Raw genomic sequence first — 71,452 nt, forward strand, 5'->3', positions numbered from 1 at the left:
AGGTCAAAGTCCGGAAGATGTTAGTACCATCATCACTTCCCATAGAGAGGCCCATTATGAACTGGCAATGCAATTATATACTCCCTCCATCTCCCAATATAAGAGATTTTGACATTTTACTTGAATTGTTTGACCACTTGTCTTATTTAAAAAATTTGTACAAATAGAAAAAACAAAAAGTTATGCTTAAAGTACTTTGGATAATAAAGTAAGTTACAAAAATAATAATAATTCCAATTTTTTTTTGAAGAAAACGAATGGTCAAACAGTGCAAGCAAAGTATCAAAAGTCCTTATATTAGGGGACGGAGGGAGTATATATATATATATATTCTTTGAGACATTCTTCACCTAACTGACCTGTTGCTCTGGATGCATGCAGTGGTGCTCGATGCTGGTTATTCCTCCCCATGCGCCGGAAGACCGGATCATACCAATAGCCTTAGCGGAAGCACTACAATGATGGAACTAGTCTAGATACGCACTACAATGTTGCCCGTGGCACACCCCGAGTGAGCTTGCTGCTCATAGAGTCTAGATATGGCATCATCTACGCACTCCCTCCTAGTGCTGCTACTCCTACTAGCCGTCCAAATCAGCCAAGGCCTGATCCTGTGGCGAGACCGGGATTCTGGTGGTTCGATTGCTGCTTTGTTGTTCCCAAGGAGAGCTTCTTGCAAGGCAGCACGGCCTAGCCGGTCACCAGCTACAGAGCAGGCCAAGCAAATCCTGCACTGACTCTTCGAGAGTTCAAGGCAAGGGGCAGTCTTCAACTGATGAAGCTCTAGTTAGCACCTGGGTTGATGATGAATGTATACAGGCCATCATAATCTGTTGTCCTGTGAGGAGTAGGAACGTAAACATTGATCATTCCTGAATTTGTGCTCTTAAGTAACTCGATCGATCTTTGACATGGCTTTGTTGCCCCCCACAGGATTTTGATATGTAGATAAATGTGATCAGATGAATCCAAGGTATTGCGCTTTTCGTTTCTGGTCGATTTCCATGTGCGGAGTTGATTTCTGTGCATCCTTTCCTTCATCAAGTGTGATATTCACCTGCAGGCTTAATTGTGCCTTGTGAGTTGTTTACTTAATTGCACTCTACTAGCTGGTAAGCTTTTGCTGTTTTTGTAATAAGAACGCTGCTTACCATTAGTGTTTGTGTTGTCAGTTGGACATCAGCTGGCTTAATTGTTTACTTAATTTCGCATTGCAGATTAGTATTAAATAGGAGATGAAACTTGCAGGGCTTTTGTTCCTATTAAAAGCATTGCTTCACTGTAGTGTATCATGTTGTCACCTGATTCAGACAGCAAATGCAGTCAGTCCTCACTGATAACAAATTTACAATGGGAAGCTCTTGTTGACCATATTTCAACAACATATTGGATGGGCTGCAAAAGGACAAAGAGTTGGGTTGCACTTTAAGCCTCCAAACATCAAAGTATATAGTGTTCTTCAAGATTAGGTACCGGCAGCTGGATCTGGAGTCGATCTGACAAATATTTTCCAAGACGAGATTATATAGGAATGTCTGTAAATTTGCAGGCTTGAAGCAGCCAAAACGAGATAATAGGATTAAGACCCAAGCATGTTTGGCTGGTTGGAATATAATATACTCCGTAAATCCGTATATCCATCTCGATCATGTTGTGATTTCGTCTGTCAATTTGGAGCATGAGCATGAGAGGCGGCTCGAATCCGACTCAGAATCGGGGAGAAGAGCGTGGCGGTGGCGCTCGAATCCGAGTCGGGATCAGATTCCTAGCTCGTTATAAAATGGGCTTACACCACCTGCGCGCCACTCCCAACGATTCGTCTCTCGTCTTTCGCGCGCGGTAGCTGTGAATCGCCAAGCCAACCAACTGATGGCGGGAAGCGACGACATCGACATGGACGACCTCATCGCGCAGTTCATGGACATCACCATGTGCGACAGTCGACACGCCGCCGTGTAAAACAGCGAAAGTGAGATGGGTTGAACGTCGCCCTTTGTTTCGGTGCGACGGCTGCGTGTTATATTGGCGCACCAATCGGCGCTGAGATTACAGGATTATATAGCCTCTAATCTAGCCGAGATTTGATCTAAAGGATATACATCTTATCTAAACTAACAATCTAAATCTCAGCTAGATCAGTTAGGCAAGATATACATTAATACATGCATGTTGTTTAACACTCCCCCTCAATCTAAACTTCTAAGGTTGAGATTGTGCCGAAACAGCTTTAATTGTCTCTCTGTTAAGGATTTTGTAAATCCATCCGCAACTTGATCTTCTGAAGAGATAAATTCAATTTCTAGGAGTTTCCTTGAAACCCGCTCACGCACAAAATGATAATCCACCTCAATATGTTTGGTTCTGGCATGAAACACTGGATTAGCAGAAAGATATTTTGCTCCTAAATTATCACACCATACCTTTGCAGCTTGAGGCGCTTGAACTCTTAGTTCTTGCAGCAAGGTCTGAATCCACATTAATTCGGCAGTGACATTAGCTAAGGCCTTATATTCTGCTTCTGTACTTGATCTTGACACTGTTGCTTGTTTACGGGCACTCCATGAAACTAGGTTAGAACCAAGATAAACAGCAAACCCTCCGGTGGATCTTCTGTCATCTAGACAACCTGCCCAATCTGCATCAGTGAAACCATTAACAAGAAATGAAGGAGATTTAGTAATCTTAAGACCTAGCTTTGTTGTTTGCTGGAGATATCTCAGGATTCTCTTTACAGCTGCCCAATGAACTGTGGTAGGAGCATGTAGATACTGGCACACCTTATTTACTGAGAATGAGATGTCAGGTCTGGTCAATGTCAGATACTGTAGTGCTCCTACTATACTTATGTACCTTGTAGCATCTCTAGATGCAAGAACTTCTCCTTGATGCAAGGATAATTTTTCTAATACTGACATAGGTGTGCTTACAGGCTTACACTTATCCATATTAACTCGTTTCAGTAAATCTGTCACATACTTCTCTTGAGACAGTATTAAACCATTACATACCTTGGTGGCTTCTATTTCAAGGAAATAATGAAGGTCTCCAAGATCCTTCAGAGCAAACTCTTTGTTCAGGTATTGTAATAGAGCTGCAGTAGCACTTTGCATAGAACTAGCAACAATTATGTCATCAACATAAACCAAGACAAACATAGTCACTGCACCCTTATTATAGAAAAATAGAGATGTATCAGCCTTGGATGCTTGAAATCCTAGTTCTTGCAATTTTGTGCTCAACCTAGAGTACCATGCTCTAGGGGCTTGTTTAAGACCATACAAAGCCTTATCTAATTTGCAAACATGATTAGGAAGAGAAGACACCTCATATCCTGGAGGTTGTCTCATATAAACCTCCTCCTCTAGGATGCCATGCAGAAAAGCATTGCTTACATCAAGCTGACGAAGGCTCCATCCTCTAGATACAGCAATAGACAAAATAACTCTAATTGTAGCAGCTTTAACAACAGGACTGAATGTATCTTCATAGTCTATGCCATATCTTTGTTTAAAGCCCTTAGCAACTAGTCTAGCTTTATACCTGTCTAGACTTCCATCAGCTTTTCTTTTAATCTTGTATACCCATTTACAATCTATAACATTTCTACCTGATTTTGCTGGAACAAGGTGCCAAGTTTTATTCTTCATTAAGGCTGTGTATTCAGAGTCCATAGCATGTTTCCAGTTCTTATCATTTAAAGCCTCATGAAGGTTTTGTGGTTCACCAGATGAAGTAAAACATGAGTATTTAACTGTTCCATCAGTATATACCTTTTCCTTGCGGATACCACTTTGTAACCTTGTTCTGGGCTTTGCTGCGACCATTGATTGATCTTCTGTGGCATGAGTGGCTGCTTCTCCTCCAAAGTGCATGTCCTGCATCACAGAGGATCTCAATTCATGCAATTGATTACCTGCCAATGTCAGATCTCTGTCTCCGTGTGTGGATTGACTACCAGTGCTATGCACCGGAGACCCACTGTTGTGTAGCCGCGTTTCGCCTCCTGGTTGGCGCGGCGATGATGAGCGGCGAGTGCTGGCGCCGGTGGCAGACGTGTCATGCGCAGGTTGGTCTGTTGGGTCAGTCTGCTGCCCAATTTCCGAAGCCGAACCCGAGTCTGCTGCTACGTCCACATTCCCTGACGTGCCCAGATCATCATCAGCTGTATCTGTCGTATTTCCTCCATCTATATCTGCATTCTCATCAGTCTGATCAGATGAAACATTATAAAAATCAAGCATATGGTTGCTATGTTCTCCCCCTTGATGAGAAGTGTGAGATAAAACATGTGAGGGTAGAAGGGCAATTTCACTGCATAGTCTTGAACCCGCATTGGAGTGAAGTTTAGAGAAAGGAAAAACATTTTCATCAAAGACCGACATCTCTAGAAATATAGATTCTTCCCGTGGCTGTCAAGGCACTTATATCCTTTGTGGGTGTGGCTTGGGCCAAGAAAAACACATTGCATGGAGCGAAATTGCAATTTATGAGCATTATAAGGGCGAAGATTTGGCCAACAAGCACAACCAAAAATACGGAAAGAAGAATAGTTAGGTTTATGGTTAAATAGGCGTTCTAGAGGTGTGTCATATTGAAGAATTCTGGAGGGAATGCGATTAATAATATGAGTGGCAGCAAGAAAGGCTTCATCCCAATATTTAAGTGGCATAGATGCATATGCAAGAAGAGCTAGACCAACTTCAACTATGTGTCGATGCTTCCTTTCAGCTGAACCATTTTGTTGGTGAGTGTGAGGACATGACACATGATGAGAGATTCCGATTTTTTTCAAAGGAGTTTAATTTTTGATATTCTCCTCCCCAATCGGTTTGCATAGCTATAATTTTGCGATCAAAAAGCCGCTCAACAAGCTGCTGAAAGTCATGAAACTTTTCAAAGACATCAGATTTATGCTTAAGGAGATATATCCAAGAAAACTTGCTATAGCTATCAATGAAGCTAACATAAAATTTCTTTCCTCCAAAAGAGGTGGAGGCCGGCCCCCATACATCTGAATAAATAAGTTCTAGAGGTTTATTGGACACACTCAAAGAATTGGAATACGGTAATTGATGGCTCTTGGCCTTTTGACAAGCATCACACACTGACTCTTTATTAGATTCTCTAAGACACGGTAACTTATTTGAACTAATGACCTTCATAACAATGGGAATGGAAGGATGCCCGAGCCGACTGTGCCACCGCTCAAGCGATGGAGCAACTGCAAAGGCCTGCTTGGTGGATGATGTGGACGGAAGCGGATAGAGACCATGGCGGCGTGGCCCCTTAAGAACCGTGCTCCTTGTGGTTCGATCCTTAATCAAAAAATACTTAGAGTGAATTTCCACAAAAAAAGAGTTATCAGAGGTAAGTTTAGTTGCTGATATAATATTTTTAGTGGCTTGTGGCACATCAAGAACATTATTAAGATGTAAAGGACGAGTTGGGGTATGAACTATAGCATGACTAATGTGCTTGATTTTCATACCTGCACCGTTAGCGGTGTGAATCTGATCATGTCCCTTGTACACCTCCCGTGTGTTGAGTTTCTCCAGTTGACTAGTGATGTGATCGGTAGCATCCGTATCAACATACCAGTTCGAGTCAGCGCCATGGCTGTATGTAGCTGCGGCGACGAGTTTGTCATCTGGGACGTAGTCTTCGTCAAAGCGATGCCAGCAATCTGCAGCAACGTGGCCACCTTTGTAGCACACCTGGCATAGGGGCGGCCGTTGTTGCCGCGCTGTTGACTTGAGCCACGCCCACGGCCGGAGCCGCGGCCGCGGTTGCTGTTGGTGTTCCAGCCTCTTCCTGCGCCACCACGCGAGGAGAAGCCCCCACGGTTTCTGCTGGCTGCATTCGCGGAGCCTTGTGTGACGAAGCGCCAATCTGCTCTCGAAGCTCAGGAGCTGCGAGACAGCCTCTGCTACTGTGACCGATTCAGTTTTGGCCACCAGCGCAGAGACGACTGGATCAAAGTCTTCATCCAGTCCATTGAGGATATATGCGATCAGTTCATCGCTATCCATGGACTTGCCTGCTGTTGCTATCTCATCTGCAAACGATTTCATTTTACCAACATAATCAGAAACTGAAAGATTACCCTTCTTCATGGTGATGAGGGCCAGCCGCACGTTCATGGTTTGAGCATGCGTTTTTGCTGTGAACATCTGCTGGATCGTCTTCCAGGCTTCGCCCGTCGTTGCGGCAGTAGCGACTTGCACCAGCGTTTCCCTCGTCATGGAGGAAAACAGGAACCCGAGGATCTGCTGATCCGCGGCAATCCATTCGTCATGCGCTGGATTGGAGAATTTGACCTCCTTTCCTTCCACCGTCTTGCTGAGTTGTTCGGCAGGTACTGCCGTTTCGCCGGTGATGTGACCCTCTAGGCGTGCGCCACGAATCACTGTGAGAACCTGCGCTCTCCAGAGCGCATGATTCTGCTTGCTCAATTTCTCGGAGACTTGAACCCCGAACAGCGGATTGGAAACTGCGGTAGAGGAGGAGCTGGCCATCTAGATTGAATTGGTTTTCTCTCGCTCTGATACCATGTAAAACAGCGAAAGTGAGATGGGTTGAACGTCGCCCTTTGTTTCGGTGCGACGGCTGCGTGTTATATTGGTGCACCAATCGGCGTTGAGATTACAGGATTATATAGCCTCTAATCTAGCCGAGATTTGATCTAAAGGATATACATCTTATCTAAACTAACAATCTAAATCTCAGCTAGATTAGTTAGGCAAGATATACATTAATACATGCATGTTGTTTAACACGCCGCTAACCACCTCACCTCATGCCGCGGCAGCCTCGACGACGCCCTCGCCCTCTACTTCGCCGCTGCCGACGAGCCCGCCATCCGCCCGCCCATCCCGACCCGCACCGAGAGGCTCTACGGCGACGACGACGACGACCACGGGTATCTCACGGCCACGCCACCGCCACCGGCGCCGGTGCCCGTTGTCCTCCCGCCAATGCCGGTCCCTGCACGCACGGAGAGCTTCTTTCAAGACGCTGGGTATCTCAGGGCCGTTCTCGGCAACAGCAACGTGGTGGAGGAGGAAGACGGCGACGCGGCGTCGGACTATGGCGAGGCGGCGGAGGGGGAGGAGGCGTGCAGCGTGCGCGTCAGGTTCCCGGACGAGCAGGTGGTGCAGAAGGACTTCGGCGCGGCACGGCCGGTGGAGGGGCTCTTCCGATACTGCCACCGCCACTCGGTCTCGGCGGCCGGCGGCGGGAGGCGGGCGTTCCGGCTGGTGCGGTTCGCCGGCGCGGCGTCGGAGGAGATTCGCCGGGGCGACGCCACGTTCCAGCAGCTAGGCCTCCACTGCTGGACCCTGCACCTCCTCTTCGGGCTCGGCCCACGGGCCCACGGTGTCGGACACTGACTGAGCAACTCCCGAGTCCGACCGAGACGACGATTTCACCCTATTGTGGATTACCGAAGTAGTTGTTAGGAGTAGTATTATTATTGTCTTTCATCCACGGCGTTCCTGCTGTATTCGCCAATTCTTTTGTTTCTCTCTCGTTGTGAGAGCAAATTTCGAATTCAATTTGTGTCAGATTCTTACTTCGATTTGAATTTGTGTTAACCGCTTAGAAGGTTCTTAAGAGACAAGGCATCAAGGGAAGCCTTGATGAACATGCACCAAGTGGACTTGACACCATGTGCCAAATTGATAGTACTAGGGGTTGTTTGTTTGGTTGTCACACTTTACCACACTACACTTTAGTCATGCCATAGTTTTTTAGGCATCTGTTTGGTTCGCTGTCGCAATTGCGTTATGCCACACTTTCTTAACTTTGGGACCCATATGTCATGCTCTCAAATTTAGAGCTAAGCATGTCACACTTGTGGCAAACTATTTATAAGCCACACTTATACCACCATATCACAACTAACCTAAACTTAGTTATGGTAAGGTTAGGCATCAATCAAACATCCCCTAATATTTATAATTATTTAGCATATACTTTATAAGTTCAATTTTGTTTGAATCTGCTACATGTTGCAATGCAGCCATTGGCCTATATTTGCATAACATCAAATGCTTAGATTCAGATGTAATACGACCAAACGAGGACAGCAATTAATCCAACAAAAGTTGGATTAAATTTTGGATACTCGTGGCATGCTTTTTAAACTGCTCAACGGTGCGTTTCGTGCGAAAACTTTCTATATAAAAGTTGTTCTAAAATATCATATTAATATATTTTTCAAGTTTATAATAATTAAAACTCAATTAATCGCACGTTATTACAACCTCATTTTACGTGAAACACTTAATTTTTATCTTCATCTTCATATTCAGGACATTCAAACACCACCTTAGTTTGGTGCGAGGGGCAAGGGGCATGGTCTATGAGGATAGGCATCAATACTATATACTCCTTCCATAAAATTTAAAACTAGATTATAAAGATGAATCTAAACACATATGTGTCTAAATTTATTCTTATAATAAATTTTTTTTAGGACAGAGGGAATAGAGATGTAGATTTTCATATGCAGGAGGAGGACGGGGCGGGCATTCCGGTTGGTGCAGTTCACCGCCGCGGCATCGGAGGAGATTTGCCGAGGGGACACGATGTTCGAGGAGCTGGACCTTGCATCTCCTCTTTGAACTCGGCCCACAGGCCAACAATGTTGGACAGTGAAATCATATTTTCTTAAAATAAGTTCATATGAGGTCCCTGTTCAACAAAAAGTGATTTTCATCCTACAACCGAAAAACCAGATACAACGGATTCCTTAACTGTCAAAACCAGTGCAAAATAAGACCAAAGGCGGTTTGGACGGCGGTTTCAGCTAACGTAACGCCTGCATGGCTAATTTGACTTGATCTTCATCTGACGTGACATTGACGTGGCGCTTACGTCGTAGTTTGATTTGGGAAATAAGAAAAACCGTGGATCTACGTGTCAGTTACGAAAAAATAATTAAGAAATGATGGGGCATACGTGGCCCCCAAATGTCATTCTCATCCCATCCTTTCTTCCTCCTCTCTCCCCATCTCCCTTCTCTTCATCTCTCTCCTCTCTCCTCTCTCTTCTCCTTTCTCCAGGCAAGCCCCGCCGGTGGCAACGACCCAACGGTGGCCCAGGACGTGGTCACCCTGCACGCACTCGACAAACAGTTCTACAAGAACGTGCTCCACGCCGAGTGCTGTTCACGTCGGACGCCGCGCTACTGTCGTTCTTGGCGACGGCGAGGCTGGTGCACGCCAACGTGCGGCACCCGGTGTCGTGGGCAAAGAAGTTCGCAAGGACGATGGTGAAGAATGGCGAGGATTGGGCTCATGGCCGCATATATCACAATGTTACTACTCCCTCCGTTTCAAGTTATAAGACGTTTTGACTTTAATCAAAGTTAAATTACTTTAAGTTTGACTAACTTTATAGAAAACAATAGTAATATTTACAACACCGGCATAGTTTCATTAAATCTATAATTGAATAATTTTTCATAATATATTAATCTTGGGTTAAAAATATTTCTAACTTTTTCTACAAAATTAGTCAAATTTAGAGTAGTTTGACTTTAACAGTATATGTCAAACTCTTGTAACATTTTTGCGAGTAACAACAAATGAATAGCAATACAAATCTGATATAAATCAATTCATGTGCTGATGTATAAATTCAGTTCATAATCAGTTCATTTTTGCGTGCACCGCCACCTTCGTCTCCAGCTTAGCCACGTGGGCAGCGTGTCTGCTGAAACCGCCGTCCAAACTGTTTTCAAACTTATTTTATACCGATTTTAACAGTTGAGGGACCCATTATTACTGGTTTTTGGGTTGAAGAATGAAAATCGGATTCGCTGACCGTTGTTAAGGGACCTCAGATGAACTTATTCCTATTTTCTTCGATAACATGATAGACACATAAATAGCCGCTACACATGTAACACCACCCTCGCATCTATACGGTGAAGTTAGCTAAGCTGTTTGTATATTCGATTTCTTTCGTCTGCGATTTGCAACGGCTTTGCCATGTGCGTTATGGTCACGAGATCGACGTTGTCCACTTGTGGAGGCAATCAGGCAAAGGTAGCTTAAGCTTGGTGGGTTAACTGTGAAATGGAAGAGTACTATAGCTAGTACTAGCAATAATGTTTAGATGATTTTTCTTTTTTGCTGATTAGGATTTGGTACTGTTTTTGTCTACGCAATTTAGGGTTGATCTCCACGAATTTTCGCTCCGATCTCGTGCGCCGCGTGCATCACATTATTCTCCCGTGTATACCTTTTTTATACCTTTATGACCAAGTAACCATACCCTATATCTTTATGGACGAAATAGCATTCCAAAATGCAGAAATTTCAGTGATCAATTCAATACTTTTACAAACTACAAAGGCTATGTTTGGATCCAATGTTTGGATCTAAACTTCAGTACTTTTCCATCATATCAACTTATTATACACACGTAACTTTTCAGTCACATCATCTCTAATTTCAACTAAAATCTAAACTTTGGATCCAACTAAACATAGCCGAATTTGTTTTCTGCGTTCCAAATAGGTAAAATGAAGGCAAGCAAATGCAAGCGTCCACATGTCTTCAAGCCTAATTAATGCCACTTCCGCATAGTAAAAAGGTCTGCCAAACGACCAACGCCTCCTAGCTTTCTTTCCTCCTCAATCCTGGTTTCCTAGCTCAGAGCTTTAGGCCTGGTTTAGTTCCCAACATTTTCTTCAAATTTTAACTTGTTCATCACATAAAAAATTTTCTCATAAACTTCTAACTTTTCCATCGCATCGTTCTAATTTCAACCAAACTTTCAATTTTGACGTGAACTAAACACACCCTCAGTAATGTTCAGACTTAAAAGAGACAAAACGCTTATGTCGGTTTGGACTTCGGAGACATTTTAATTGGAGAATGAACCACTTGTTGACTTTAAAAGTGAAAAAAAAATATTTAGAGAATAAACAAAACACAATACACTCATGGATGATTGGATGCTTAACGTGTAGTGTTAATAAGAAATTAATCTACCACTTGCGGATCTACGTACAACGTCGTTGCCTGGAGGAACGAAGAGCGGCTGCAATTTACCGTGCTGACAGCACTGTCAAACAAAACGAAATTACGCTACCCAAGTCATGTGAATGTGTTCTAGCTTGCGTGTTAATTTAAACGGGTATAATTAAAAAGCAGCGCACTGATATATACATGTTGCCCATACACAAGCAGATCAGTCGAGTGTGCAGGAAATTCCCAGTAAATTTCCATAGCACTTATTTTAATAATATATAGTCAACCAATCAATGAACACTGTGAATGCACTGCAGTTATTGTGTGCTACTACAAAAACTGTTGCCGACATTGTTCAGCTTGATGGTGACGTTCCTTTTTTTTATTTTGTTTGAAGGTGAAAAGGATCTGTATACGTGGTGGTAGAGACATTTACTGATAGGAAAATGCATATATTAGCAGTTTAGCGCTAAGTCATCTTAATTAATTTGTGTTACACATCACTGACTTGATGAAGTGTGTGTGTCTGGCTGGAGGTCTCCCGTACTTCACTAGGAGTTTAAACAGTGCAGAAAATTAAAGAGATAATAAAACAAGAATTCTCTGCAGTTGAATTCACTTGAGACGTATATGTGTCATTCTTTTCCAAGGGAAAGGCGCTGATTATTGAATATCGATGACAGTTTAAGCAAACAGTTATCCCAAACAGAAAAGTTACAGATATCTGAACAAAAGAAAAATTGGTTGCTGCTAAACATTCGTAAATTCACCTGGATTTTCTGGACTGTACGTGTTCCGGCCAGATAATGTGAAACAGGATCAAACAGCTTGAATTTCTCACTCACAAATAGAATATTTAGACGAAATTCAATGAAGACGTACGTCAGTACATTAGGCTTCTCTCCAAGTAGTTTCCCCCCTCCTTCCCGGGAATTATTAACAGTACAATTAACACTTAATCATTATCAGTACGATGTCATGTCCATGTTCCTGAACATTTCCAACGACACTCTCGTCCTTCCACTCTAAGCTTTCGTCCTTCTCCAAAACCCTACAAATACCACCAGATCGAGCTGCCATGCCATGCATCTCCACATGTTCATTCATTCATCCGCCACATTAATTTCTATCGTCACTTCTTGTTTTGAGTTATTTCTTTCTTCCGATTTCAGTTGTAAGTCGCTTTAACCTTCTCAACTTTTTTTCTTCCAATTTTTTGCACTATTCAGATAAATGAATGTTAATTCTCATTAAGTTACACTATTTCATACTCCCTCTATCCCTAAATATAAGGGTTTTAGTTGGATGTGTTCAGATTTTTTGTATTAAGATACGTCACATCCAACCAAAACCCCTTATATCTAGGGACGGAGTGAGTATTATAAGTCGTTTTGATTTTTTTTAAGTCAAATTTATTCAAGTTTGATCAAATTTATGAAAAAAATAGTAATATCCGCAACACGAAATTAAACGTTTAATATATTTTGATTATATGTTTGTTTTATATCGAAAATATTTGACTAGGAAAAAGAGTCGAAACGACTTAGAGTATGAGTATTTTTCTTAATCCTCCTGCACAAATCTAAAATAATACATGGTTCATATTTTGAAAAAGAATAAAAAAAACAGAGAGACAATAGTCCGTCCATGAAGCGACGAGATCAGGAGCAAGCGATCGCGAAGCTGACGAGCGGCGGCGGCGGGAGAGACGACCTCCTGATCATCTTCATGTGGACCAAGAAGGCCATGCTCGCCGCCGTCGTGGTGGTCGTGGCCAAGTGCAGGGAGCTCTGGGAAGGGGTGCTCACGGCGGGCTCCGGCTGCGGCTGCGTGTCGCGTTCCGCCGCCGCCGCCGACGACGACGACGGCTACTACTTCGGCCGGAGCTACGAGTTCTCGTGCTCCGCCACCCCGGTCGCCTTCGCTCCGGCGAAAGGGCGGCGGCGCCGGCGGCGCTGCCTGCTGCTGCCACCCTGCGTGGGAGCCAAGCAGGCGAGGGAGATGCTGCGGGAGGCGGCGATGATATCCCCGGCGCCGCCTGTCGGTGCCGGCGGCTGTCGACGCTCGCCGCCGGAGCGGTCGCCGCAGTGGTGGAGGGAGCAGGAGATCGACGGCCTCGCGGAGGAGTTCATCAGCCGGTTCTACGAGCAGCTGAGGTCGCAGGTGGCGGATGAGGAGCGGCGGCGGGCGCCGGAGTGCAAGAGCAGGGCGTCGTCGTCGCCGCCGTCCCCGTCTCCGCCATAGGCGATGGCTTAATTACGTGCGTGCAGGTTGTGTGCATTAAATACGTACGCTGGTGTTTGCGATTAATGTCATGTGGATGTGTGTGTGTTTTCGATGATGAGAGGGAGTTCGTTCGTTAGTGCAGTTTTGAACTTTTTGATATCTTTCCTTACGGCTTTCACGCGGTTTGGAATTGCTTGTCTAATTAGCTTTGTCCCGTGCAGTTTTGCGCGAAGCTAAATAATTTACGTAAAGTTAGATTAAATATGTAATAACTCTGAAATTTTAATTTTTTTTTTATGAACTATTATATGGCTCTTACCTTTTATATATATATATATATATATATATATATATATATATATATATATATATATATATATATAGCTAAACCGCATCCAGGGTGTGCTATAACTAAAACGCTCCCCTCACGTACACCCCCACCCCCACCCCCACCCACCCCATGCAGCCCGCACAAACACTCACCCATTAGCCCACACAAAAAATTCTTTCGTTAAGTAAATCAGTTACTATCTGCAGTTTTAGTTCGATAAGTAAACGAGTTACTATCAAGTTCTCCACACCATCAATCCCGCAGAACTAGACCGCACCTTTTTTTCTTTCCTCTTTTTTTTTATTTCCTCCCGCACTTTTTTCGTGATTATCCCATCAGTAACAAGATTACTAAGTTTATCAGTCACTCAGAAAATGAGTTACTAACACTCCAACGCTCCCAAATTGATTCCTTCCCTCAGTAAATGGATTACTCCGAGGTTATTTTTGGCCCTTCTCAATTTGGTTTCTCCTCTCAGTAAATGAATCACTCTCAGAGTCTAATTTGGTTCCTCCTCTCAGTAAATGAATCACTCTTAGAGTCTCAGGTCATTCTCAACTCTTCACTTAGTAAATAAATTACTTACGATAGTAGTATTCCTAATTGGTTCATATACCTTCTCTTAGTAAATAAATTACTTAGAATTAACTTATTGGTATCGCCACGAGATTTCTCTTAGTAAATAAATTACTCTTACACCGATGGTTCTCAACATAACATATTGATCTTGCCACAAAGTTTCTCATAGTAACCAAGTTACTATTACACTGATAGTTCAACAACATATTGTCTCTTAGTAACTAAATTACTATTAAATCGATGCTTCTCAACATTACGTTTGAAACATGCGCAAACTTTGGCTTGCTGTGCCAAGTCTCCCCAGAATCTGTGCTTTGCCTCATTATCGTCGTCACCACCGTGAAGCCATCCTTGCCGTTACTCCTCCCTGGACTTGACATGCACCAACGTAGTTGACAGGAGGACACCACTTTCTGCATCTCCGGATGAGGAAAAAATTCAGAGAGCCTCCTAATCATGTTATGCTTTTGCTCAAGAATAATGTGTAGTTATAAAACTGAAATATCAGGTACGCTCCTAATTCATCATGTTGTTGCTAGGAAATTGAAATCACAGAGCATGAAAACACAAACAGAAAGATTAGTCTGAATGGCACATCAACAGCTAGAGGGAGCACATAAAAGAAAGGAGTATAATTTCTCACAGTAAGTTTGTTTCCCACTTAAATATCTGAACAAAAACAGATCCAGAATTACAGGTAGAATGAAACAAAATTGAAAATTGCATTTGATTTCCTCAATAATTGCAGATGCTATGTATTAAAAATGCACAAGGATATGAACGGAAACAAAATGATTATGGAACTGGAAGCAAAACAACCAGCAACTATATGTTTTCAACAGGCCTGACTCAACAAATTTGTGAAATTATTATGTTCAGCTCAGTCACACAATAAAAATAGGAAAAGGTGTTTCCAAATGCTAAAACATCACTGCACAGGTGCTAAAACATCACTGGGTTGAACTTTGGGTTAATTGAAGTGTATAGCTTAATTTAACCCAGTGCAAATTAAAGCGCAGCAAGGAAGATGAAACTAGCCAAACAGGAACAAATTGATCCACGATGGATCAATGGGACATGCATGTACATTATACAAACTCACGAAGGAACACAAGCAATCAACACATATCTGGCGCCGGCAAATAAGCTACAATTAGTTGACCAAACACAGCAGCTGTGCTTCCTCCAAAAAAAGGCAGAAGCTATAGCCTATAGAGATCAATCGAGCAGACAGATCATGTAGCAAAATAAAACACCAACTAATTGCACAATCTAACACTCGATCGAGGGCACGTATGTGTACGTGCAGACGGGTGGATTCAGATCGATTCAACGATAGTATCAAGATTAGATTAGAGTGAGTAAAAAGCCAAGCGATCGAACAAACATGCACCATTCAACTGCTCCACCGAGCGCCATGACCGTCGCCTCTCCTCCTCGCCGCCGCTGCAAACTGGATGTCAACACTCCAATCCCGGACCGCAGGCCGCCGTGGAGGATTGGGACAAGGGGCTGCACGGTGGAAGAGACGACGAAGGCGTAGAACTGCTATGGAGGAGGCGGCGGCGTGGATACTGCTCTCCTCCATGCATTGTCGATCTCGAGATCCATAAAAAACGGAAAATTGAAAAGAGAGAGGATAGTGGGGGTAAAAAAAATAGATAGGCAGACGTGCGGGAGGGAGGGAGGGTGGAGGGTGTTGGGGGGTGGGGGAGGGGGTGTGGGTGTGTTTTAGCTATACTAGTATAGTATCTCCCTATATATATATATATATATATATATAAATAAAATTGTATTTTGTAATACAATTATACCAATCAATCTATACAGTATTATAATCCGGACTCACCAATATCTAACTATAAAAATCTTTTTCTTTTTCTCCGATTAACGTGGGAATTTCTAACCTGATACTCCTTTAAGACTATATTAATAATATAATATAATAATAGGTGGGATGCGGATTACTCCTTCGCTTGCCCAAATATTTATGGGCTTTGTTTGTTCTAGGACACACATCTTGATGTTGTGTAACCAAAGTAAATCTAGCTACCAAAACTGCTAACTATCAGGATCCTAACTCACTAGTGGAGATGGGCACATCTACGACAACACACAATTGTCATGCAAGATGCAAAATTCGTCATAAAGTAACTTCTATGATGAACTTATGATAAAATAGAGTTCGACGTAGAACTCGAGGGATCAGATCCCCTTCCTAGTATACCCAAGACATGAGATTGTGCGAGCTCGTCTTGCAAAGGAGGATGGTGGGCACCAAGAGCAACAGACAGTCTTCGAAGTGAAGGGTGATGGGCATGATAGCAAAAAAAAACACCTTGCCATCCGCCTCCCCTTCTGCAGCAACCGCACCCTCGGCCTTAGCTTCTACCATCGTAGCATCCGAGTCGCTCCCAGTAGAGTTGGAGCAAAACCACGCCCTCCTCCCTACCGTCAAGGCTCAGCCGATTCTTAGTGCCCCAAAAATTCTGAGCAGCAGTGACCTTACCTCCTCCACCGTCACCACGACCGGCACGGCGGTGAACAGCGAGGGGAAGACGGCAATGGTGGCCGCCACGGTGTGCAGCATGAAAGGCTCGCTGGAGAAAGGCCCCACTAATCCCCGCGTCACTAGGGAGCATGTTGTCGGGAGTAGAGGCTTGTGTCGCCTTACTGTGTCACAAGAGGGGGTGGGGGAGGGGGTGTTGGAAGGAAGGGGGTCTTGCCAGATAACGGTTCCGTGCCACTGAGGAACACTTTACCGTAGTTAGAGACATGGAACAGATTGGAGATCAAGGGAGAGAGAAAGGGCCTCAACCTAGTACAAATGGGTGTCAACTAGTACTAGAAGTGATGCCCATAGGTATCAATTGGTACCAGATCAGCCGGTACCAATGAGGTATCAGAATTCGATACATATTTGCTATCATAGCGTCCAAACGGGATCTCGCGATATAGCAATGGGATGCAAAAAAAATATTGCCTCCAAAGAAATAACCGGCCCATAGAACCACTACAGCAACCTTTGCCCGTAGAAAATTTAACCCTAAAATTATTAACCCATCTTTTCTTATACCCTATTATAACGAAAATTGAACCCCTAAAATTATTAAACCATCTTTTCTTATACCCTATTATAACGCACTGGTACATCGAATTATCGCTATTACATAAAAAAAAAGCATGTACAAATGATCTGCCATACAATAGACTGAAAATTGGTGGAAACTTACAGGTTATCTGAGCAACCAGATGACCATTGAATTACGAGAACCACGACGCTTTGACGCGCACACACCTGTTACTACTCTCTACTTCCAGTTACTGGTGACGCAGTAGTCAAGAAACTCCAGACCATGACCTTGTTTTCTAGAAACAAGTCAAAAAATGCGACTCTGCAACTGCTGATTACTTGCGCCAAGAGATATCTTGTGCAGTTTAAAGCGTACTTACTAGATACAACACTGAAATTTACTTTTTCACGCCGATGCTCAATTATTTGCATCATTAAATAAGCATTCTTTCATATATTTTCTTTTCTAAAAGAGGATCTAGTAGCTATAGGATTAAATGAGTTAGAGCAAGGATAATAATAGGCTATAAGCAAGCTATATGCTTATGTGGAAGAGAGAAAAAAAAGTGGGTAGTGTTGGCTCTTATACAAGAGCCAGCTTCACACAAGCCACAAGAAATATGCATTAAATTCATAGAGTGAGAAAGAAAGAGAATGGAAAAAATAAAATTAACCTATAGCTAATCTATTATACAAGTTAGCTCTAACATTCACTTATAGTAAGCAGTGAGCTCAACTATTAAACTTGCTCTTATGGACTAGGAAAAAAAAAAGAGAAAAGGTTCACTAATTTTGGCTTATGCTACTGTACCTGTAATAAGTACAGTAAATTATATCGCGTGTGGTCGCAGGATGGCAGCTCAGGTGACAATTTCAACAAAGCCTCAATTGAACGCGATGACAAACGACTTGTATTGAAGCCATCATTGAAAGCGAACGTGGGATAAGTATTTTTTTAAAAAAAAACAACAACATACTGGCGCAAAAATTTACAGCTTACAGAAAACCATACTGGCACAAAACTTACAACCTACAAATCCCTAAACATTCTGTAAGAATGCATTTGCATCCTGGGATATGGTGATGCCTTCCTGGCTGCATCAGCATTGACCACACTTTACAAATCCAGAATATATACATTCCCCACAAAATGGAGAGCAACACCTAAGATCCTATATTCCTATGAGCACTGCAAGACTGCTACCGTGGCCGAGATCCAGGGATGGCAGAGAAGCTTCCGCTGTCAGACATGTAATAGTGGTTGTAATTGATTCTCGTAACGAGATCCGCCAGATGGGGGAAGTGACCAACATTGAGCTTGAAAGATAGGATCTGAAAAAGGATATTGAGATTGTCATGAATCTACTGAAAATACCAAGTTCATACAACATAGGAGATCATTGAGTTTTGCTGGTAGTAGATGGAAGCATACCCGCAGGAGAAATACAACGCACTCGTCAAATTGCTTCTCGATGCGATCCACTTCCATCTCGCATCTTGCCTTGACGGCTGGAGCAGTTCCACCAGTACCAAGAGTCTGTTCTATGTTGTGGAAGTCAAGTGCCAATCCAAGAATGGTCTTAACTCGACTGGCTATGAGGGCCCACTGCACACAGGCAATGTTCATTGCCGCAATGAACACTCTTAGCTAGAATAAAGTTTTTGGAATTAAGCTTTGATGATTGTAATAAGAACGACAAGTTACTCACCAACTTATCAGAGGCCACAAAGCATTGTCGCTGAATAGAAGAGAGGTATGCTTCATGAACTTCCATGACTTCATCCAGTGTAGTGGCGGATGCCATGCCATCACAAAGCTCAGTCCACGCACTATGGTATACCTACTTAAAACTGTGTCATGAGTACAGTAGAGAGATGTACAAAGGAATGGATCGAAAATACCCAACTCACCCGATCCATGACATATTGATGAAATGCATCAACAAAATGAAGGAGCTTCTGCTCAACTATTAAATGTTGCTTAAAATTATGCATAGTGCTGCCTCCGCCCTGCCAATGGGGAAAGGTTTGATACATCAGAATGAAACTATCATATTGAGAAGTTAGAGCAAATCCAAGTACCCAACTATCAAACACTATGAGTTTATACTGTTTCCAGATTTATCAGACGACAACATGCAAAATAAATAAATAAATAGATTCCATAAGATGGTGGCAGGGTTATAGGATGGATAAGTACCTTCCACATCCACTTTCGAGTTTCGTCCAAAATAAACTTTGCACGCTTGACCTTTAGTAAGAATGCCATGACCTGATCGAGCAAAACAGCAAAAGGCCAAAAGCCATCAAATACATGGCACTGTTAAATAATTAGTCTAGAAAGTAAGTACCTGGTTATACTTCTTCAGTGCCTCCGTATTGACAATCAGATCAAGAGGCCAAGACACCTGCCACCCAACACCATAACATGAACACATGGTAAAGAACGCAGAATATTGGTGCTGTTTTGTGCATACCTTATATGTAAAATTAAGCACATCAAGTGCCTCAATGCCAAAACCTTGTGCGCGACCTTTCCTAGAAATTGATGTAGTTTCTTCATCGTTGCGCGTATCATGCTTTGCTAACGAGACGACCAAAGAATCTGGCGCAGTCAGCAGCATTTTGTCAGCTGAGTTTCTTATGGATTCCTGCAGCCAAGAATTGATAAAGCTATTAAGATCCTTATGTGGCATCAATTTTGTCGCACTAGATTAGCATAGTGAATCACCTGTAGCAAAGTATTCAACTCAAAATCATCATCCCAGGGATTTCCTTTGTCGAGCTTGTCAAAAATTGTTACCAGAAACTGCTGCAGCATGTCACCTGAAGGCTCAAGTTGGTCAATAGAATTGTATTTATTTCTTTATTTGGTTTGAAAATAATGTTTTTCTTTGATGAAACATGAATTTAACCTAGACATAGTAAAAAGATTTTTTTCAGGGAAAATATTACGAGAGGTTAAGAACAGCTCAATGATAGGTTGATAGCATAATACCTGACCCTAGCAAATAAATAGCACGTAAAACAAAGAGTTCGTCCATTAATCTCCAGTCACCCATTAGCTTTGACAAGATTTGCTTGCCAATGTGATCAACCTGTTGAGGGGGAAAATGCAAAAACCTGTTATACGGATGACTAACAAGATATATAACGTAAATAACTAAATGCTAGTATAATGTTTGAGCAGACCTGTCTCTTTATACATTTAGAAAGGCATTCTTGGATGATACCAACTGGTTGAAGAGGATCTCTCAAACTCATGCTCTGAATAAACTTCAAAGCTCTTGAGGCAAGTGTGCTATCTTTCTGCAAAGGTAAGATCTCTGACAGCGGGACATTTTCCTGAAGGGAGAAAGGGTTAACAACTAATAAGAAAACATGAACAAGAAACTATACTTCAGAATCAGTCTCACATTTACACATGGCAGAAGAGTCGGGAATGTATAGAGAGCCTCCAAGGTTCTCCTGTCATCCTCTTGGCGGATATATTCTGAATCATCAAACTGAAAACCAAACTTGTAATCAGTTCCGTCTAGTCTGGGGAAATATGTTGTAGATAGGGTATCACCAGGGATGGTCCCTGAAGAGTCTCTATCACCAAATATAGACTTCCGTATGTTCTCATCATTCAGTGGAGGAAGATGGAAACTTTTAGAGATATTTAAGTCGCTCCAGGAGTTTTTGTTCCTCTCTAGCATTTCTTGACAAGCAGTGATGCCTGGGTTTTCATAGCAAGATAGGTTGAAATAGCTTTCTACTTCAGTGGAAGATACATCTTGATGATCTCCAGGGACAAATGTTGGATCCCTCATAACAGCATTTTTTGCTAAAGTTTTCTCCATGCCATCATAGTCCCTTCCTGATGTAGCATCTCTTAGGAGCTTTAACCAAGTCTTCTCAGAGCTGTTTTCTCCACATACCTCTTCTGTTTCTTGTACATTACTCTTACTGTGCACAATTGTTTTGTTAACTGGAGCATTATCAGCACACAACTTTCTTAAGTAATCATCAACATGGTCACCATTTTCCAACAGACCAGATAGGCATACCAAGAAACTCTCAGACAAAGTTAAGAAACCCATTTTGCAAGCATTATTTCCAAACTGGCCTGTAGATTCTTCAATAATATCTTCACGCTTATCTTGAATTCTTATACTTGAGGTATCAGGCCGAAACTTCTGTTGACTAATGTAATTGCCATGCTGATCAATATTAAACTCATGTATGACTTCACGAGTTTGAATCCGATGTGTCTCTTGAACATGCTGAACAAGCTGAAATGATTTCCCAGCAGATAAAATGGCTCTTGCAATATCTTTCAAGAACACTGGGCATAATATATCCGCGCAACCTTGATTGCTAGATTTCAAGAGAGCTGCTGCAGCAGTTGCTTCCTGGTTGATTAATTCCTTTTTCCTGATAGATTCATTGTCAGCTAATGTTGATGAGCTATCGGTTCGTGGTCCTCGTACTCTGAGCATATAACTCATTTCCCAGAATGCCGGTTGATCTATTGTAACTGCTTTGTTCGCGTAAAAGAACATCTACAGAAAACAGGTTCCCAAACCACAACAGGGAAGTTTTAAAAATGCAAATTTAAGTAACACATTTCATGATAGTTGCTCAATAAAATTAAAATTAAAGGACTTAGGCATCCCTAACAGGATTACATTAGGCATCAAGGTGATGTTAAACTACATGATCACACGCAACTCTTCAGCAGGCATTAATAAAACGGAAGGGTTTATAAGACTCACCAAACTTAAAAAATGAGCCCAACACAAAGAAACATTTCACACTCAAGAGTAATAACCTTATACTAGAAAGGATTATAGTATGCTCATAGAAGATATACAGGTCAGGATCATAATTGCATATACTTATAGGTGACTTTCAGGAGACAAATCGAATAGGATTAAGATCTCTGCCAAATGCCAATCCAACAAATAAAAAAATATTTGTGTTTATAACATAATGATATCATCATGATTTATGTTTGCACCAATGTAGCTCAGGTCGAGCAAAGGATACAGGCCATCCTTACAGTATTTCACAACTAACGTGTAGAGAAATCTTTAAATTTAAGAATATCAGTTAATAATTTCAAATGTAGCTCAAAAAATGTCTTCCTTCAATACCTCTTCATTAGGGTCATCAAGAATACCATCATAGAGCCAGGAATCAAGACACTGAAGATATGGTAACAAGGTTCCAGCGAATATCACAAGCAGCATATGATAAGGTTCACCCTGGAATTTATAGAGATTTCAAATGTAAGAGAGTTGAGCATTCTGTTAATAAACAAATAAGACCAAGTATTTGGACAACTGGTTTTTTTGTGGCAACCTCGCCATCTTCCACAAGACAGACTTCATTTAACTTCTTAAAAAGATGGTTTACAGCATGAACCGCCACTTCACTAGATGCCATCTGTGCGCCAGAATTCCAAAAGGCATCAGGCACAGCTCCTTGCACAACTTGATACAAATGTTCTGCTCCAGAACATAAACTGCATAAGATTTTATATTATGGGGTGAGTGAAAACCACAGTCTGTCAAGTGATAAAGAAGCATGAAACTGAAAACACAGGTTGTCAGTTGTACAGTCCTCTCCGGCTTTTAGAAAACTACCTAAAATGGTAAAAAGGAAAAAAAAAGACTATACTATCATGTCTCTATAGTCTCATATCTCTATGCAACTTTTTTTGCCATCACACATTACATAGAGTTGCTGATATCTCTAGAATCACCTATAGTAACATACAACATCACTACTAAAAGCTAACCTAGTTATCCATTTCGTACAACAGTAAGAGGTCCTTGACTAAAGTAATGGTCACTCTGATGAAGAAAAGTAATGTTATAGTAGAATAGACCATGACCTTGACATAGAATCAGTCAATCCCAGCAGAGTTATAGTCCTTTCAACTGAAAGAAACAACTGCTCTTCCTCCTTCAGAGCTGCTTTGCGGAGCCTCTGATATTAACATAACAACAATGTAATTTCGGACAAAACAAACATCATCCCCGAAAAATCTATGCACAGTCTGAATTGCAACCTCACCATTAGCCAAGAATCGACCGAACTAGCAAATGCACTCAGCGTCGGAGTTCCATGACCGCACGATCTTACCCTCCCAACAAAGAGCTCCACCTGCTTCAAGCATGTTGCAGCAAACAGAAAAGGCTTGAGCACAGCTCTGAGGCTCGTCTGTGACAGGTGCGAAACATAGATCCCTGCTTTCTCACAGTATCCCGGCGCAGTCTTGTCCCAGTAGAGCAAGACCGTGTCAAAGCCTTGGAGCACTTCGAAGACACTTTTAACCTGTAACATGTGCAACACCAATATAGTGCATATCTACACGATCATACACATAAAAGAAGCATAGCAGCAATTCCCACTAATAATGGAAGGAACAGACGTGAAGCAGTCAGAATGAATTACCCACCAATTCATGCTCTTGTGTACTCAGTTCTGGAACAGGCGCCGCATGAGGAAGGCCATCAGAAACGCTGAGCTGCAGCTTGCGTATGAAGCTCGCAGAGCCATCAGCCTCCATCAATCCTGCGTTTAGCTGGGGAAGAACCATGGGTGGATCCCCTCTGACATTTGCATGAATGAAAAGGAGTTAATTGCGCATTGAGCCAGGTATTTTTACTATAGCTTCATTCACATTGGACTAGGTATTAGCCATCCATTTCAATTGACACCATAAATTTGCATAACTTTGCAGGTTGAATTAAAAAAAAAAAAAGCAGATTGTACCAGGGTGGGCAACATTGCACCCCAAGTCCCCAAAATGGCCACCCAAAATCACAAAACATCAGTGGCGGATCCAACTTGGGACATGGGGGTTCAGTTGAACCCCCAAACTTTTGCGGGAACAAACAAACTGTTACTACTTGTATTAAGGTTAAGGCTCGCTTTTCCAGATCTAGAACTAGAAGAGAAGGCTAGGGTTAACGAGCGCAAGCAAATTCCAGACCAAAAGTACTCCTCCGGGTGGGAGCTGAGAGATGAACCAGAAAGAGGATGTGGATGCTCACCAGGATCCCCTCCCCCTCCCCCTCCCCTGCTCTGCTCGCCAGATGGACGACTCGTCTCGGCGCGAGGGAAGCGGAGGAGACGACGAGACGGGAGATCTCTCTCTCTCTCTCTCTTACGCCAAGGAGAAGGAAGGGGAAGATACTCGAGTACTTCACCTTTTACTAGTATATCTCATTTCCTGCTTTGCTTTGTTCGCGATATGGAGATCGGCGACCCGCGCGGGCAGCGGGCGGCGGGAGGGCGGGAGAAAGAACTCGCGAGGAGCCGACGCCGTCATCACGCCGACGAGAGGGGGGATTGAGGGGGGCCTAGTCCCTGACATTTGGACCCCACATATCGGCGACCACCACGTCACGGGGCATCACGGGGGAAAAGTATAAGCCAAAATTTATAATTTTTAAACTTTAAAACTTGATTTTCGAGGCAGTTTTGCGGTTTATCATCGTAGTTTATGTTATAGCATTTACTTTTGGATCGCTAAGGACATAAGTATGAAATTTTACTCATAAATTATAATATTAATTGCTAATAAGGCAACAGAAATACATTCAAGGCGCACTAATTTTCGTATAATTTTAATTGCTAATATGCCAAGGCATACTTATTTTTTCCTTTTTTTTCTTCCTTCGACACGCTATGACTATGTTGGGATGCCTGAAATATAAGGATTTCTATATTGTCCTCTCTCCTAGATATATCATTTTAATTTCTTACTCATATATCAAATTAAACTAACATTTTTTTTTGGAATCAAATAGATAATCAACCATTTTTTTTCCCTCGTTCTCATATACAATGAGCACTGAAAACTTGCATTTTTAAGATTTTAAAATTATATTATAAATATATAAATTCAGAATGTGAAATGGAATTTATAGTATGAGATTTGATTTTTTTTAATTAAAAAAATGTGACACCATAAACATATCTAGTAAAGATAAATATTTGTTACCCATGTAAGAGGACTACCATAACTAAAAATAATATAATTAAATCGTTTATCTATTCTATTCAAACCGAGATGTTTGTTCTCTCTGTTATAAAATATATTGTTTAGCAAGTATTAAGGGTTTAGGCAATTTTTGAATTTTGAATAGCTTAGATTATTTTTTTCAAGCATTTGATTGGTAGTGGAATCATTGAAATGATATAATTCGTGGAAATCAACACAAAATTGCTTATATTGAGGTACAGAATTTGAATCCTAGATATTCTTATATTTTGGAATGGAGGGAGTATATTTTTTATGAATATATTGGACGCACTGTTTAACTAAAAATTGCATTTCTCTTTCTCATACATGTGTGCACAATGATCAGTGGATTGTCCATTTCTGTTGCGTTACGCAGCTGTTTTATCCATGTTGGTGTGGGTCTGAAGCTCAGTCCACTACACAGCGGTGAATGGGGTCGGTCCCCCGGCGGTAGGATTTCTTTGTCGTGCAGGTGGATTTGGGGTAGCAAAAGTGCAAAACCCCACGGACCAGCTGCCATCTTTACACATGACCGAAACAGTACATGGATAGGTTAACTGGAGGACACCGCCGGTTTTCGCGAGGAGCTTTGTCCACTAGAAAATCCACGTTCCAAGGAACAAAAATAAACGGAACGCCATGGGAGCATGTGGGTATAATATGAGACCCCATGAATGCAGTGCAGTCAGAAGACTCGGAACAAGCATAACGAGGTGAAACCATCGAATCCAGAGAAGACGGCAGTGGCAATCTTGGGATACCTCTTTAAGTTCAATCCTGAATTTTAATTGACTGCGCTCTCGGTATTATGTTGTGTCTACAAAGAACTGCAGTGCACCAAGTACACGACATTATTAAGTTTAGGGGAAAAACAATGTATCTTAACCTCAACATTACGGTGTAAAACGGAATAATAGTTCAGCATCAAGCAACAGTGCTCAAACTAAGGAAGTTTCGCCTCGCTAAGTTCTGTTCTAACTGCATAAATAAGGTAATCCTCATTTTCTTTCTCTATGTTTTTCATCTAAAGCTCCCGGTAGAGTCTGACCCGGTGTCCAAAACTTGATGATAGCTTACCGACGCCATTGCTGTCTTGAGCAGCCTTCTCTCATCTACCGACGCCCTCCAGTTCTCCTAGCAGCTGGAGCTTGCTCTTCCTCGTCAGATTCAACATCACCATACTGCCAGATCTGCAGCCTTTCCTTCTTTGCTTTCTCCTGGAACTGTTCCAGATTCTGGAGAGCAGCCTTTCTCTCCCTAGTATCCCATCTCTTGCTTCTTTCAAGCCGAGCAAGCCCTTCCTGCATAAACAGAATGGGAATATTAGCAACGAAGACAATTTCACATATCTCTGTGACTAGTTTGCAAGCAGCCTTCAATCTCAAACAGAAGCAATGTTGAGTAGCATTCATATGTGACAGCAGACTATGCAGAAGCTAACCGACAACTAATTTAAGATCACCACAATTCATAATGTTAAGTAGCAAGTAGCACGAACCTCAAGCATGGTAGCATTGATGCTGGTTTCTGTCTCTGCGTCAACCAGTGTAACAATCAGAATAGTTCCAGTGCCTTGTCCCTTGGACTTTCCACCAGAAGTATCACGCTCTTCAATCATTGCCCTGTATTGTTTTTGGCTGTTGAGCAAGCAATCATTCAGATAGACTGCTGCTTCATGGCCAAAATCATCTTCTAGGTTGGGCACTTTTATGAAGGCAAGGCTGCACAACTGAGCAAGAGCAGGCGAAGAGGAAATTGATGGGTCAGCAGGCCGTATGCGACTGTAAGGAACGACTTCTTGGTTGCCATAGTCAATGTAGAATACTTCAAACTTGTCGTCTTGAGATGATACAGCTCCTCGAGGTCCATTCACAATCTGCAGATCAGTTAAAATGGATATACTTCCTAATTATTTTTGAAAACCAGAAACTAGAAACGGGAATGTTCAACTTAACAAGTCCAGGACTAAAATGGTTCATAAGAATAAAACATGAGTTTGTGCAATTTCCTACAGATGATCCCATGGCTGATGGATCATGTAATTAAAACAACAGGATGAAATCACTAGCTGTTTAGGCAATCAACAGCAGAGCATTAGCGAAGCTATGAGGTAAAAACAACATTGGCATAAAACGCTAATGCCCCAAGTCCCTTAAATATTCAACTAAAGAATATATCATCTAAGTCCCTTTTATCCAATCCTTCATTTTAGCAGGAACACAAGTTTGAGCAAGTCAAATGAATTACAATGGATTCTAACAATATCACCCATTTCCTGGGTCCAAATTAACTCAAGTGGCCCAAACATTTATGAAAATAAGCAATTACTCAATTGGTATGACCCACCACTTGTAGAAATTTTTACTTGACTATACAGAACAGCTAACCAAGGGAACAATTGATTTGCAAAGATAGCATATTATCATTCTAAAGTCACAACACAATTAATGCCATTAAACCCCCTTTGCAAGGAAAAATGTAAATACCAAAGGAAATTTTGTGAAGTTCTAGTAAGCTGCTTAGGTTAGCATAAACCTAAACCATGACCCCAACACATAATTAGTTTTGACTTGCAACATAGAAGTGAGACATACAGGCAACTTTCAAGATCAGGATAGAAGTGAAACGTACCATTGCTCTATTCCAGGAGTTGTCAGCACTAAACTGAGCAAGAACTATTTCCCCCTTCACAGGATTAAAAGCACCAATAACAGGTGCATCTTTAAGTTTTAAAGATGCAAGCTGTTGTTGAATGGAAGCCACTCTTTGGTCACCAACTGTTTGGACATAGAACTTTCCACCACCAAGGACTTCAGTTACAACAACCTGAATATGGAAACCAGGTTAACAGTTTGTTTACAAAATGGCAAGTCTGTACATTCCAATATATTCTTGATCAACAAACCTTGAGAATTTCCTTTTGTTTGGATTCAGATGCAGATCCATTGGAAACTTCTTCACCCTCTACATAATTCTCCCAGATCTTGAAAAAGAAAAGGATGTCAGCATGTTTTCTCCTTGTGTAGTTCAAGAATAGAAGTGGTTACCTTGAGTTTCTGCTGCTTTGCAGACTGTTCAGCCCTCATTAGAACATTTGCATCCGGAATCCTATCCAAGCCAAATGAACTAAGCTTGGCCAGACCAGCCTCCAGAAGAACAGAAGCCATGTTGGTTTTGGACTCCCATAAGGAACCTAAGAATGTCCCAGTTCTATCAACTGCTTCAACCTCTATCTGTAGAATCACATGGTATTATTTAGACATCGAAGCCATGGAGGTGGATTAACCAAAGATGCACAAGAGTCATACCTCCACATCTCGCTGTAGAATTCTCCTCCTCATCAAAGCAATAGCTTCGTTCGAGTAGGGCTCATCTTTACCAGGGCATCTAACACCAGAGAAAGAGAAGGCAATGCTGCAAGTCTCCTTAGGAATTGTTAGTTTGAAACGGTGGCCACTGAAGACATATTCAACAATTGCGGAATGTCTTCTGTTCCGCTGTAAGAAAGGAAGGAAGTCTCTGGCCTTCTTTGCTGAAACCTGAGCGCATAGGAACTACGAGTTAATAAAGGTGCCAAAGGAAAAGTAAAAGTAAAAGAACAAGCAAGAGTGCCAAACCGTTGTCAAGTCTGTTATGTGCATGACAGGTGATTCTTTTGCAGAATGAACTCCTTTCTTTGCTTTCTCAGCTCGTGATTCAGCCGCCAACAGCAGGTCAAAATAGTGTGACCTTTCTTCGTAGTCCCGATGTTTAGATGTTCTAGCAAAGCCCCTTGAGAGCAGAGTCTCAGCAATATTGATACCAGGTTGGTTGCCTGAGCTTGGAATGGAAGAAACATCATCACCATCAGCCTGCGAAGGTGAACCAAGAAAAACCGACCCATAATCCAAAACCCTGGCATCAGCTGTGTTTGTTGTGGGCTGTCCATCCACAGTGCTGATCCTTCTAGAGTATTCCATCTCAACAGTCACCTGGAAATAGGAAGGAGAAAAAATCAATAAATTTTCAACAAAGGTAACAACTTGTTATGGAACTTCTGATGGAATATCTCAAAACCTATGTACATACTTGCTTGCCAATCAACCTTGTGCGCAAGAATTCCTTGGCTTCACGAGCAAAATTATCAGGCTTCTCATCTCTACGAGGGTTGCCCATTTTAGGAGCTCTAATGCTTGAAAGATTAACCCGGCGTTCTGCAGAAGGACTTCCGTAAGGAGCTGCGTCATCAGCAACAATGATGCAATCCCCACTCACAACCTCTACAACCTATGAAAGGATCAACACAAAGCAAATTAGCTTCAATCGCATGATCATGTTGAATACACTACTTGTGAGAACAGGGAACCCACTTTTCCAGTGAATTTCTGGTCGTGGATTGGCTTCGAGTTTGTCACTGGTGGCTTAAATCCTGTCCAAATTCTCAACTGGTCCTTCTTAGCCTGAAGCTCAGCATTCTTCAGCTTTATTTTTGCATCAACGTCCATCATGTTGGCACTCCACTCAACATACTTGGCAAGACCCTGCATAATTAATCATACAAAAGAATTTCAATGCAAGCAGATCTCATTATTAAAATAAATCTTAAAAAGAATCATGTGAATCAAATGAAAGGTAGTGGATAAATAATTGATCATACATTTTCAACAAGCTCAAGGGCCAGATCCTTCAATGTATCCCCATCAGAGTAATACACTGAGCCAATTATATTGCTGAAACTATCTGTGCCTTCCACCACAATTCGCACCTAGAGGAAAGTTCAAAAGAGAACAGAAGGAACTTATGAAATATAGTAATTATTGTTTGCAAAGAGGATTAAAAACTTTGAATCATGATATGTCTTACATCTCTATTGAGAACCCGTGTCTCTGTGAAGTGCTTAGCTTCTATTCCAAACCTGTCCGGTGGAATTTCAGTAGAAACCGCTGCTGCGGCAAGCCTTTGGGCTGTAGTCAGTGGTGCTGGAGCTTCCTCAGAATCTCCACCGTTTGTAGCGCCATCAGCAGTACTCTCTGCTGCAGCCACCACTGTAGGATTCGGTGGGCGCCTCCCCATGGATGGAGACTACATTTTTGTCTAATCAACATTCACCTTTCTAAACATGAAAAAAGAAACGATAGTAGACAAAAGGGTCCATGACAAGCATACCTGAACTCCAGCAACATATATCTGAACAAATTGGAAACTTGGGAGCAAGTAAACACGAACTGTACTGCCATCACGAACTTGTTCAACAATGGCTTCCAGACTCTTGCCTTTATTCGCAACTGCAAAACCCTTTGCATCAAAACCACTAGCTTCACCAATTGCTGATGGTGGAAGATCTCTTATTGATTCTTCAGCAGCACCAGGTTCCTGAAAGTTTAAAAAGAACATGCATAAAAAAGCAAACAATAAAGCATTCATCTCTTGCAGTACAAAGAAAAAGGGGGAGGGGGCAGAAACAAAAAGATTTGCTAACCTTGCTCCAACGACCTAAACCCTGCTGCTTAGCAACTTCCTCCAACCTTAGCAGCTCAGTAAGATATGGACTCGGTTCACCGCCCTTTGGGCCTTGCTCCTTTACCCTTGCCCATCCTGCAGCAATTATCGAGTAGGCAACATTCTTGTCACCGAGGTAAACAGTACCAAATTCTCGTCCAACATTTGGAGCTGTGTAGTCCACTCTGAATGTGACCTCCTGTAACATGTTTGAATTTTTCATTGGTAACAGGGAAACTGGCATGTTTTCTACAAACACAATCGATATCTATGCATTTAAGTAAATTCAAAGAAGATCTAAAATTCACATGGAGTACCTTTCCTATGCAGAGTTTCCTTAGAAACTCCCTGCTTTCCCAAGCAAATGGTTCATCCACTCCACCACGGCGAGCCTTGAGCAGCACAAAGTTTTAGTTTCAATACATAAAGCAAAAAGGGAGGGAAAGACTGGAGAATAAGAATAAATTCATAAGTTTTGAACTACACGAGAAAATATAAAACCATAGCGTAGGAATATTAATGCATGCGGTGGTGGAAAGAGTCCGATTGTCACTATTATACTGCCTCTGGTTTTATTTGTTTGACATTGGTCATATAAAAAAGGAAGGATGGAGTATTTCCATTAGTTTTAGGGGTTACACAAAAGTCGACCACTTTGGAACAGACCAAACACTTCCACAAATTCATGAGACAAATGAACCTAGAAAATGTGTTATATTGTCTGACTAAATCAAGTCCATATAAATCTTACCAGCCTTGGGGCCATGAGGTATGACAGAGTAATCGACTTCTCAGGCGGCGGGACATCCGCCTTGGTGCTCCCCATGATGAGAAGACAGTCCCCAGAAGTCACACCCTTCACCTTACCCCTCAGCCATCCAGACGCTCCAGTGGCTGACGCCATGATAGTAAGCTACACCCTGCGATCAAACGAAAGGATAGAACCAGCTTAGCCAAAGCCAAATTTAGTATGCCTGGGCTAACATATCGTACCAACCCACAAATTTTCTCCTATCTGAAAATGAATTACGATAGATACCCCCCACCCTAAACAAGAAGCAGCTAACTATCATCAATCAGATATTCATTCAGGAGGAACGTAAGTGGTCAGCACGTATCACGCTCTTATCCTACACTGGTATGGCTAGAAACGAGCATGTTTCTCTAAAAGGAAACTTGGGGAAAATTGCACCCGAAAGATTTGGCCCACACCCCACCCCAAATAACTGCAAGATTCCAACCACTCCAGGGGTCAAAAGCTCAAACCCCGGCCACCTTTCTGCAGCGATGGCCCCCAGTGCACGGCAGAGTAAACCACCCGCAATGCGCAAGCACGTACAGATGCAAATCTCACGGATACGCCACGAAGAAGAAAAAAAAAAGCTGCAACGGTAGCAGCACGCGCAGATCTGACGCCTAGCCCATCCAGAAACCCACGCGATCTCGTGAAATTCCCGGCGTCCGGAACCAGACCCCCCGAGCAAAACGGCGGAGCAGAGTAGAGCCGCCGCCGCCGCCGCCCGCCCGAATCGACACCCGCGACCCACAGATCGGGCGGCGGCGGGACCCCAGACCGCCAGATCTGAGCCCCGGCACACCCAACAACGCACGAGATGGAGACGGAGGCATCGGATCAGGGGGGAGCGGCTCACCTCACCTCAGCTCAGCTCGGCGCGATCGCCTCGAGAGAGAGCGCGGGGAGCGGGGTGTAGACGGCTAGATCCGTCCGGCGGCAACGGCGGCGGCGGTGCCCTCTCCACGAGCCCACGATCCCGTCGCCGGCGACGCAGCGGCGCGGCGAGGCGAGGGGAGAGAGCGCGTGAGAGGTTTTTGGGGTGTAGCGATGCGCGGAACGGAGGAGAGGGGTAGGGAGGAGGCTTGGTTTTATATTGGGCACTCCTCCCTCCCACACACTGCGTTAATTACCCGTTTCGACCAATTTATTTACCGTGGTTAATTACTTCAGAGGAAAAAAAAAAGGTGGGTTTAGATAGATCAGGGTGACGTGGCTTGGATAAGGGCCCACGTAGCAGTGAGAGGTCGCGCGTGCTGTCCGCTTGCGTCACGCGAACGGGTGTGGTGGATTTGTTAGGGAACAGGACGGGGCTGACGGTTAGGCAGAGTCGGGTAGGAGTGATGGCAAAACCAATCCACTCCTGATACGATACGAGCTGGATGTAATAAACATCATAATTTATTTTTTTCTATTTTACTATCACCGGTCAGTTTTATTTGTCGTTTCAGATAAATATATTTTGACGTATTTCCTTTTTCCGATTAGTTTTATTTGTCGTTTCCGATAAATACTTTGGCTTATTTTCTTTCTAAATTGGTTAGCAACATCTAACAATGTTTGGGTGGAGTATTTATATTTATTTATTTATTATTGACTTTTTTAATTAGTTGTCGTGTTGATCATAGAATTAAGAATTTGCATATTAATCGAAACTTTTAATAAATTTGATTACAAAAGGAAAGGAACTAATTATACGTTTCCGTGCTGAGACTTTTGGACTCTATCCTTCTCCATAGAAATCCATATGTTTTTACAAGCCGGGGGTGCCTATTGTGCGCCTCTAGTTTTATTAGATTATTTATATCATGGTGCAACGATAATTACGTAACAAGACAAAGCAGAAGACACAACAGAATAGAAAAGCACAATTTGCACACAATATATCGCTTGTTTCTTTATGAGGTATTTCCTTAGAACTAGTGCATATGAATAAACTTGCAATGCCACCCTGCAGAAGCAGCAAAGAAACAATTTATCAAAGTGAATCTCACGTAGTATAAAATGATGGCATATAAATCTCCTTTAAAAAACTAATTGCAGGTAACGCACTATAAACTGTAAATTGATATAGTACTTCTTTTGATCAAATCCATCCGCGGCCTGATCACTAGTACATCAGTGCATGGCTTTGGATGTTAGCTGTTAAAAAAAACATTGTAGGGAAATAAGCAAGCACACGGTAAATATGGTTTGTGGTCTCAACTGACAATATATATCAGGAGTTCAATAGTGGTTCTTTAGTATGGCAAGCACCCAATATGATCAAAGAAACCGATTCATTAATGCCCCAATTTTAGTTCGAAAGCCTGATGAAACCAATCTTTATACGAGTATATGCTAGTCCGAGAACATTAGCCAATCATTAATTACATTTTGACTCAATATTAATTCTACAATACATATTTTAGGATGCCCTATGTCACCAAGAATCAAACCTGGCATTGAATATGATAAACACTACTCCCTCTGTTTCACAATGTAAGTCATTCTAGCATTTCCCATATTAATATTGATTGTAATGAATCTAGACATATATATCTATTTAGATTCATTAGCATCAATATTAATGTGGAAAATACTAGAATGACTTACATTGTGAAACGGAGGAAGTATGTGATTCCGCACACTTTGCTACGGGATTTATTAAGTATTTCTAATATATTTTTTGACAATCAAACTAGGAGTAAAAAGAAAAAAATAATGAAACATGAGGGTTTATCAGTACCTATCGTAAAACAAACAAATTATATCCGCGCTTTGATGTAGAATATATTGATAAGTATATGTTAAATATTATAAAAATGATAAATAGATTTGTTAAAATATTGCGGAAATGATGTGAGGGATGATTATTAGATATACTTGCATGTTGATTTGTAGAATTAGATAAATAAATTATAGATGATGTTGCATACTTGCATGAGATTAAATATGTAATTATTGCTAGTGGGTGATTTTCATGGTTACGGATTGGTAATTTAACACGAGATGTCATCAGCCACAAGAAAATTTAACATCTTTTTGCTAAGCAAAAATAATACATTATAGTGATATGGGTATAAAAACTAACCTAACTTAATATGAAAATCCAGAATAGCTGTGATGAAAGGATAAATTATGTTGATATAAGTATACGAAAGTACCTGACATACAGTGTTCACCTAAATGCTAAACACTATATGGACAGTGACCCATGGTCTAGAGGCTAGCCAGTTTAAACGATATACCATACAATATCGGCATATTTTTTTTCTTGGCACACATGTATATATGCTTAACATGTTCCATAGAATATTGGAGACCAACGATGCTATGATAGGTGAAGCCACTCGCGTAAAACCATGGGTCGGAGAGAGGTGGAAGCAAGCTCCAGGGTGGTGACTAATAGAATAGAGGCAACGTGACCTTGTCGTAGTGATTGGCTTAGAGTATAAGAGAAGGGTTTGGAATGCAGTCAAAAACCTAAACCATATGGGCTTTGGGTTGGGCTTAAAGTTTCAACTCCCGTCATATAAAAAATGCATTGGCCCATTGCCTAGACCATAGTCTAAACGACAAGTTTACGATTTACACTCTTCTGAATGTTGTCTAACTGTGTAGTCTAGACGGTCTAGGATCATCTTTGGCCGACTAGACGGTCAAAAAGTCCAATTCACAGTTTAAGCCCTAAACAAGATGATAACCCATCTTCTAGCATCTATATGCGGTCTATATCATCTAGATTATGGTCTACGTGAACACTGCTAACATATGCTAGGATCAACTAGGTGTGGCAAAATATGGCAAAATACCTGTTGGGGATGGGGATCCGATATGTACCTGTCCTTATGGGGTTGGGGACGGGGCCAGATTTCGACCCGTGAGTCTACCAGGGCAGGGGCAAGGATTGATTCTCACTTGCAGGTGACCCATGAGGCCTTGAAAAATATGAAGCCCATAAAATTCAATGTCAAAATTCACAAGTCACTCTAATACCCTAGAAGGTCATGATGGTACTAACACTTATAGATTATATAGTCAAAGAGTAACTAACACATCAAAGCTAATTTCAGTCAGGAAATCGCGTAGTCATGACGTACTTCATGGGTATTTATTAAATTGCATGTCTCGCACCTGTTCCACGTAGGATATGGATATTTATTTGTCTTATATAAGCAAAAGCAAGCATATCTTTTTGAAAGGTAATTAAAGGGGCTTTTATTGTTTTCATTGTTCAATTAATTTTCACGTATGAGCAACTTTTGTTTCATTAGGCTTGCTTCTTGCTATTATTGCTTTCCTATGTCAACAGATAAGGGTGGAATTATATTTCATCTGGTCATTCTATTACTTGAGGGGTTCAATATGTTCACGTTGTTATGATGAAAATTTGTGTGCATGCTTAAAATTAAAGTGTTTTTGCCACATGCTCATCCACATGTGCACAAACCACCTAACTTAGCCTAAAAATGATGCATAACAAGCGGCCCATTACACAATAACCCAGTACCATCTAGCTGCCATTTCACACTTTTATTTTGGATCTGCATCCAACAGGACAAACACTGAACAATTGAATGAACTAATTAATAGGGCTGTAAGGGAAATAGCAACCTTTCCTCTATGTGATTGAACTCTCATTCGTTTTTGATAGCCATAGGGATGGTAGACCTTGTTCTTTCAACTGCTTGGGTTCTTGCTAGAAAAATAAAAGTTGTTATATTTTGTTTAGTTGAAGCATATATATGGATGTGTCTTATACCTACATATATGCGGCGGAGCTACTATATATTTACCGGGGTCTAATGACCCCGATAAAAGTTTCTAACACCATGTTAATTATTATTCATCATCCTTAAGCAGAGAAGAGTAACCCTATAGTGTAATGTGAGTGACCCTAGTGATATTTTCCTCTAGCTCCGCCCTACACATGTACATCCTTTGAATCTCTTCTTCCTCCCTTGTTAGATTCACATATAGTTATATGACTGATTCCAATAGGTCAGTTAACTCAATTTATTATGGTTAGGACCTCCATTGAAAATTCTGAAAGGAAAAGGTTTGTGACATATATGGCATACTTTCAATGATTATTATTCAACTTACCATGCAATTTTCTCACTACTCTCTCAACTCTACAGCGTGAACTATGGTAGGGATTAATGGGAATAAGTGTTATTCACTTGAAATGGGTGGGATAAATCTCCTCATGCCTAATTCACTTGAGTGAGTTTTTTTTTTTTAATTTAGAAGATTATTGAAGTGAAACAAACGTGAGTGGCATGTTTACGTGTGTGTGTGTTATATTTGAAATCCATAGACCTAAGATTTCAATTTTCTACTTGAAAAAAAAAGGAAAATTATGTGGCCCTACATACAAAATTGAAGAAGTCAAAGTATCGGAGACTCAAGTGGTCAATCCAACGTACTCACCATAATAATTATCTTCATCTGATCCATCACAGTTCTATCCTAGAGGAAGTTATTTTTGGTACTACCATATGCATGTGCACGCACATGCCTAACAACATTTTCTTGCTTTGATTCTATGCTTCAATTCCTTTCTACAAAACGCTCTACGAGGAAGGAGATCAGAAAATAAGGCTATAACAACAAAGCTTCGTTGGACCAACTTGGTCTCAACAAAATAATGTGTTTTTACATTGCATAACTAGTATGATTCAAACCAATGTAATGATAGAATTTTAGTTAGCCTCATTTATTTGAACTAGTTTTTTTTTTATCGGTGAGTGTTGATTCTCTCAGTATTTAGCTAAAAAAAATTCCGCCCTTGATTTATTGGAAAAGCCATGTATTTTTACAATGTTGAAATAGTCCTTAAAGCACATGCACCACTTGAAAAATATTAGACACAACAGCGATTGCGCTCTCTCTCTCATTTGGTCAGGGCACCTTGATGGATGCTGCAAGTTACTACGTAGCCAGTTATAATATGAACCTAGATAGTGGATGTGTGCTAGGAATCATAGCACTAAATTATATGCCAGGCGATATATTTCGACTAATTACAGTGCTAAATTTTTTTATAACTAATTTTGATGCAAGCTAAGTCAGAGAAAATAGTGAGGTATATAAAATATGAGAGAGCCATGGCTCATGACCCTTACTAGTCCCTTATCCCTACGCCTATGCTGCAAGGGTGGTAGGATAATATCTTCACGCTCAATTTGTGACCATTTTAATTATGCCACACCGATCAGGTTTATTAACATTAACTAAATTTGTTGCATATATTTGTCCTCCATTGATCAGCATATGTTGCATGTTGCATTATTGAACATTTTAATTCCATTCGCATTATACAAACCTGCACACTGTAAGACCATAAACAGTGTAAGGGTTCCAACACGTCATATAGGACAAGGTTGCTTTGAGGATACTAGCTTTACAATTCTGACCACCTCTAATCTACCGACGTACCCCACCTGTAAGTGCCCTACCTAGTTTTTTTTTCACCTTTACCCCTCCCTCTCACCGTGGCCCCAAATCACTCACCACTTCCAATCCCCCTCTGTAGCGGCAGTCGCTCCCTCTCCTCGGAAGTATCGGCGACAAAGTTTCTCCCATCTCACCTAGGCCCGTCGATGAGGGCGTGCAAACGGAGCGCCCGTAATGGGCCCCACAAAAAAAATTGAGGCCCCCCAAATCAGAGAGGCCATAGCACAACCAGCCAGTCGTAGCTATAGCATTGACGTTCTGTGTGTGTTCATGTGCATGCGATATAATGAGAGGCAGCGAGTCGTGTACTCCGGCCTATCGCCCAGTCCTAAGCTAAGTACGTCTCCGTTTGATCTGCCGTGCGTAGTGTATTTTTTTCTTTTAGCGTCGGTGTTCCACCGTGTTAGCTTGAAGCCACGCGAGGCGTGAGTGACACGAGACCCAGAGCAGCTGACCGGCTGCCTCGTCTACCACATTAATCTGGACAACTGGATTATAAGTAAGATATTGAGTCGATACTGAATTACTGGTGGTCAACTGTTTATTTGCACACATACATGATCAATTGAATATAACTATCATCTATCTATTATATTATTAAAGGAATAGAAAAATGAGCCTCCACGTTCGCTCTCATGGCCTAGAAATTCTCACGTTAATCGGAGAAAAAGAAAAATCAGAGTCCATATAGAAATACAATTTAGAAATAGCTGAAATTCAGAATTAAAAACTAAGGAATATTAGAAGAGAAGACTAGAATCCATATAGAAATACAATTTAAAAATAGTTTAAATTCGGAATTAAAAAATAAGGAATATTAGAAGAGGAGACTAGAGTCCATATAGAAATACAATTTAGAAATAGTTTAAATTCGGAATTAAAAAATAAGGAATATTAGAAGAGGAGACTAGAGTCCATATAGAAATACAATTAGGAAATAACTGAAATTCGGAATTAAAAATAAGGAATATTAGAAGTAGAGTATAGAGTCCATACAGAAATACAATTAGGAAATAACTGAAATTAGGAAATAACTGAAATTCGGAATTAAAAATAAGAAATATTAGAACTAGAGTATAGAGTCCATATAGAAATACAATTAGGAAATAACTGAAATTCGGAATTAAAAATAAGGAATAGAAGTAGAGTATAGAGTCCATATAGAAATACAATTAAGAAAAAAAAAGATATTCGGAATTAAAAAATAAGGAATATTAGAAGTTGAGTATATAGTCTATATAGGAATTTAAAACTAACTAAAATTTGGAATGAATATAATAAAATTAAAAGTAGAGTTTAGAGTCCGTATAAAAATACAATTTACAAATAACTAAAATTCGAAATTAAGAAAAACATGGAAAGAAGAGTTTAAAGTCAATATAGGAATATAATTTAGAAGTAACTGGAATTCGAAACTAAAAATTAAAGAATATTGAAAGATGAGTTTAGAGTCTACATAGAAATAAAATTAGAAATAAAATAAATAATATTAGAAGAAGAGCATAGAGTCTATATAGAAATACAATTTACAGAAAATTCGGAATTAAAAAAAAGAAATACGAGTCTAGAGTACATATAAGAATATATATAATTTACAAATAACTAAAATTTGATATTAAAAATAATTAATAATTAACACGTATATAAAATATAATATGAATATTATACATTAGTAGTTTTGTAAAGTTATTGCAAAATTTAAAATTATGTTGTCATTTTAATATATTTGAATAATATAATGAGAAAACATATATGCTATTATATAAGAGAAAATATAATGATGCTAGCCGCGCAATCTGCGCAGATCACGATGCTAGTTAATATAATCTACTAATTAAAATAGTCGATTGAATAAAAATAAATTTAGAGCCCTAATTTACGTTTCGTTCTGGGGCCCACTGATCTCACCTCGGTGGAATCGGGCTCGGCGGAGAGAGCGAACTCGGTCGGCGCCCCCTCCCATTCCACCTGCGCACGGGCCAAGCGCGGGGCGTGGCCGGCGAGCTCCCGTCCATTCCCTCGTCTCTCTGGATAGGGGATCTGGAAAATTTGCTGCTCTCTTGATCGAGCGGTGAAACTTTCTCACCATTCATCCATCCGGCGAAACGTCCACTGATGAATCGGACTTCCCAAACCTTTCCACGCTCTCGCTCCAAATGACCAAAAGCCAGAGGAGGAGGGTTTCGCAGCAACAACGTGGGCGCCCACCGCCCGCGCCCGGTCAGCGAGGAAACAGATCCAAAAAAAATCAAAAGCCGCTGACGTCACGATCTCGAGGCTCGCGATTCCCAACAATCTCTTTAAAAAGCTTCCTCTCGCCGAATCCCCCTCCACCTCCACCACCCGCCGCCGCCGCCGCCGTCGCCGCCATGGCCTCCGACCTGCGCCCGCCGGAGCACCAGGTGGCGGGGCACCGCGCGTCCGCCGACAAGCTGGGCCCGCTCGTCGACGGCGAGGGGCTCTTCTACAAGCCCCTCCAGGCCGGGGAGCGCGGGGAGCACGAGGCCGCCTTCTACGCCGCCTTCACCGCGCACCCGGCCGTCCCGCCCCGGGTCCGGGGCGCCTTCTTCCCGCGCTTCCACGGCACCCGCCTCCTCCCGGCCCCAGCCAGCCCCGGCGGCGCGCCCTACCCGCACATCGTCCTCGACGACCTCCTCGCGGGCCTCCCGTCCCCCTGCGTCGCCGACGTCAAGATCGGCGCCTGCACGTGGCCGCCGCGCTCCCCGGACCCCTACGTCGCCAAGTGCCTCGCCAAGGACCGCGAGACCACCAGCGCGCTCCTCGGCTTCCGCGTCTCCGGCGTCCGGGTGGTCGACGCCCGGGGCGGCGCCGTGTGGCGCCCGGACCGGTCGGAGCTGAAGGGGATCGACGCCGCCGGGGTCCGCCGCGTGCTCCGCCGCTACGTGTCCACGGGCGGCGGCGACGGCCTGGACTGCGCGCTCGCCGCCGCGGTGTACGGAGGGGAGGGCGGCGTCCTGGCACAGCTGGGGGAGCTCAAGGCGTGGTTCGAGGAGCAAACCCTGTACCACTTCTACTCGGCGTCGATTCTGTTCGGCTACGACGCCAATGCGGCGGCGGCGGCTGCTCCCGGAGGTGGAAGCGGCGGTGTAAGGGTGAAGCTGGTGGACTTCGCGCATGTCGACGATGGGGACGGGGTGATTGACCACAACTTCTTGGGCGGGCTCTGCTCGCTCATCAAGTTCATCGGCGACATTGTCGCCGAGGTTACCGAGAAGGCGTCTTCAGATCATTCTTGAAAATTTTGTCAGCTTGGAGATCAGATGATTAAACGGTAAAGCAATGCCCCTCTATGTTTATCGTTCTTTTTGTTTTGTTAGATTTGGATGACAATGTTAGACATTGAGTCAGTAAACAAAAGGAGGATGTAAAGCAAAAGGGCAAATCTCTTGTGTCTTGGATTATGTTCTATACTGATGGAAGAAGATTAAAGTATAAACAGAAAAAGTGTCACTGTGGTCTGGGGGATGCATGAACTTGAAAAGGAGTAGAATTAAATATTTATATAATTTATTGCAAGAAAGAGTAGTAGTAGAATATTGCCACTTTAATGAAAGTTATGATGCCACGAAACAAAGAATTGGTTGCTATGCATCTAGAGAACCTGGAATTAGTGCCGAGGTCTACTTGTTATAGATGGAGAAAGAATGTGAGAAAATTGTGAGCCAACTGCCTCGTCTATGACTTGTGGGTCCACCCTGTATTGGATACAATTTGGATGCCAAATTGGTTAAGAACAAAGCCAAACCAGTGAAAGGAGATTTAGATGGTTGAGGGACGAGGTTTACCAGGTTTTGAAGTTGAGGAAAAATTAAACTGAGTAAAGAGTTGAGATACTAGAAATAGATGTTTTCTAGTTTAATTGAAAAAAACCTGGACACTGCATTGATCTATACTATACTGTTCACATCCTCACAGCTGACTGGTTCTGAAATTATTTGTTATGGCTTCGATTGTCTTATGCTTCCTTAATAAAGATCTGATGTTGGGTGGATGTTGTCCTTTGTGCCATACCCAAAATGAAGTCCTAGTGAAATTGAGACTGTCCATTGAGGCAATTTATAAACTATTTTGCTTAGGTACCGGCTAAACTCTAAAAAGCAAACCATTTGGTACTCTGTTTAATCATTTTCTCTTCTTACTCAATAAAGGCGATAAGACTTGTTCTAGTGATCCCCTTTTGAATATTTCTCATGCTTCGAATCCCTTCAATGCTGGCTTCAGCGGCTAACTAGCTATGTAGTAATATGTACTTGCTACATTGACTATATGTCAGCTAAAAACGTACTTACAGTTTAAATCACAAGCTTATATAGTTAATATTGACTATACCATGCTATTGCTAGTTAACTTTTCACAGAATATGTCATGTACGGTTTAGTGCAATATTGTTACAAGTAACAATATAGCAATAAGTGCAGTAAGCAAGCTATGATACCTTGAGTCCATGATAAAAGGGAGCGATGATAGTTTACTATGTCTTTTGTTCACCAGTCACCATGGGTCCATTGCTTGTATTGTAGACTAATGGCCTACACTGACTCCAAAACCGCTGATGACAAATGTGATACTCCAATCGCTAGTTTAAGGAAAAAAAAAACAATGTCCTACTTAAACTTGGGTGGAATAATTGGAACTCACAGATAATAGAGATAACTAGGTTGGTTTATCTACCTAACATATTGAGTCTGGATGATCCCTTTCAGATGCAGTAATGAATTCCACCATAACTATGGGAACATATGCTTGAAATGCAGGATTGCTTGAGATATTCCATGGAAGGTAAAGTGAGGCTGAAGAAAGTCTGTAATTAATGTGACAGAAAACTCAATACAAGCCACAAAGTATTATGCTTTGCAGCCAAACTGAGGTGCCTGAGTATGCACACACTTATTTTATCAGTGCATGCTATTACTAACTTTGGGGAATGCGAGAGAATATGTAGTATGTGCACACTCTTTTATAATGATGCTATAAAATGTGGATGGGCAACTCATGCTTGAGTTCAATTTTTCAGATAAAAACAGCTGACTGTAACCTTGTCATTGTTTTGATATCGATAAAGTGATTGGTGAGAGAGTTTATCCGTGTTTGCTTTGCTGGGCGAACAACGTAGTCAACTGATTTCACACTTCTCACCTCATTAATTATATTGAAGTAATTTAGGCCGTGTTTAGTTCCAAACTTTTTCTTCAAACTTCCAACTTTTCTATCACATCAAAACTTTCCTACACACACAAATTTCCAACTTTTCCGTCACATCGTTCCAATTTCACCAAACTTCTAATTTTGGCGTGAACTAAACACACCCTTAGTCAACTACCTTGCTACTACTGCAGTAAACTGTTGTTCCCACATGAAGTTTCACTCTTTTGTCTGTTGATTACGGAGTTTATGAGTACTCATGTGTATACTGGGTTTGTTCTTGCAGGTCCAACATTGTGTTCTTGCAAATGTCACACATAATAAAGTGCCATCAAATGGAGAGAGAGTCAATTGTTTGAAAGAGGAAACTTCACCGAGCTGCCGGTAACGTAAATGCGAAGCGACTCACCGGCAGCTCTCCCGGCAAACTTACGGCAACTGATACCTTTTTTTGCATACCCCCCTTTAAAACCATGGGATTCGGGGTACATTGGATCTTACTCTTTAGTTGTATTAAAGAAATGGTGAACAAAAGATGGGCGTTGTCATTCCACCGAGAAAGAGTTCTTTCGCTACATTTCATACTTGCAGTCTCATAGGGAATTTTGCAAAGAATTGTCCGAGCATCATTGCAGGCCAAACACCTGCCTTTTCTGAAAACATATTTATACGAACAGACATCTAACGAATGTTTTTCTTGTATGAAAGTCGACCATAAGCACCAAACTCTGATATTCGAAACCTAGTGGTGTGGTATTAACCATTTTGTGTAATTTTAGCGACTTTGGCTGTGTTCTTTCCCTCACTTTCCTAATTTCTACTCTCTTATTTTTCACACACGCGCTTTTTAAATGGTTAAACGGTATATTTTTTGCAAAAGTTTTCTAAAGAAAAGATTTTTTTAAAAAAATCATATTAATTTATTTTTCAAGTTTTTTAAGACTAATACTTAATCAATCACGCGGTAATGGGAACTCCACTTCCCGAAAGCAGCCTCTGTATGGGTTCATTTGAAAGAAAAGGAGAATGAATTATTATAAATCTATATAGTATTACAAAACTATCATAACCAAACTATTATAAAGCTATATAGACTTAGTATTACAAAATTATAGATGTGGCACCGGATCTATTATGCTACCAATTTAAGGTCAAGTACCTTAAAACCATATGTCTAGTAAAAAAATTAGTAGTGAAACAAAACTATAGATTTTAGAGTTTAGTTTCCTACTGCTATTGTTCTGCTGAAGTTATAAACACTATAGTTTTACGATATAATTTGGCACTGAATCTTTAGTCTTACGGTATTATGCCTCAAATTTGATGATAAGCCCCAATGCTAAACCGGTAGAAAGCGCGCAAAAACTCTTGCCAAATTCACCTTAACAAAATTGTTTCTCAAAAGCGCTAAATCACGGAACCAACATGGCAACATGGGTGGTTCACTCTTGGAATTCGCACGCAGATGCACGCAGCTAGGAGTAGGCGTGTTGATCCAGCGACTGAAGCAGCAGCGCAGCACTCATGTGAGACGGTGAGAGTCTGGATGATGACTGGCGACTTTGTTAGGACTCGGGACCAGATGAGCATGAGCTGCCTGCCTCCCTCCCACGACCCACGCACATCGCGATCGACCTTGCTTTGGCACGTGATGATGTTACACTGTTCTCTACTTTCTTCGTGTCATAAAATACGAACCTCTAGTTCTATTACTATCATGTTCGTATTTCATAAAACGGAGTAAATAGACAATAGTGTAACATCACATAATAATAGTAATAGTACTAGAGTTTTTTTTCCTTTTATGAAACTACTATACCCGTCCCATAATATAAGATAATTTAGAGGGATATGATATATTCTAGTGCTACGAACTGGGATAGAGATGTGTCACATCCTTTCAAAATTTTATAAAGTCCATCACCGGTCCATAAACTTGTACCGCTGTGTCATCCTGATCCCTAAACTCGCAAATCGATTGTTCAGGTCCTCAAACTTGTTCGACTGTGTCATCCCGGTCCCTAAACTTGCAGATCCCTCGTTCAGGTCCTCCAACTTGTCCAGTTGTGTCACCCTGGTCCTAAAAGATGACGGTCTAAAATCTTTATATCAAAAAGTAATTCATAACTTTTTGATGTGAATTCTAATTAAGACAAACTTTATATCAAAATTGTAGCCCTCGACACGACCTACAACTTTGAAATTGAAAAGTTTTTAAATTAAAACTGTTTAGGGTCTCAAAATATTGTTGCATGTTATAGATTTTGAAATTTTAATTTTAAAATTACATTTTGGGACAAAAAATGACTTAAAATAAAAAAATTCAACTACAAAGTTGTAGATCGCGTCGAGGGCTACCAGTTTGATATAAAGTTTGTCTTCATTAGAGTTCACATAAAAAAGTTATGAATTATTTTTAAATATAAAGTCTTTAGACTGTCCTATTTGACCCAGATGATATTCAAATCCAAATTTAGGGACCGGGGTGACACAACTGAATAAGTTGGAGGATCTAAACGAGTGATCTGTAGTTTAGGGACTGGGATGACACAGTCGAACAAATTTGAGGACCTGAACGGTCGATTTGCGAGTTTAGAGACAAGTTTAGAGACCGGTAATAGACTTTACTCTTTTTTATATTTTGGGACGGATGGGTTACTGCACTACTAATAACTCCACTCCACTTGGATCGTGCAGTGCAGGGGCACATGCTGGAGAGAAGAGAATGGGGGGTGGTTTGGTAGATCGCCACCTGGAGTTGGCGTTGCGCTGTGCGAGAGCGGTTAGCTCTTGTCTGGTTGCTGCTGAGCTTTTAATTCCACGCCGAGCGCGCAGGCGGTGATTTTTGAAGCGCATTCCGGCATCGCCATCGGTTTCATCGATCGATCGTCAGATTCGCCAACTCCCACCGCCACCGGCCGAACCAACCTCAGCCACAACACCTCTTTCTGCCTTCATATATATGCATCGGAATTTTGGATGTGATTGCCTGCATCGGCTGGATTACGACCACTCGTACATTGCATATTTGGATGCAGATTCATGTTGTACTATTCTGCGGCAGCCGGAATCGGGATGAGCTGCACAGCAGCGAGCGCCGAGTGGGCGTGGATTTGATAATGGAATAAGTTGATATAAGGTCCCTTAACTTGTCAACGAATTCGATTTTCGTCCTTGAACCCCAAAACCAGATATAACAGGTCCCCCAACTATCAAAACCGGTGCAGCTAAGGTCCTTCGGCGGTTTAGATGGTGGTTTTGGCTGACGTGGCGCCTACGTGACGAATTTGACTCGGTCTTCATCTGACGTGGCATTGACGTGGTGCTTACGTGGCAATTCGAAAAAAAAACCCTTGGGGCCCACATATCAGTTTCATATACAAATTAATAAAAATGGTGGGACCCACGAGTCATTCTCACCCCTCATCTTCTTTCTCCTGATCTCTCCCCATCTCTTGTCGTCTTCATCTCTCTCCCATCTTTTCCCTCCTCTCGCTGGCAGAGATAAGAAGCGGCGCACGGGCGCCGGCTGGAGGGAGGAAAGGAGCGCGCGCATGCGCAGGAGGCGGCCGGCGACCGGCGAGAAAGGAGCGGCGTCCTCCGCTAGGAGAAGGACGCACACCTCACCATCGCGGCCCCGCCACCGTTTCCACCGTCCTCCGCGCCGCTCACCGATCTCGACGGCGTCCTCGCTATGGGCGGTGGTAGGCGAGCTCCCGCTTCTCTCCACCTGCTTCCCCGCCGCCGCAGTCGAAGACGACGACACCGATGGCGACGGGTTTGAGGAGGGCACCGAGCCACCGATGCGGCGATTGGGCGTCGGCGGCGCGGGAGCAGTGCGGTGGCGGCGCGCAGGGCCACAGGGTGCAAGCAGCAGCGGCATCAAGGAGGGCATCGGCGGTGCGTGGGGCCCAGGGCGCAAGCGGTAGTGACTAGTGACTGGCGGTAGTGGCGCAGGAGCAGGGCGTCGGGACGCAAGCGGCGCTGTGGAGGAGGGCATCATCAGCGTCGGGCGCCCTTTATCTGGTCGGCCGCTAGCTTCCAGAAGCGAACGGTGAGCACGTCGCCATTTTGTCCTTCTCCCCTCTCCACGACTTCACAGGGATTGGAAACTGCTTGCTGCAGTTGCTGTTCGATTCTATTTCTACAATTCTACTCACAATACAATCCATTATTTCCCTCAGTAAATCCCGTTGAAATTTGAACAAAATTCAGTGCCAAAATGTTCGCTCACATCACACTGTTGCAGCATGACAAACAAATGTTCGATCTACACACTTACGAACCACCGGATTTCGGCGGCGGCTACTGCGGCGTCGGAGTGCAGATTCATCACCCTGACGAGGCTGCTACTGTCCTCGCCGTACCTGATGAGGTGGCCGTACATCCGCAGCCAGTGGTCGGAGGCCTCGTCGACGGTGCGGTAGGTCCAGATGTGTGGTCTCAGCCAGAGGCAGTCGATGAGGTCACCCCACGCGCCTTGTTTTCCATGCTGATAGTGACTCCGGTGCTCCAGCCGCGGGCGAGGCCGACGCAGCCGCAGCCGGCACACGACACCATTGAAGGTCCGTGACGTGCCTGTCGTCGGACCGGATACCGGCGACGCTGAGGCCGGGCAAGCACTCGACGAGGGGCTGGAGATCATCGCAGTGGCCACCGGTGAGCGGTTGTCCCGCTGGCTTCGTGCGCCGCCGGGCCACCGTCGCCCCACTCCGCCCGCCGCCCTAGTCCACATCATAAGAAAGAAGAGAGAGAGAGAGGATAGCAGGAAGAAGGGAGCAGTGAGGATGACATGTGGGGCCCACGTGGGTCCCACCTTTTTTTTGAAACTGACATGTGGGCCCCACTAATTTAATTATTTTTCTGGATCGAATTGCCATGTAAGCGCCACGCCAGCCAAAACCGCCCTCTAAACCGCCAGAGGAACTTATCTGCACCGGTTTTGATAGTTGAGGGATCCGTTGTATCTGGTTTTGGGGTTCAAGGACGAAAATTGGATTCGTTGACAAGTTAAGGGACCTCGGATGAACTTATTCCTTTGATAATTAGGCATTTAGGCCGGCCCAATTAGTATACTCGGCCCGGTGACACAACCCAGCCAAGCCTCACGTTTGGCCCACATAGAGTTCAGGCCCATCGGCCGCCGCTTAAACAGTACACCGAACTCCAAAACGTACAACCGCATCGGGCGCATTAAATGTCTGTGCATCACGTACAACCGCATGCAATGCCAGTCTTCCGTAAACAACACCTACTACTACAGTACTAGCTCTTGAATCTTGATTGTTTAGATATACTAGTACAGAGTAAATCTCAGTATTAATATATAATGGATATGCTATACTTGAACTCTAGCTTGAACTAATCTTGATTGAAACAATGTCACGGAGAGTACATGTGACGTGATGTTCACAGAAGAACACAACTTCTAACCGTTGTCGGAGATTCAGATCTAGAGAGAGACTTGCAGCACTCCATCCCGTCCTAAAATTATCCATGTAGTACTACGGCCTGGTTTAGTTTTCAACTTTTTCTTTAAATTTTTAACTTTTCCATCAAACTTTTCCACACACAAACTTCCAACTTTTCCGTCACATTATTCCAATTTCAATCAAACTTTCAATTTTAACGTGAACTAAACACACCCTACATAGGTAAAATTCTATATTTTGTTACTGGCCAAACCTTTATACTCCCTCCGTCCGATAATATAAGAGATTTTGGAGGATATCTCTTATATCATATCATAGGATGAAGGGAATAGTAATAAATTGTCCCTGCATTTAAAGTCTAGTATAACAAAAGAGTGAGTAAATTTTAGTTCAGGCCTTCTTAATTTAATATTTATTAGCCAAAGTTTCATAAAAGATGAAAGTATATGACCTATTTTTCTACCACATATATTTATTTCATCCGGTTCCATAATTTTTATCATTTTGGTTAAGTCTAAGATTAAGCTTTTATAACTTTAACTATTAATAACTTTAAAATATTTAGTTTGAGGGGCACTAGAATAACATAATTAAATAACTTCAAAAATATTTAGTTTAAAAGACGATTTGTCTTACAAAGTACTATGATAAAAATTAAATGTATTTATTTATTGTATATATTATATTAAAAAAAATTAAAAAAGCATTCCAGAGACTGTGTTCTTATGTAAAATATGAACAAAAGAAAATACCATTGTCTGTACTTTAGGCAGGATTGGACATTAATGATGATACTACCTAGCAGCTCTATATCACCACATATATTTAATATTGTGTTGTACTTTAGACTGAGTTAGGGAATGACGTGAAACTTTAGCTAATGAACTTGTACATGCTGTTTCCTGTATGCATATTTGTATACTGTACAATCAATAATAACATTATTTTCTTAATAGATGATGCCGTTAACTTTTAAATATATATTTGATCATTCCTTTTATTTATAAAAACTTATAGAATTATCATCTATTTTGCTATGAGTTATTTTAAAATAATGTTTAATCATGATTTAATTATATCTTACTACCTCCGTCCCAAAATATAAATATTTTTAGCTATGAATCTGGACAAACAATTGTCCAGATTCATAGCTAAAAATGGTTATATTTTGAAATAAAGGGAGTATGTATTTTTGTACATAATTTTTAAATAATATAGATAGTAAAGCGTGTACTGCAAAGTTGAAAGTGTCACTATTAGAAAACGAAATAAGAAGTATACAGCTAGCTAGTAGTATAGTCTATACAGAGATATATTCAGATTCTCAGTATTAGGATATATTATATCGGTACTGGATTGATTTTCTATAGCACGAAGGAGTATCTAACTTAGGGATGGGTGTGATGTTTTTGCTGTGTCGTCGATACCAGCTCGTCGTCGGTGGCAGCCGTGCAAAGAGCGATGGTGGTAGCTGGCCAGACTGTTTTGGTCGCTCGTGAGTTGCTAATCCTACTCCGTACATTCATGTCAGGGAGAGAACATGTGTGCCTGATGGACCATTCTCCTACTATACTCCAGCTAAACTGAAACAATATTGTGTATCAGTGTCAGACTGTCAGTGTGATCAGCGTGAGCGTCAGTCTCCTGCTTGATCAGCAGTAGCATGTCATGGCTCGATCGAAGTGCATGCATGCTGCATTACTGTTAATGCAGTTGCAACTACTCGATCAGGCGTTGTTTACGCAGCAACATATGGAAGTTTATGGCGTGTAACGTTGTCCTGATTTCCACTTGCAGATTTCGCCCACAAATCTAAATTAACAGCTGGAGTTGTGGATTATCCTTGCTATATGCTTTTAAAAACACAATTTTCTCATAAACTTGTACTGCATCAGTATAGCTTATTAGATAGCTTTCTCTAAGCTATCTATTACTGTAGCTTTATAATGTATCCATATCAGTAATTTTCTGTTATCCATAATCTATCAATTATGGGAACACCTTTAATGCCAGCTTTAGAAGTATTGATTTTGACGCTACGTCGTGGACGTCTTTGTTGGAACACAGAAATATCATATAAATTAGTTCAATTCTTATAAAATTCCTAGTAAATTTCTCTATTTCGAAGGAGATCTAAACTCTGAACTATATTTGTTCACTTCTGCTAGCCGAGGCCTAAGACACGGACATTCATCGCCCCTACCAATACTGGTAGTACCGTAGAAAAATACAACTACAACTCTATATCTCCATGATTTCTATTTCAAAATATAATAAATTTTAGTTACAAAACTGAATAAATACATCTAAATAAATTCATAGTCAAAGCTTATTATATTTTGAAGCGAACATCCATCAATGAGCCCCACGCCCATATGTCCCTCCTCTAATCTTTACCCACGTCGCAGATCTCCTCCTCTCATTAATTCGTACCGACTCGTTCATGCTTTCACTTGATCAGTTCACCCCAATCGATTGAATTAATTCCTCCAACTTAATCGTGGCCATCCCCGTCACCATCAGATGGAGAGGAAAGCACGCAGCTGCTAATCTGTCTCCTGCCTCGTACGTACTAGGAGTACCACTCTACAGGCAATAGCAAATGTGTCCCGGCTCACCAAGAAGCACAAGCATCATGTAGGAAAAAAGTAAATGAGGCTCCATCTCCCAGCGCGCGTAGCTTTAGATGACGTCTACCATCAATTTTTTTTTTCAAGCAGGTCCCACCAAAAAAAAATCGTTATCTCCTCCTGCAGAGAAGAATCGCTCGCACATCCCAACTTCCGCCGCTTCTTCCCATCTCTCTCTCCTCTCCCTCACTTGGCTCCCAAGGCACCGATCCCCTGAAAATGCTAAGGGCAAGTACTATGAATATCCAAGCACAATCTCCTAGATGCCATATAAGTTTAAATAGTGAGGTGAATGAGAGAAGAGATGAGAGAGATAAAAGCTACATCTCATGCAAGAAACATCCACTACACAAAATTCAAGACAAAAAGAGAGAGAAAGAGTAGATTGGGCAAACAAACATTAGAGCTAGTGTATTAGAATTAGTATATATGTGATATATTGTACATGTTACCTCTACATTTATTAGTTGATGATGTGGTCAAGATTAGATGCAACATCCACCTCTTTTATAAAACTTGCCCTAAGGGGCGATCGATCCTGGCGCCCCCCCTTTTCTCCACTTGGTTTCATTTTTTGGCGCCACATTACTTTCCTATTTTAGTAAATTTATTTACCTAAAGTTTGTACACCTTAAGTTTACACATCTAAAATTTAGAGACCTAAAGTTTATAAATCAAAAGTTTATATATCCGATTCAAATTTGAATTTGAATTCAAATATTTTTTATATATAGTATTTCTATACATTTAAAGTTTATACACCTAAAGTTTATAGACCCAAAGTTTATAAGTCAAAAGTTTACATACCCGATTTAAATTTGAATTTGAATTCGAATATATTTTATATATAGTATTTTATACATCTAAAGTTTATACACCTAAACTTTATGGACCCAAAGTTTATAAGTCAAAAGTTTACATAACCGATTTAAATTTGAATTTGAATTATTCAAATTTTTTATATATAGTATTTCTATACATAAATTTTTCAACCTTGTCTTTTTTATTTTTTAAAAACTTATAGTGTAGTAGGAAGAGAAGAAGGGGAGGAGGAAGGAAGAATAGTGTATAGGGGGGTGGGGGTGATCGCCTAGGGCGATCACCCGCCCATTAGCCCTCTCCCCCCCCCCCCCGATCCCCTGCCCTCCTCCTCTCCGTCCTCTCCCACAGCGGCGCACGGCGACGACTCCTCTACCCCCTCCTTTTCTTCCACTGGCGACGCACGGTGGCGACTCCCCCACCACCTCCATTCCCACTAGCAGCGTAGATCTAGTGCCCCCCTCCCCGAACACCATCGGTGCCGCTTAGGAGAAAGCGGTGGCGGCAGTTGCTCAATAGCATCGGGTGCCTATCCCCTCCCTCTTCGGCATCCTATCTCGGCTACCCCAAGCCCAAGCAGCGATGGCGGCGGCGTCAGCTTCCCCGAGTCCACGCAGCGGCAGCGAGCTCCCCCGAGCGTCCCTACTTCGACGAACTTCTCTCTTCAGTCATCCACCGTTCTTACCATTTCTCTCTCTTTCGCTTTCTTGTCATCCACCGTTCTTATCCAACTTTGGTCACGCAAAGCTGGCGAGGGAATGGTTCCCACTCTTCTCTCTTCTCCACACAAGCCATTTGTCTACGTGGATTAATATTACCGTACGTCGTGTGTGTGCGTTGTGAATGGCCTACGAGTACACTCCGTGAGTGCATGTCTCATTTTCAGTGCTTTCCTTGTCTGCCTCTCGATCGGATCAATGCTTCATGCGGGTCCGGCAACCTAATCAAGCTAGTGACAGATTCTCTTCTTTGTCTCGCAAAGTTGCAGACTTGCAGCCGTACTACGTACGACTAGACGTATACTTGAGCCAAACAGTTTTTTACTATACGATTAGATGGGCGGCTAATGCTAGAGAGAGATCGAGATCAAGGACAGTGATTTGCTTAATTAATTGTGGACCATCTTACCTTACGTACCAGCGATCGATCGATCGACCTATGCTTTGCTTGATGATCGAATTGCTTGATTGCTTTCTTAAAGAAAAAGTACGAATTACCCTCCAACTATCACGGTCGTTTGAATTACCCCCCGAACCACAAAACCGGGTATTCTTTACCCTCAACTATGCAAACCGGATAAATTACCCCCCTCGACCCAATCCGCGGTGATTTTGGTCCACGTAGCGTACGTGTGGCAGTCCAGTCAGCACTCTATTTATAAAAAAAAAATGTGGGACCCACCTGTCATCTCCTCATCCTCTCTTCCTCTCTCTTCTCTCTCTCTCTTCCTCTTTCTCACCCGCCGTGCGGGGGAGGACGCGGCGGCGGCGTGCGGGTGGTGGCGGAGCGCCGGGGAGAACGCGGCGGCGGCGGGCGGGTGATGGCGGAGCGCTGGGGAGGACGCGGCGGCGGTGGGGGCGCCGACGAGGGGGGATGAGGAGGACGACGACGAGGATGGAGCACACGGCGGCGGCGCCTCTCGGCAGCGTGCGCGCGGGAAGGACGAGGGCGGCGGGACGGCCGGCGTCAAGGCCCCCTCCGCTGCACCGCTCCGACGGCGCCCCCACCTCCTGGCCAACTCGTGGGGGGATGAGGAGGACGACGACAAGGATGGAGCACACGGCGGCTGCGCCTCTCGGCAGCGTGCGCGCGGGGAGGACGAGTGCGGCGGGACAGCCGGCGTCGAGGCCCCCTCCGCCGCGCCGCTCCGACGGCGCCCCCACCTCCACCGCTGGCTAGCTCGTGGGGGGATGAGGAGGACGACGACAAGGATGGAGTACACGGCGGCGGCGCCTCTCGGCGGCGTGCGCGCGGGGAGGACGAGGGCGGCGGGACGGCCAGCGTCGAGGCCTCGGCCTCCGCGCCCGCCCGCCACCGGCCTCCGCCCCCGCAACGCCCGTAGCCATCCCCGCCGCCGGCCGCCCGTCAGCGTCCGCTCCTCGCCCGCCCGTAACCCGCCGCCGCCTCTGCACCCGCCTACCGGCGTCGACGTCGGCTCCTCTGTCCTCGCCCGCCCGCCTCCGGCTTCCGCCCCCGCAACGCCCGCAGCCATCCCCGCCGCCGGCCGCTCGTCGGCGTCCACTCCTCACCCGCCCGCAGCCCGCCGACGTTCTCCCCGGAGCTCCGCCATCGCCCGCCCGCCGCCACCGCGTCCTCCCCGGCGCTCCGCCACCGCCCGCACACCGCCGCCGCGTCCTCCCCCGCACGACGCGTTTGAGAGAGAGAGAGTGTGTGAGAGTGAGAGAGAGAAGAGAGAGGAAGAGAGGATGAGGAGATGACAGGTGGGTCTCATATTTTTTTAATAAATAGAGTGCTGACTGGACTGCCACACGTACGCCACGTGGACCAAAACCACCGCGGATTGGGTTGAGAGAGGTAATTTGTCCGGTTTACATAGTTGGGGGGTGAAGAATACCCGGTTTTGTGGTTCGGGGGAGTAATTCAGACGATCACGATAGTTGGGGGGTAATTCGTACTTTTTCCCTTTCTTAAAGATATTGTCAATTATTCGATCGGTCAACTTAATTAGCGTGGACTAGCTTGCTACATGGACATGTTACTGACGATATTGTTTAGATGTAATGCTTCATGCAAGAAATGATGATGAGACGATCGATGGCGACAAAGCAAGGTGGCCTCGAGACAACTCGAGATCGATCAGCGTGTGCTGACTACTGGCCTGATCATATCGTTCTCAGGCCGATCGAACACCCTGCCGTCACGACACCGGCACCTGCAGCCAGGTAGCCACTTAATAAAAAATTATTATATAATCACATTAACATCCACTCTGATCGATCCATAAGTGTTTGGTCGTCATTGATCGTTGGTCAGGACGAACTACTATATACCAGCTACTTGCACTTGATTTTCCTGGCCCAAGGTGTCTCTGGGTATATAAATATATGTAGTAGTTGCATAGAACAGATCTGAAATCAGAAGCCCGCATATCTTTTTTTTTTTTTTTTTTTTTTTTTTTTTTTTTTTGTGAAGGTGTTAGTACTCACATGTTCAGACATATCTGCAGGATGCTCTCTTTGACTTGGTTTGTATTTTTGTTCAGTACTCCAATTCAAAGAACCTTATGGAGTAGGAGTAGTAATAGTAGTAGTACGGATTGAATCGTATCATACAAAATATATGATCATGAGGGTGACCTATAATGTAGAACGGACGATAATAAATATTGGAACTTATAAATCGATTGGTTCAAGTGATAGAGCTAAACTTTTGAGATAAATCTAGAAATTATATAAGAGGAAAAAATCAAGAAAAAGAAAGCATCGTCTCGATCTAGCACATGCTAGATGTTTTCCAACTAGGTAGAATAGTATGTATCTGATACCTTGAAATTATAGAAATTTGTCCTCATTCAATCGATGATAATTGGAATGATTAGGGAGAAAATTAGAGATTAAAAAATGATATTTAAAATTTTAAAATAAATTAGATAATCTCTATTAAAGTCCTCTAAACTTAATGTGTTGTAAATTAACTCTAAATATATATGGGCTATATAATACTCGTACCAACAAAAAAGCATAAAAAAGGGTGTGACTATGATCACATACTCTTTATTTAATTAATTATGTTCAAAATGATAAAGGATTTATTAAGGAAAAGTCTTGCATTTTCTCCCCTTTGACTCAAAACCGGTCACGCATTAGGATAATAAATCCATCGATTATTTAGTTGGTTATATAGATGGCCAAAAGGCCCGAGGCTTGACGGCCCGGCCCATGGCACGGCGTTTAGGCCCGGCCCAAGCATGGCACGGCCCGTCAAGGGTCGGGCCCATGCCGGCCCAGCCCGGCCACCAGGCCGTGCCTGGGCCTCTCCGCCGGCACGTTAGGCCGGCATGGCACCGCCGGGCCGGCACGGCACGGCCGGGCCGCATGCCAGGCCTGACACATAAACAATAGGGAGTAAAAATAGACATATTATATGCCACGGTCGAAAGAATAGGGATGTAAAATAGACTTATTTTACCTATATATATATGTCAGCCTAAAGAGGAGGGACGGAAAATAGACTTATTTTCACTATATATATGTCGCAACCCAAAGTGGAGGGATGGCAAATAGACTTATCTTCGCTATATTATGTCATAGCCAAAGAGGAGGGACGAAAAATAGACTTATTTAAAAAAAAGGCACGATGGGGCACCCGCGCCTTCGGGCCGGCCCGGCACGGCCCGACGGCGGGTGGGCCGTGCCTGGGCAGGAGGCGCAGCCCATGGGCACGGCCCGATGGCTGGTGAGCCGTGCTTGGCCGTGCCTGGGCCAGGCCGTGCCGGGCGGGTCTTTTGGCCATCTATAGTTGGTTAGTCTTATTTTTTAAAATGAGCGATTTTATCGCCTTTGATGACTAATATTGAACACTTGTTATTGTAATATGATTTTCACACATTCATTATCTGCCACCGGAAAATAAGGCTCCCATCCTTTGGCTTATTCACGGAATAAGCCAAACGGCATATTTGTAAATGAAAAATAATTTATGAATAAAACTTTTATATACGTGTTCTTTGCGATCTAAAAACAAAGGCAAAAAAAAATAAACTTCGATAAAAAAACCCTAAAATCAACTCCAAATTTAAGGTTGAAAATTCAAAATTTGGATGATAAGCATAAGAATAAGCGAAAATATGGGGTTGCAAACTTATTTGTCCATCTACAGTGCCAAAAACTGAAAGTTCAACTAAATGATATTGACATACACGGATATAAAATATAGGCATGCCAACTGGCATGCTGATTTTCTATTTATCATAACTACTGTCAATGTGAATTAAGATTTCACCTGTTAAGATGAGGGCTTCTTTGCTTTCATAATTAATACTACTACCGTCACTAAGATTATTTATCCTATACTCCTACGGTATCAGTGACTTGTGGTGGTGAGTACTCCTTCCGTCTAAAAAAAGATAACTTAAGTGGTGTCGAATTACCATCTAGATTACTTTTTTTAGCCAAGTTTAGTTCCAAACTTTTTCTTTAAACTTCTAACTTTTTTATCACATTAAAATTTTCCTACACACAAACTTCTAACTTCTCCGCCACATCGTTTTAATTTTAATCAAATTTTTAATTTTGATACGAACTAAACACATCCTTGATATAGAGAGAGTAGGCGTCAGTATGTTGGAAGGCATTTGACAACGTAATACCGCTAGTAGCTACGTACTCCACTTGTTTAGTGTTAATTTGACACTACTTTGCTGACATACGGCACTGGTTGAAGTGGATGTGGATTTGCAAACGATGAAGAGCAGGATATAAAAATTGCTGGTCCACTGATTGAAGTGGTAAAGTGAAGTAGTACTGTGCATGATGCAAGATCATCCAAGAACATTTCGAAGTCCAGGCCTGGCTTGTTCAATGCTCATATATGGATGCTAAGACTGGTAGAGAAGTGCTTTTTACTCCCGGTTCGTAACTCCCCAGTAGTCCCAGTTTTTCAACCGGAACTACGAATCCGGGACTAAAGATCGCTATCTTTAGTCCCGGTTCAAATAACCGGGAGCGATTTTTAGTCCCGGTTCAAATAACCGGGACTAAAGAGAGGGATCTTTAGTGAGAGTAAAGAGAGAATAGCGGCAGTCCCAGATGGTCCCCTTTTCTTTTTTTTTTATTTTTTCCTAAATCAAGTGGGATGCATATCCCCAAATCAAAGTAACATCCCAAATCCACATCACAGATAAAGTAACATCCTAAATCCACATCACAAATCTTAAAGTTACATATACACACAAATCAAATACATCACAAATCCTAAAAAATTACACACAAATCAAATACATCATAGGTCATCTCAGATCCATCCAATAAATCACAAAATTATACATCTGAATCACAAATTTTTTTTTTAAAAAGAAAACAACGCTGTTGTCGCCGCCCGCCACGGCCGCCGCCTGTGGCCTCACGGCCACCAGCCCGCCGCCGCCGGGCGCGGCCCCGCCGCCCACCGGCCGCTCCGGCCCGCCGCCGGGCATGGCCCCGCCGGCCGCCGGCTGCCGGATGGGAAGGGGAGGATGGGCAGGAAAGGGGAGAGGAGGAGGTGGAGGAGGTGGAGGGGATGGAGGGGAAGGGGAGGATGGGCAGGAGAGGAGGAGTTGGAGGAGAGGGGAGGGGATGAGGAAGGGGAGGAGGTGGAGGGGATGGATCAGGATGAGAAAGGATCGATCTGATTTGAATTGTAGAAAGGGGAGGAGAAGGGAAAGAAGGGGGAAGATTCGATCTGTGTGGAAGAGAGGATAAGCGATAGGGATTATATACTACGCTTGGAATTTTAGTTTCGGTTGGTGTTCCCAACCGGGACTAAAGACACCAACCGGAACTAAAGTGGTGACACCAACCGGGACTAAAGATCCTCGGCCCCTTGACATTAATCTGACAGAGGATAAACCGGGACTAAAGATGATTTCTAATGACCAACCGGGACTAAAGATCATATAATGGCTCTGGGGTTTTCAACCGGGACTAAAGATCATTTTTAGTCCCGGTTCTTTTAGGAACCGGGATTATTATGGTTTTGGGTCGACCCAACAAAAATCATTTCTCCACCAGTGTAACATCCATGATATTAATTCCTCTCGTTCTATATATGAATATATGATATCAGGTCTATGGACCAAACTAATTCGACACACTTGTTGATTCAACTAAAGAACGGCTACAAGGCCACAACATGACACTGCATACTTTTACAACTTACAAGCTCGATAGTCGACAGTGATACAGCTCATGTAGTCATGTGTAACAGGTGACAGTTTATTGACCAAAAAATTCCTTGGAAAGAGACCCATATATAGCTGACAGGACATTTTGAAGAAAACAAACTAGACGGAAGACAATCTCGTGTCAAGAATTCACATTGGTCAGTCACTTATCGACAGAAATATATATACTCCTACTTATTATGGGAAATTAAGCAGGCGATGGAACAAGTCAATGATGCACCCCACCTAAAGTTCATATATATGCATGCATAAAGTTCAGCTACTCGCTCTAACTGAATGGTTGACAGATTATGTACTTATAGGGATTAATTAAATATTACAGGTTTAAAATTTTCTTAAACAAATATTTAATCAATTCTAATATAGAGAGTTCTTTTTACAAAGAATAGTACTTCAAAGACATGCCACAGATAATCCATACAAGCTGATCTTAGGGTACAATCGTTCCGACAACCAACAATAGCTACTTGCTCACTCTCCATGAGCACTATTCCTGAACCGCTGAATGATGTTTTTTTTTTTAAGTTTTCTATAAAAAGTTTCTTTAACAAACAAAATAAATGTATTTTTCAAGTTTATGCACTAATATTTTCGTGTGCTACCAAACATATCGGCCGAACAGCCGCAATGAACACAACCTTAGGTCATTAAGGAGGGTGTTATGTAAGTATTTTCAATGATGTTTCAAGGAATTATTGAAGTGAGAGATGAAATGAGTTTGTATCTTGCAAGTATTGCCTTTTAGACAATGTATTGTACGAGTTATTTTATTAACCATCAATTAAATACATTGTGTGTCACCCTTTGAAAACATAAAAATACCACAGTCAACTAGGAATAGCTTTAGGGATTTGAGTTCTCTTACAATACCAGAAAATATGGCCGGTGTCACAACGACAATGCTGGTCCTGTGCAGGGGCAGATCCAGAATTTTAATAGAGGGATGCTTATCTTCTTCTTCTTCCTCGTCAAGCACCCCCCTCCCCCGCTCTTCCCTCTCTCCCTCTTCTTCCCTCTCCCCCCTCTCATTCTTTCAATGCTGATCCAATGGGGTAGGGCGGACTTGAGTCCACATAGCATCCATGCTGGATCCGTCCTTGGTCCCGCGAAAAAATATTGGCGGCACCAATGGCCGTGACCGAGACAATCAACATTATTGTTGTGCACTATCCTGAATCTAATCTGAGTCAATAATTCAACACGCCTGGGCATTCAAAGGGCCTCTTTGAGGGAGTTTGTAACAGTTGCAGCTTCTCCCAGAATTAGAAACTTCCTCAAACAGTCTAGCTTTTCGTTCAGATTCTAAGGAGCTATAGTTGTATAATCTAGAAAATGAACTAGAAGCTAGATTCTCAGAAGCTAAATGATAACCATATGCTTCTCAAAATTTTAAACTCCTCCATACAGACCCAAAGTCTTAGAATCCATCTGATACCACAAGTACTCCTAGTAATGATAGCTGAAAAACCCATCAGTTTTTGTTTGGTCAGAAAATGCAAGAAGCTTAAGCGCACATATCTACTAGTATGTATACATGTATGTAAGGACAGGTATAAAAGCAATCGGTACTCCAAGATAGTCATGCTAGAATTGAAGATCACTCCCGCTATTCAAGCTAGATGAATGGAAAAGAAACGCGAATCGAAGTCACAAGAGAGATAGATCGAGCAAAAAAGTCCTGCAGGCGCATATGCAAAGCTTGATTTTGATGGATCTTGGATCTGTCAATTAACCAATCCGGCGTGTGACCTGTGGTCCTGTCTTTAGATCAGAACACTTGCGTATACGTAAGAAACCAGCTAAAGCAGCTAGAAAATGAATAATACAGTACTAAGAAACAGAGAGGCACAACTGCTTATACTTGCAATAATCCACTTCCAAATTTATAAATATAAATTTTACCCCCATACTACGTAACACGTGTAATGTATTCCCTCCCTTCTAAAATAAGCTATTTCTAAAACTCAAGGTTTGTTTCATAATTAAACTATTTCTTCATCTACCCTCTCATCTCAACTAATCATCCATTCTCTATTTTATTTCTTCACATATTTCTTTTCTCAACCAATCATAATCTCTTCCTAATTATTTTTATCTAATTTCTTAATACTGTGTATTAGCTCCAGAAATACTTCCATTCTAAGAGGACCAAACAACACAATTATATTTATCAATCAGCTAATCGGCTGGTCAACCAAAATTCTAAAATACAACAATAACCGCTCAGTTATCATAGTCTCATCGTATTCTTCTTCTTCTTCTTATCTAAAAAAAAATTGTACTCCCTCCACATCCACAAAAGTTACACATATTTTTTACATTTAAGTTTTTTCAAATAAGTTGTTCTTATTTATAGTCTTTGTACATTCAAAACTTAAATAAAGTTATAAATTAAATGTTTGATTAGACCCAGGAAGTCAAATCCTTAGGATCTATTCTTTTCTCCAACAAAACTTAGATGAAAATAAAGATTTTCGTGGCACGCTTTTCAAACTGTTAAACGGTGTGTTTCGTGCGAAAACTTTCTATATGAAAGTTGCTCTAAAATTTCAGATTAATCTATTTTCCAAATTTATTATAATTAAAACTCAGTCAATCATACATTAATACCACCTCGATTTGCGTAAAAAACTTAATCTTCATCTTCATCTTCAACTTCACGAGAAAAGAACACCACCTAAATACTCATTGGTTGCATGCTTGCATTCACTCCTTGATTTTATAACATCCAAGACGATTTAATTTTTCATTGGTCTCGGTGACAAAAGTAATAGGTGTAACTTTTATGGAAGGAGGGAGTAGTTAAGAAATGACATATAGCCTAGTGGACCCCAAGGTTCTGAGTTTAAATCTCCGTAAAAGTGAATTTCAGATTGGTTGTTTGCGGGACTAAGTTCCTAATTTAAATGGCCGTATATATCCGGTTGGATATAGAGGCCGGTAATAAATACCCTTCTTAAAATTTTTTTTGTAGTTATCGGTTATATTGAGATGTAGAAATCTCTATGCATGCGTGTACGCGATATCACCTAATTAATTAGCAACATACATGTGTTACCTCCGTCTTCATATAACTAATTAATTCACTTTCAAATTTGTTCCAAAATACATCTACTCATTCCACCAATTATAATCTCTTCTTATTATCTAAAATAATATACTCATTTCTTATTTAATTTCTTCGTATATCTTCTCATGTCAACTATGTGATGTGATTGAACTTTAACACAAACAAGACAACAACCTACTCCCTCCGTCTAGAAAAAAGACAATCCCTGAGTTTTCGTGTCTAACGTTTGACCGTCCGTCTTATTAAATTATGAAAAAAAATTAAAAAGACAAGTCACGCATAAATATTAATCATGTTTTATTATCTAACAACAATGAAAGTACTAATTATTAAAAAAATTATATAAGACGGACAGTTAAACGTTAGACACGGAAACCCAGGGTTTGTCTTTTTTTGGGACGGAGGGAGTAGCTAGCATAACACTAAAATACTTTAAGAGTAAATTTCACAAAACTATAGATACTATGACCAGACTATCACAAAACTACAGAATTAAGGAGTTGTATCACAAAACTACACATTTAGCACCAAATTTGTCACAAAACTACACATTTAAGATGAAGTGTTACAAAACTACACGTTTAGTAACTAAATTATCATAAAACTACGGGTTAGAACCAATTTAATCATGTTTATAGCTACACCATAACAATGGTGCTAGGGATTTAAACTCCAAAAGTTGTAGTTTTGTGATAAGTTCAATATTAAATATGTATTTTTGTGATACTTAACCTAAAATCTACATTTTTGTGATAAATTTGGTGCTAAATGTGTAGTTTTATGATACAACTCCTTAAATCTGTAGTTTTGTGATAATTTCGTCAAAATACATGTAGTTTTGTGAGATTTACTCATAATTTAATAATATAATTAATGCTAAAATTAGCTGGATCAAAATAGAAATTTCTATTACAGGTGTACAAACAGAGTCACAAAATATGCTAATTTTCGCATTTGCATGTGCGCCAGCCAACGATGTGGGATTCGACTGAGACGTGCTGATCGATGCATGCATGATCGCCACTGCTCCACGTTGAAACTAAACCCAAGTCAAAGTAAACACGTATATTTGAAGTGCACATAGTTTCATTATTAGAAACCCTCGATTTATTCGAATTAGCGCTTAGATTGAAATGAAAATTACGACATACACCCATTATTTTGGACTCTTTAAATCATCCATTTTGGCATGGGTGCAGTGAGCACTAATTACCGTGCACGCACGGGATCTAAAAACAGTGCGCAGGCCGTCCCCGTCACGTCTCACTGCTACATCCTGGTCTATGGCTGATGGCCAATTCAACCACATGAGCATACTTTCCCGGTCTCATAAAAAATAAACATACTCCCGTTCTAACTTTATAAAGGCACATATTTTTCTTCTTGTTCGTTAGCACGTTTTTCAAACTATTTTATAAAAAAGATTTCTATATAGAAGTTGTTTTAAAATATCAGATAAATTTATTTTTTAAGTTTGTAATAATTAAAACTTAATTAATCATGCGTTAATAGCTTTCTCGTTTTAATCTTAAAAGACGCGAATATTAGGGAATGACATAATATCAAATAATTAGAGGGGTGAGGTTTTAAACCCAGGTCGTCTAGTCTACCACCTTGTGTAGCTAGTCAGAAGACCCTTGGACGTTTCTCCACGCTTTTAATCTTCATCCTTAAAAGATTTAAGCGGGCGCCTGATACAAAATACCACAAATCCTAAGATATATTACATCCTATACTAGGTCTTCTCTTTATATGATAGAGCGAGTAGGCCTGTATATAAGTGTGATCACGCCCACTCACTGACAGACTCATAGACAAGAATTCCACTACAACACTCTCTACCGATAGTAAAAAAATAATCTAAATCATCGATTTTATTTGATCGAATGGTTTAGATCTATTTATACTATCATCCCAATTAGCGATAGTAGAAACGTGAAAAGGTATTATTGTAAAAAGGGTGCGAAGGGACATAATTGTCATTTAGCATTTAGCAGTGATTAAATATTTTTTCTCCTTTTTTAGCTTTTTGATAAAATATGAGCGATACGAGCGTAATGGATGAGCATGGATCGATGTAGCCTTAAAAAACCCTAATCACTGCATTAGTAAATTAATATATAATTTACCCTTAATAATGAATTATTCAAATTATTTTTACTGGTAATATAATACTATCTATCAGTAGATAGCACTAGCTAGCGCATTACTCCACACACAATCATCTCAGGCCCAGCCAGGCAAGACAGCAGCGGGCATGCATGATCCATCGATCGGGTGCGCAAGCTATAGCAAGCAGCAGCTTTCATTTCCTTTCCTTTCCCCTTTTCCTTATCACGCCTTTCTCGCTCTTTGGCTTTTGAGGAGGGAGGGAGTCCGGGTAGACGGTAGACGCAGGCAGCTCGATAATCAACAACAAGCCAGCAGCAATAGCAGCGTTGCAGTATTACTCCCTTCGTCCTAAAATAAGTGTAGTTTTACACTATTCACATTTAACGTTTGACTGTTCATCTTATTTGAAAAAAGTTTACGATTAGTAATTTTTATTGCTATTAGATGATAAAACATGGATAGTACTTTATGTTTGATTAAATATTTTTAATATTTTTATATTTTTTTTAAATAAGATGGACAGTCAAACGTTAAGCACGAATAACAGCTGTATTTATTTATTTTTGGACGGATATAGTACGTACGAGGACTCTTTCTGCAGATGACAAAAGAAAAATAGCTTTTCGGCTTGCTTTTGATGAGGATCAGCAAATTGTTGCAGTAAGATTCTCCATTAGTTTGCCAATTAATGTTTTGTTTAGGAGCACCTAATCCCGGTCCATGGCTATGGCTCACGCCTGGACTGCTCTGTATTCCGATGCTGCAGTGCACAACTGCACATCATCGATCGGAAGAAGAGGTACTCCTCCTCCTACTGCCACTCTCCCAGCTTGCTGTGCAAAGCGAAAGCGAAAAGAGAAGATGTTCTACTAGTACTGCATCGATCTGCAGTGCGTATTCGTTTCTCCCATAAGAGTTGATGAAATCTCATGTACTCGTGGCACGCTTTTCAAACTGTTAAACGGTACATTTCATGTGAAAATGAAAGTTACTCTAAAATATCATATTAATCCATTTTTTAAGTTTATAATAATTAAAACTCAATTAATCACACGTTATCACTACATCATTTTACGTGAAACACTTAACCTGTATCTTAATCTTTATCTTCACGAGATTCAAACACCACCCCGTACAGCGGTACATCAGTAGTACTCCTACATGGAATCATTTCTAAACGCGCTCGCTGCAGCCCCAGAGATAGAGAGAAGAGAGAGAGAGTACTCCTACTTTACTGTCGTGCAGTACAAGTACTTATGTGATACAGTAGCCGTTAATTGAGGTGATAGTTAGGCTATGGCGAGCGCCCCATGCTAGAGCGTGGTCTCACCCCTCCCGAGGCGAATATTCGCGCCACGCGGGTATTTGTCATAACGACGGCTCTAACAGGCAAGGAAGCGTGTTAGGGAGAGGCCTCTCCCTGTGCCGTCACCCCGCACCATTGAAATCAATTCACTCCCGCGCATTGCTGCCATGAACGAGGTCAAGAAGGGCCTACCCGGTGGTGCATCGGAGGATTACGGCAAGGTGCTCCGCCGCGACCGTTGTTGGCTATTTCGCCGCCCCAACCACCATTTCGGGCACCTCCTTCGCCGAAGTCACTGCACAATCGCTCGTATCCCCACCGCGCCACCTCGATCTCTGCCTGGATCCCCACCGTTGTCCCCACCACTCAGATCCTTACTGCGTCGGCTCTATCTCTGCCTCCACTGCTCGGCCCCCCTCCCCCGCCGCGGCGATCGAGTCAGGCAACACCGAGGAGAGAGAGGGGAGAGGCGGCGCCACCGAGGGAGAGAGGGGAGAGGCGGAGAGGGGTGTGGCTTTTGGTGGCGAGGCGTGCGGGCACATGGAGGAAGAAGAGCGACCTGTGCGGCACTGTGGGTGGGGTAAGGAAGGGATTGGATGAGCTGAGAGAGTATGACAGTGGGCCATGGACTAATACGTATTTTTTTCTCTACCCAAAGGACTGACATAGAAAAATATTTATGGGACCCACTTCAAGATACATGTATTGAGAGAATGATTGCTCAAGTCGGGTCTTAGACTGCTTTTGCTCACGTTAATGGTGGGGGTGCTGCCTGCGTTGAAATTGGCCTTATAGGGCAGGAGCAATGCAAAGCTTCGATTCCAAAAATAAAGAGTGTATATCACATATGATGAACCAATAGAAGGATACTATTATCGTAATGCAGGCAACCTTCAAGTTGGGAATGCGAATTGGCCAACGCAAGTGCGTGCCGTGCCTCTGTGCCTTTTGTCCTCGCTCACAGGTTAGGAACCCGTGTACTTAGCACCGAGCGGCCTTGCAGGCGATGACAGAGGACGACGTGGATGAAATATTTGACGTGGCATATGCATCTCGAATCGACGAGGGCATACTACAATCATCTCTTGGCGAAAACGTACAAGAAAAACGAAGCAGATCAGCGCCCAGAAGAGACTCCCAAAAACGAAAGTGACGTGTGCTAGCTACTGATGGATATGATGATCAAACGAGTGAGACCGATGCCGATAATAATCTTGCGGACAAAATTTTGACCCACGCCGCGCGCACCGGCCGCCGTCACATACCCGTGCTATCTACAGGACCGATGTGCTAATCCTATCTATCATAGTGTTCTAGCTAGTTCTACCGTCTCTGCCCCACCAAGAAAATGTATGAGTGGCGCAGGTAGGGGGGTGCCAAAGTGCCAACACCCCCCTTCCAAACACTACCACTATTACACCCCTATACTTTTACTCTATATTAAGTTCGCTAAGATAGGTATTTATCTAGTTTATTTTGTGTAGCTTGAAAGTATTATCAGTTTAGTTAGTTAGCAAGTCTAAAAATATTAGCAAGAAACATGATTAAAAAATTAGTTTGTGATTTCTCATCTTTTTCAATGTAAAATAGATGATACTTATTTATGAGATTATTTAATACTCCCTCCGTTTCAAAATGTTTGACACCGTTGACTTTTTAGTATGTGTTTGACCATTCGTCTTATTCAAAAAATTAAAGTAATTATTTATTCTTTTCATATCATTTAATTTATTGTTAAATATACTTTCATATACACATATAGTTTTACATACTTCACAAATTTTTTTAATAAGACGAACGGTCAAACATTTGCTAAAAAGTCAATGGTGTCAAATATTTTGAAACGGATGGAGTAGTTTACATTAAAAGAACTTAGCAATAAATACTAGTTTTAAACTTCCAATGATATTATTAAAGAGCTAAAATTCAAGTTTTTCTTAAAGGACTAGTTTACGTATTACTTATTATTAGCGGTGACTATTTAACCTCCTTTACTATCAATATTACTTATTCGGTCTTATGATTTATCTTTACCCCCATACCCCTAATCTCAAATTCTGGATTCGCCCCTGCTGATGTTTGCTTGCTCAGCTGCACGCCTGCACCACAGGACAAAGGCTGATCCATGTTGTCCTTTGACATAAATATGCTTGCATGCGTACGATTCACTTCGATCACCATTCGTGCCTGCAAATCTGCCATGGCAAACAAAACTAAAAAGAAAGAAAACGTAAAATATACTCCCTCCGTCCCATAATATAAAGAATTTTGAGTTTTTGCTTGCAACGTTTGACCACTCGAATTATTTAAAAAATTTTGAAATTATTATTTATTTTATTTGTGACTTACTTTATTGCCTACAGTACTTTAAGCACAACTTTTCGTTTTTTATATTTGCAAAAAAAAATTGAATAAGACGAGTGGTCAAACGTTACAATCAAAAACTCAAAATCCCTTATATTGTGGGACGGAGGGAGTAAGTATTTTTGGACTTCGATACGGTCTTTGAGATGCTACTTTGACCAACGATATCTATATAAAAATAAGATGTTTTAAATAAAAAAAGTTGCATATTGTGATAGTTTGTTTAATGATAAATCTAGTAACATCAATTTTACATAATTGATCTTTTTATATTTTTGCTATTAATAGCCAAAGTTATAAATATTTGACTTGGCACTAGGGCTGTCAAAAAAGCTCGAGGCTCGCGAGCTACTTGAGCTCGACTCGTCCTAGGCTCGATTCGAGCTCGGCTCGAGCTCCAAACGAGCTGAGCCCGAGCATGTCCCAAAGCTCGCGAGCTTTGTCGAGCCGAGCTCGAGCTTCTAACGAGCCTAGTAATATATAATTTTTTGTTGCTATTTAATAAATTGGTAGATCAAATATGTTATTTGTATGCCTTGTATTGGCATAATATATTTGTTTTATTCTTTTTCCTCTTTTACTAATATGATAAACCATAAATTAATTATTTTTAAAAATTTATCATTTGAAATATACATTGTTCTAATTAAATATCGAGCACGGTAGTCGAGCTCGAGCTTGATCGAGCTCGAACCGAGCCTGTTTGAAAGCTCAAATATTTTATAGGCTCGGCTCGAGCTTATATCGAGCTCGAGCCTAGGCGGGTGAGCTCGCTCGAGCTTGGCTTGTTGACAGCCCTACTTGGCACTATGCGAAAAATGCTTATGTTTTGGGATGAGGAAGTAGCTAGTAGATTGATGCCGCCGTTGCTCATCTGGTAATGCTACTTCATCCGTTCTAAAAAAACTCATCTTAATACTTGTAACATTATAGTGACCTAGCACTACAAATCTAGACATATCTATGTCCAGATTTATACTACTAAAATATGTCCTAGCACTACAAATCTAAACAAATCTCTGTCCAGATTTATACTACTATTAGAATATGTCAACATCTAGTAATATATTAAGTTTTTGGGACAAAGGGAATAATAGCTTGCGGTGGCCACCAAATCAAGGTCCCCACGGCCATGCACAATACTCTCTTCATCTCAAAATAAATTTATGTTCAATTAATTATTAGTATATCATGATTTATAAAAATAGAAGACAAAATGTATTTAACGCAGATAAAGAGATAAATAACTATATTATGATTAGATAAGCTGAGGTATTATAATCTCTTTGATTTTATATTGCTATGTGTGGGATATATGAAAATATCATAGTACTCCCTCCATATTTTAATGTATGACGCCGTTGATTTTTTAACAAACGTTTGACCTTTCGTCTTATTAAAAAATTATGTAATTATAATTTATTTTATTGTGACCTTGATTTATCATCAAATGTTCTTTAAGCATGACATAAGTATTTTTATATTTACATAAAAAATTTAAATAAGACGAGTGATCAAACGTTGGTTAAAAAATCAACGGCGTCATATGTTAAAAGCGTCATATATTAAAATAAAATACGGAGGAAGTATTATAAAATTAGAGGGAGTATATAACACCAGATGCGTACATTAATTCACATCTGGACTACGCGGTGGGCAGTGGCGAGTGGCGACGTCGTTTGCCCCGGCCGGCTCGGGGCCCTAGCCAAGAAAATCAACGCGAGACGGCCGTGGCCCGTGGGAGTCGTGATTTGATCGACGCGTTTATCACAAGCCTTTTATCGCTTTGCGCGCCCACAGGAGCAGCACACAACTGTAGAAAATATATTGTGCACCGGCCGTTTAATTTCTTTCTGCGAAGTAATCCGAAGAAAGTGGACCAGTCACCGGACGCGTACATAGATGAACTAGTGCAAAACTATATGTTATGGAAAACGGCTGTACCGACCAACTAATCGGCCGTATATACGATCACGGTAGTAAAACCGTTCCGTTAACGTGATACAATGTATATTTTATAGTTCACAAACGTTAAAACTCCGCTTTTAGCGATTAGTTAGTCGTTTCACGTTTAATCACCTGAATAATCGTCTGTATGTTGAATTTGATGATGATTTAGGGTAGTTTTCTTTACTTAATTTAGAATTGTTTTTGTTTTGTTACATATATTTCTATGTTTTACTTATTTAATACTACCTCCGTTTTTTAATAGATGACGCCGTTGACTTTTTCTCACATGTTTGACCATTCGTCTTATTCAAAAAATTTATGCAAATGTATAAGATATAAATCACACTTAAAATACTATGAGTGCTAAAACAACTCATAATAAAATAAATTATAATTACGTAAAATTTTTGAATATGACGAATGGTCAAACATGTGAGAAAAAGTCAACGGCGTCATTTATTAAAAAACGGAGGGAGTATAACCAATTCTACCACCATGTGATATATAAATCCGGTGTTAGAAGAGTTAATGTTTTACTTATCTGTTAATTAAAAAACAATATGAAGATATTTTCTCTGTTTCACAATGTAAGACTTTCTAGTATTGTCCACATTCATATGGATATTAATGAATCTAGACACATAGATATTTAGATTCATTCACATCTTTATAAATGTGGGCAATGATAAAAAGTCTTACATTGTGAAACGGATGTAGTATTTGATTTATATAGTTGTACACGTCTAAATCTTTAAAAAAAGTATATAATATTGTAAAATTTGTATATTATTCACGAACGATAAATTTTCGTATAATTTCGATTAATCGGTTAACGGTACCCTTTTGAACCCACAACCGTATTCCGTCTTCCTCAGTACTAAACTATACCGAGTAGTCCTCCTGCTCGTTCGGTCTGCACAATGTGCACATCGATCTCTCTGTGCATCAACAGAGGCGTAGCTAATTAATTAAGGCCACGACATGTATCTCTCTCTGCGGTCAACTGTGCTACACTGCTCACTCTCACCGCCGACGATCACGACGGGGCCATCGCCATATATTGCATTGTCGCCAGTTAACGTTTGTCACATGAAACGCAACGAGCGATTACCATATGAGAGCTGCGTTAGAGCATGCACAGTAGTTACTAGTTAGTCCTTGCTTATAGATTGGTTTTTGCCTTGGCAGTAGTCCTTGCTTTTCGGAAGATGCAATCTCTGCTGCGGCGTGTCCATCTTGCCGGAAGCCATGGCTCCGCCGCGAAACTGTTGAGCTCTGCAGCCTCTGAAATCGCGCAGTCGGGCGCTAAGAGTAAGTATAATAGTGAGATATAAGTTTACTATAAACTTAGGTGAAGGAAAGAGGTAGTGAAAAATCAAGGGTGTTGGCTCTTAGAGCAGGTACAATAGCACACTATTAACCAGCTATAAACATATTTTAATGAGATTGAAGATGAGAGAGAAGAGCAGCGGGCTACAGATCTGTAGCCAGCTGCAGCACGCACTCCAAAACACAGTGTGTGTATGACAGATGAGACCATATATTAATAGTATAGTAAACAACTATTGTATGAATTAGCTATTAGATTGGCTATAACTGAATTGGAGTTAGTAGTAGGTTATACTATTGAACTTGCTCTTATGTAAGAGCTAACTTATCACAAGTTTCAAGACAAATGCATTAAATGTATAAGTGAGAGATAGAGGTAGGAGAAAAAAAAGTATAATCAATCTTATAGATAATTTATTATATATGTTGGTTTTAAGATAGGTTAATAGT

General features: G+C 41.6%; 5 protein-coding genes, 1 non-coding gene and 2 pseudogenes across 15 annotated transcripts in view; 4 read left to right on the plus strand and 4 right to left on the minus strand.

Annotated features, from left to right (window-relative positions):
* Positions 1-990, plus strand: part of LOC127763909 (uncharacterized) — a 5,014-nt gene extending 4,024 nt beyond the window's left edge. For all 6 annotated transcript variants that reach the window (XM_052288709.1, XM_052288710.1, XM_052288711.1 and 3 more), the window contains 2 exons: positions 1-19; positions 382-990. The exon at positions 1-19 is cut by the window's left edge and continues 76 nt beyond it. The gene's annotated coding sequence lies outside the window, so the exon portion shown is untranslated. The remainder of the gene's footprint in view (positions 20-381) is intronic.
* Positions 991-5,893: 4,903 nt separating this feature from the next.
* Positions 5,894-6,032, minus strand: LOC127764838 (small nucleolar RNA Z247). Its single transcript, XR_008015981.1, has one exon. It is a non-coding gene; the product is annotated as a small nucleolar RNA Z247 (small nucleolar RNA).
* Positions 6,033-12,079: 6,047 nt separating this feature from the next.
* LOC127764314 (uncharacterized) lies at positions 12,080-13,470 on the plus strand. The gene is made up of 2 exons (XM_052289175.1): positions 12,080-12,156; positions 12,598-13,470. Exon 2 carries the CDS (start codon positions 12,630-12,632, stop codon positions 13,224-13,226), a length of 597 nt encoding a protein of 198 aa, XP_052145135.1. The 5' UTR covers positions 12,080-12,156; positions 12,598-12,629; the 3' UTR covers positions 13,227-13,470.
* Positions 13,471-18,117: 4,647 nt separating this feature from the next.
* LOC127763180 (uncharacterized) lies at positions 18,118-24,555 on the minus strand. Of its 3 annotated transcripts, none has more exons than XM_052287809.1 (17): positions 24,397-24,555; positions 23,643-23,796; positions 23,258-23,518; positions 23,076-23,170; positions 22,541-22,703; positions 22,333-22,443; positions 20,608-21,738; positions 20,384-20,536; positions 20,190-20,289; positions 19,923-20,017; positions 19,669-19,842; positions 19,543-19,599; positions 19,392-19,463; positions 19,103-19,201; positions 18,901-19,032; positions 18,624-18,797; positions 18,118-18,523 (listed from the first exon to the last, which is right to left on the minus strand). In XM_052287809.1, the coding sequence occupies exons 1-17, from the start codon at positions 24,516-24,518 to the stop codon at positions 18,392-18,394; spliced, it is 3,225 nt and encodes a 1,074-aa protein (XP_052143769.1). In that variant the 5' UTR covers positions 24,519-24,555; the 3' UTR covers positions 18,118-18,391. The 3 variants fall into 3 exon arrangements, with proteins under 3 accessions (XP_052143769.1, XP_052143770.1, XP_052143771.1); XM_052287810.1 differs by having other exon boundaries at positions 24,241-24,496; XM_052287811.1 differs by lacking the exon at positions 24,397-24,555 and having other exon boundaries at positions 23,258-23,347; positions 23,443-23,518; positions 23,643-23,784.
* A 1,403-nt stretch (positions 24,556-25,958) lies between these two features.
* Positions 25,959-32,561, minus strand: LOC127762198 (ribonuclease TUDOR 1-like). 2 transcript variants are annotated; one of them, XM_052286607.1, is made up of 16 exons: positions 32,350-32,561; positions 31,444-31,612; positions 31,010-31,084; positions 30,673-30,891; positions 30,360-30,566; positions 30,057-30,275; positions 29,851-29,958; positions 29,564-29,734; positions 29,283-29,480; positions 28,832-29,185; positions 28,523-28,753; positions 28,262-28,447; positions 28,120-28,197; positions 27,846-28,040; positions 26,713-27,090; positions 25,959-26,515 (listed from the first exon to the last, which is right to left on the minus strand). In XM_052286607.1, exons 2-16 carry the CDS (start codon positions 31,594-31,596, stop codon positions 26,327-26,329), a joined length of 2,961 nt encoding a protein of 986 aa, XP_052142567.1. In that variant the 5' UTR covers positions 31,597-31,612; positions 32,350-32,561; the 3' UTR covers positions 25,959-26,326. The 2 variants fall into 2 exon arrangements, with proteins under 2 accessions (XP_052142567.1, XP_052142566.1); XM_052286606.1 differs by having other exon boundaries at positions 32,345-32,561.
* Positions 32,562-39,955: 7,394 nt separating this feature from the next.
* Positions 39,956-43,642, plus strand: LOC127761006 (inositol polyphosphate multikinase IPK2). 2 transcript variants are annotated; one of them, XM_052285210.1, is made up of 2 exons: positions 39,956-41,218; positions 42,702-43,368. In XM_052285210.1, exon 1 carries the CDS (start codon positions 40,083-40,085, stop codon positions 41,181-41,183), a length of 1,101 nt encoding a protein of 366 aa, XP_052141170.1. In that variant the 5' UTR covers positions 39,956-40,082; the 3' UTR covers positions 41,184-41,218; positions 42,702-43,368. The 2 variants fall into 2 exon arrangements, with proteins under 2 accessions (XP_052141170.1, XP_052141169.1); XM_052285209.1 differs by lacking the exon at positions 42,702-43,368 and adding an exon at positions 43,376-43,642 and having other exon boundaries at positions 39,964-41,218.
* Positions 43,643-47,359: 3,717 nt separating this feature from the next.
* LOC127761304 (uncharacterized) lies at positions 47,360-47,649 on the minus strand (annotated as a pseudogene).
* A 23,232-nt stretch (positions 47,650-70,881) lies between these two features.
* Positions 70,882-71,452, plus strand: part of LOC127761098 (uncharacterized) — a 3,035-nt pseudogene continuing 2,464 nt past the window's right edge.

The sequence above is a fragment of the Oryza glaberrima genome, chromosome 2, assembly GCF_000147395.1.
Source record: "Oryza glaberrima chromosome 2, OglaRS2, whole genome shotgun sequence".
Classification (NCBI taxonomy): Eukaryota; Viridiplantae; Streptophyta; class Magnoliopsida; order Poales; family Poaceae; genus Oryza; species Oryza glaberrima.

Excerpts from the sequence above, each read along its gene's own strand:
- LOC127764314 (XM_052289175.1), top strand. The coding sequence starts at position 12,630 with ATGAAGCGACGAGATCAGGAGCAAGCGATCGCGAAGCTGACGAGCGGC.
- LOC127763180 (XM_052287809.1), bottom strand. The coding sequence starts at position 24,518 with ATGACGGCGTCGGCTCCTCGCGAGTTCTTTCTCCCGCCCTCCCGCCGC. Across the intron at positions 23,797-24,396 it reads ATGAGATATACTAGTAAAAG|AGGGGATCCACCCATGGTTC; the intron begins GTGAAGTACTCG and ends TGCAAATGTCAG. Across the intron at positions 23,171-23,257 it reads CGGTCGATTCTTGGCTAATG|AGGCTCCGCAAAGCAGCTCT; the intron begins GTGAGGTTGCAA and ends TGTTAATATCAG.
- LOC127762198 (XM_052286607.1), bottom strand. The coding sequence starts at position 31,596 with ATGGCGTCAGCCACTGGAGCGTCTGGATGGCTGAGGGGTAAGGTGAAG. Across the intron at positions 30,276-30,359 it reads TATATGTTGCTGGAGTTCAG|TCTCCATCCATGGGGAGGCG; the intron begins GTATGCTTGTCA and ends ACAAAAATGTAG. Across the intron at positions 28,041-28,119 it reads AACAAAAGGAAATTCTCAAG|GTTGTTGTAACTGAAGTCCT; the intron begins GTTTGTTGATCA and ends TTCCATATTCAG.
- LOC127761006 (XM_052285210.1), top strand. The coding sequence starts at position 40,083 with ATGACCAAAAGCCAGAGGAGGAGGGTTTCGCAGCAACAACGTGGGCGC.